General features: G+C 44.7%; 2 protein-coding genes and 1 non-coding gene across 7 annotated transcripts; all 3 read right to left on the bottom strand.

Annotated features, from left to right (window-relative positions):
* Positions 1 to 888: 888 nt before the first annotated feature.
* Positions 889 to 1845, bottom strand: LOC139831186 (uncharacterized). The gene is made up of 2 exons (XM_071820547.1): positions 1166 to 1845; positions 889 to 910 (listed from the first exon to the last, which is right to left on the bottom strand). Exons 1-2 carry the CDS (start codon positions 1843 to 1845, stop codon positions 889 to 891), a joined length of 702 nt encoding a protein of 233 aa, XP_071676648.1.
* A 3006-nt stretch (positions 1846 to 4851) lies between these two features.
* Positions 4852 to 4923, bottom strand: TRNAQ-CUG (transfer RNA glutamine (anticodon CUG)). Its single transcript has one exon. It is a non-coding gene; the product is annotated as a tRNA-Gln (tRNA).
* Positions 4924 to 40679: 35756 nt separating this feature from the next.
* LOC127326310 (uncharacterized) lies at positions 40680 to 71453 on the bottom strand. 5 transcript variants are annotated; one of them, XR_011744502.1, is made up of 15 exons: positions 71299 to 71453; positions 70995 to 71130; positions 48815 to 49071; positions 48489 to 48717; positions 48236 to 48386; positions 47899 to 48111; positions 46877 to 47032; positions 45088 to 45108; positions 44911 to 45005; positions 44038 to 44092; positions 43015 to 43383; positions 42804 to 42935; positions 42538 to 42696; positions 41816 to 41884; positions 40680 to 40955 (listed from the first exon to the last, which is right to left on the bottom strand). XR_011744502.1 is itself a non-coding variant. In XM_071819714.1 (15 exons), the coding sequence occupies exons 3-15, from the start codon at positions 49023 to 49025 to the stop codon at positions 40918 to 40920; spliced, it is 1893 nt and encodes a 630-aa protein (XP_071675815.1). In that variant the 5' UTR covers positions 49026 to 49071; positions 70995 to 71130; positions 71299 to 71453; the 3' UTR covers positions 40680 to 40917. The 5 variants fall into 5 exon arrangements, 4 of the variants coding, with proteins under 4 accessions (XP_071675815.1, XP_071675818.1, XP_071675816.1 ...); XM_071819714.1 differs by having other exon boundaries at positions 42543 to 42696; XM_071819717.1 differs by having other exon boundaries at positions 42543 to 42696; positions 47983 to 48111.
* Positions 71454 to 72089: the final 636 nt, after the last annotated feature.

Here is a 72089-nt window from a genome sequence, read left to right as displayed (position 1 = left end):
CCCCATACGGCGAATGGCCATGTGAGGGGGATGGTCTTCAGAGCTGAGCCCGGCATGTGCGACTGGCTCGCATATTTCTGGCATCCGACGCATGCGCGGACGAGTTCGACTGCATCGGCATGTGCTGTTGGCCAGTAGAAGCCGTGCCGAAAGGCCTTGGCTACTATCGAACGTGCGCCCGCGTGGTGGCCGCAGTCCCCTGCGTGGATGTCGCGCAGGATTTTGCGACCCTCCTCAGCGGTGACGCACCGCTGGAATACTCCAGATATGCTGCGTTTGTAGAGCTCGTTGTTGATGATGGTGAAGGACTTGCATCGGCGCATAATCATGCGCGCCTCCGTTTCGTCCATTGGCAAGGCTTGTCGCTCGAGGTAGTTCATGTATGGCTCCGTCCATTCCCCAGCGTCGGAGGCGACTGCGACAAGCACGGAGTCGGGTGCGGGTGGCTCGGCGATGTCGACCTCCCGGGGCACTCGCACCGATGGGTGAGTAAGGATGTCGAGGAAGACTCCCGGCGGGGGTGGTAGTCGCTTGGAGCCGAGCCTGGCGAGTGCGTCGGCCTCTTCGTTTTTGCGTCTATCGACCCACTCGACGACGTGCCCAGCGAAGCTGGCGCCGGCTTGGTCGACCGCCCGCTTGTAGGCGATCATGTTGGCGCCGGTGGCTTCGCAGGTGCCGGATGATACGGGCATGGAGGCCTATGTGGAGCCCAAATTCAGGACTCCACCAGCTTAGTTATCTTATTTTATGTCTATGGTCATATGTGGGCCAATTAGGATTTTTAATAAGTTGTGTGTTTCGACTTGGGCCTGTCTGAGTCAAACTAGGGAGGCCCACTAGGGGCTTGACCGGCCACCCCCCTCATATAAGGGTGGGCACGGCTAGGGTTTAGGGGAGAACAAGTTTTAGTCTAAAGATTAAGGTTTTACCCATTGCGTGTGTTCACGTGTATCATCCCTCCTGGGGTACGGCGCTGCCGTTTATCTATTATATCCGCTGCGAAGGTTCTTGTGTTCATCAAGGATTATCTAGCTCAAGGTTTGAGGCGTATCGTTTATCGATCCGTTGCTTGCTGGATTCGTTCCCTCTTCTCCAGGCTGCGCTCATCGCGTTGTTGGGAGGATTTACTATCCCGTGTTCTCGCTGTGAAAGATCGGGCATCAACCTAGCAGGATCTAGTGGGATCTCGTTGTCGGTTTGGCTGGCGACGAGATCGGAGTCGCCGAAGCAGCGCAACCTTGTTGCGCCCATTTCCTTGGCGATGCGCATGCCATGGAGGAGTGCTTCGTACTCGGCCATGTTGTTGGTGCAGGGCTCGAATTGTAACTGCAGGACGTACCTCATGGTGTCGCCCTTTGGTGAGATGAGGGCGATTCCTGCTCCTGCCCCTTCGAGGTTCTTGGAGCCGTCGAAGTAGAGGGTCCAATGCTTGAAGTCCACCGGGGAGGTTGGCTGATGCGCTTCCTCCCAGTCGACGAAGAAGTCGGCCAGCGCCTGGGATTTGATCGCACGGCGTGGCTCGTATGTGATGTTGTGGACGCTGAGCTCGACTGCCCACTTGGCGACTCGACCGGTTGCGTCGCGATTGAGGATGATGTCGGCGAGTGGCGTCGAAGCGACAACTTTGATGAGGTGCTCGTGGAAGTAAGGGGCCAGACGCCGCTGGGCCCTGAGCACCGAGTAGACCAGCTTCTGATAGTGTGGGTATCGTTGCTTTGACTCGGTGAGGGCTTCGCTGATGTAGTAGACTGGGCGCTGTACGAGCAGCTCCTTTCCTTCTTCCTTGCGCTCGACGACCATGACTACACTTACGGCGCGGTTGGACGCGGCAACGTAGAGGAGCATGGTTTCCTGCGGTAGGGGGCGGCGAGGACGGGTGCGTTATTCAGGGTCTTAGTTGAGGCAACGCTCTTACCCTTAGCCGAGAATACCTATAAGTACCGTCAGCGTCCAATTAGTCAAATGACGTGACGGCTCGGGCGGTCGACATGATTGTCAGGGACTTATTTAGTTAGCCAATAAGTTTCTTGAAAGGAAATGGTTGGCTAACCGTTGGCCAAGGCAGTATTTTTTTTTAAATCCTATGATTTGCATAATATATTTGAAATTTAATAAAATTATGTATTATTAAAAAAATTAGCCGGAGGAAGTACGGGCAAAGCGGAATATTCTCTTCACTATACACACACAAGTTGATTATTTGAGTGTCATGCAATACTCTTTACATTTTGTTCCTTCATCTAACCATATTTTACGTGACTTAATTTTTCGGAAGGGAGGTTGTGGTAGCAAAGTTGGGGGACTAGTAGCGCAAGGGGCGCAAATCCCTATGCACAAGGCACGATGGCCCACCTGACGTGGCGCGGGCCCCAGCTTGCCCTTTCTGCGGTGCAGAAGCTCTTAAAATATCTTGGTCTTGGAAATGACCGCCATGCCCCTCCCCGTTAATTGGTCAGTAGCGTGAACGGAACGCTCGATTCTTTTGTTCCCCAAAGTAGATAAGTTCGGATTAGCTTGGTGATGTGTCACATGGCGTCGTTTTCTTCTTCTGATGGACGTTTGCTTACAACTAAAGCACGATCTAATCTGTGTACTGAATGACACTTTTCTTTGCAAAAATTAAGTGGTCATGGATGGCGACCTGCACCACGAGACTGGTCTCTCAGGCAAGGAATAAAATTTATTTGTCGAGGTGCGGTTTAGGATTAGCGCCCTTCGCGAAGTGGTCGGCACGGGAATGCCGACGTTTCTATTGGGCTCGAAAACTAGCCTTTTCGAACGAGCCGGTGTGAGTCCAAATACCTCATCGGCCCTCAAAAAGTCATCGGGACCGCTGGTGGAGATGCTCTTACACTTTTCCCTACCTAAAATTAGATAGCTCTGGTTAAGCCAAATCAGCCGAGGGTGCGGATTAAGTTAGTTAGGTGTCGTCATCGGGTCACATGGTGTCGTTTTCCTCTCACAGATGTTACTAGAAAACACAAACGGGTGCCCAAGGAAAGGATGCTTTCTTTTCAAAAAGGATATTCAACTGGTCGAGGATCGTGACCCGCACTACAAGACCGATCTTTCAGGCAACGAATAAATTTCTTTTCGAGATGCGGTTCAGGATAATCGTTGCAGAAAACAAATGATCGATCCTTTGGAGGACGGAAAGCATAAAAACGAAAATAGGGAGAGAGAAACGAGAATAGCAAGCTTATATTCGTGTCTATATCTACATGTGCCCTGCACTGCAAACCATGAATCGATTCTCTTAATCATGTTGATGGTGATATCCTGATCTAGACACGACTCGTGTTGCGGTGCTGGTGTATCACTAAACAGCCACATGAGTGTGGTGTCCTAAGTGCAAGAATAGGGGCGAGGCTCCACGCGGTCGTGAGGCGATCGAGTAAAACCTAGGGTTGTGTCTCCCTCGTGCGGTGACGTCGCTGGTCTATTTCGTATTCGGTGATCTTGGAGGTATAGCAGACCACGGTCCCTCACCGGCGGGAGGGTTTCCTTTATTTTGTTCATGTTGTTTTTGAATGTCTTGTTCATGATAATGATCTTGGAGGCATAGCAGAGCCTGAGGCCGGAGCTTGCTCCTCTTCCCGCGGTGGCGCCGTCGACAACAAGGCAGACTGCGCCCTTCACACGCGAAATCCTATCGCTCTCTCGATGTGTGTGTGTGTGTGTGTGTGTGTGTGTGTGTGTGTGTGGGTGGGACATATAAATGTTGACTTGCTGCTGCTGGGCAGTGCTGACCGTTAGATAGGAAACTAACCATGGATTTGGAGCATCCGGGCACAGCGTGCCCTGCCCACGTCGGGGCACTGGATCTCAGCCCGCCACCGCCTAGCAGGTGTACGAGCAGGAGCAGGAACACGTGTTGTTCTTTTAGAAAATTCTCCAGGCTAGTTTGTCATTCTATGAACTTTAAGTAAGTGCTAATTATTATTCTAGATGCAGCTGAATCAAATTTACTCTGTCTCATCTCTCGAACCAAACGACCGACGGAACTATTTCATTCCAAATCATTTTAAGTTCGAACTAAACATAATAATTAAACCAACACATTCCTCTACATTACTTCGTTGCCGGACCAAACACAACCCAAGTGCCATGCACTACTACCTTTTGCTCTCTATGTGAATCGGTATAAGATGTTTTAGATACTTTTAAATTAGACTAGATATAAAATAAAGTGAGTGAACCTACATACTAAAAATAGATTAGATATAAACTAAAGTGGTTGAATCAAAGAAATTGCCTTAACGTCTTACATGTCTTGTCCTTCATCCAAACATATTTTCCGTGACTTTATTTTTCTGAAGGGAGGTTGTGGCTGGCTGTGGTAGCAAAGTTGGGGGACTAGTAGCACAAGGGGCGCCAATCCCTATGCACAAGGCACGATGGCCCACCTGACTTGGCGCGGGCCCCAGCTTACCCTTTCTACGGCGCAGAAGCTCTTAAAATATCCTGGTCTTGGAAATGACCGCCGTGCCCCTCCCCATTACAGCGTTCCTGGACGCCTTCCGGCAGCGTGAACGGAACGCTCGATTCTTTTGTTCCCCAAAGTAGATAAGTTCGGATTACGGATTAGCATGGTGATGTGTCACATGGCGTCGTTTTCTTCTTCTGATGCACGCTTGCTTATAACTAAAGCACGATCAATTCTGTGTACTGAATGACACATTCTTTGCAAAAAAAAAGTGGTCATGGATGGCGACCTGCACCACGAGACTGGTCTCTCAGGCAAGGAATACAATTTCTTTCTGGAGGTGCGGTTCAGGATAATGGTTGCAGGAAACGAATGATCCGTCCGTGGATGGACAGGCAAAAAATCGAGAATGGGAAGCAAAAATGAGGTCCCACCGAGACTTGAACTCGGGTTACAAGATTCAGAGTCTTGTGTCCTAACCACTAGACCATGGGACCGTTCGATGACAAGCGATGCGTTTTGCAAGATTTATACGTTACAAGCAGAGCCACTGATCAAACACTCGACTGTGAGTCTCTGTCGACCATTCTGACCAACATCAATCTTCAGATGTCATTTGCTGACCATCAGCAGTATGAAACATGTTACACGCGCGGCGCCACGGGTTTGGTTGGATTAGCTGCTCCTGACGAGGCTAGCCAGCCAGGTTATGGTAGGCGGCCCAGAACTCAACATCTGCACCAGGTTGGCGAGTTCTTGGGAATTTTCAGCCAGATTCAGACTTCATTCCTCGTGATCAACCAAACTTGCTTTGCGCCATGCAGGTCAGACTGCTGAACCCATGGGCATGAGACGCCATCATACAAGACACATTTTCCATGGGCATTCAGATTTTTTGACATATATAAGAAGGCTAAATAGACAATACTGTTTTTTTCGATAAAGAATACTATGACATATATAAGGATCAATACTATATGACTCTTGGATAATATCCTGTTCTGTCCTGGTCATTTATATTTTGTTTCTTTCTATCCGTCTAATCTTGATCCTACCGAGCTGATCCTATCGATCCGCTTTGCAAAGTATTTGGAAAACTGAGGGGAGGATCACATGAGCGGCCAGAGAACAAGAGTGTTTCGAGGACACCTGCTGCGCATGTCGTATACAAGGCCTAGGTAAGGTACCCTGTGTAAAAGAAGCTTTGCGCTCATTGGAATGACACCATCTATCTAGCATGAGAAGCGCCCTCACAGTATCACTCCCGCTGCGGACTGCTCTCTTGTGCTTGGATAGCAATTTTCCTGGGTAACTAGTGATGAGCCCTCAGTTCTATGAGCCTTTTCATAGAGCCACTGCTTGGTCGGCCATTGTTTTCGTCCAATATTCCAGACTACTCGGTGGGTAGATTGATTTTACATTTGCAAATCCCAAGTCCTGAATAAAAGTATATAGGGAGTATTTATACAATGGATATCCCTGAACTTCTCACTGTTCTTCATGTGATTGTCATGACATCCATGGAACACTCACTATTCTTCATGTGATTGCCATTCACCTACTCATTTCATGAACTTTCCACCACTCTTTTCTCTTGTTCATTTTTCAACAGGAAACAAACGTGGACGCACAATGGTCACATGATTTTGCACTGCGTGCTTGCATGACAAAACTGAAGATACATTTCTGAATAACTTGCTCAACACTTATCACATGCTCAATTAACCAATGTTATATATACAGTAACACAATACTTGCTCGCCTTAAGATTAGGATGTGAAAGATACAGTGTCACATGAGTTTAGAAATGTTCTCTTCAACGGTTAGTTTGAATCTTCAGAATACTCGGAGACATTGGAGGAAAACAAAGGATCCTGGTTTTACAACATTCAGAGTCTTGTGTCTTAACCACTAGACCATGGGACCATTTGATGGACACAAATGTGTTTTGGAATGTATATACCATAGTACAACACACATAGCCATCGATCAAGCAAACTGTATGTCATCCGTCGGTATCTATGAGGAAAACAAGCTTCTTTCTGAAACATGGCTAGCCTGCCGACCATTCTGACCAACATCAGTGTCCAGAAATCATTTGCTGACCTTTTTTTAGGGGAATCATTTGGTGACTGTGAGTAGGAAATGGCACAACGGGCTTGGACTGGTTGTTCCTAATAAGGCCAGCCAAGGGACGGTAGGCCCAATACTCAAAATGTACGCTGGTTGCTCTACATGCAGTTCTTGGCAATTTCCGACCCTTCAAAGATTCAGAATCCATTCCCTTGTGATCAGGACTAACCTTGCTTGCTTTGCGCCATACATGTTAATTAGACAAGAGAACCCACGCAAAAGGGAGGGACACATGATCACACGAGACACATTTTCATGGACATTTAGAATTTGTAGGAAGAACACTTCAAAAGGGGATACTGCAAATGTTACGGCTAAATGTTATACCCGATTCTCTTGTGCCATGCCATTCATATATTGTTTCTTCTTAATCCGTCTAACCTTGAACCTTCCAAGTTGATCCTATCAGTCCTCTTTGCAAAGGATTTGGAAAACAGAGAGGAGGGTCACATTCACATGGGTGGCCAAATAATAAGAGCATGCCACTAGTAGAAAAAGAGGCTTTTGTTTAGAGCTGCCCGGAGCTTTAGCACCGGTTAGGCTATGAACCCAGACTAAAGGGTGCATTAGCACCGGTTCGAGAGGCCAGAGCTTTAGCACCGGTTCGTGCGAGACCTTTAGCACCGATTCGTGTTAAAGGGTTGGCGTCAGCCGCGAACCCTTTAGCACCGGTTCGTGGCACGAACCGGTGCTAAAGGTCTACCCACCCTTTAGAGCACCTCCAGTCGTTGGGGCTCCCCAGGCCGAAATCCGGCGCTAAATAACGCCGGATGGATGTAAATTTCGGCCTGGTGCGGCCCACTTTCCCAGCGGCGAGCCTGATGAAATCCCGGCGATAGCCCGAATTCGAACGGAACATGGCGAAATTCGTTCAAACTTAGCCTAAATTTAGAGATATTTAACATATATAGGCGAGTTTGTACATATATATGCCGAATTCGTAATATATTTGAATTCGGCTAGGGGAACAAGTAAACTAAACATAAAAACACGGCGTTCTACATGCCGAAATGGCGGTACAACATCGTGTAGTCGCCGCCGTCGTCGGAGTCGTCGTCGTCGTCCTTGGGCGGCGCCTGCTGGCTGCTGCTCTGGTCGGGGTGTCCCCAATGGCTCGAACCCTGGCCAGGGTCGCCGAAGCGTGGCGGCGACGGCGACGGCCGGTACCACTCGAGAGAGAGAGCGGTAAGCAGCAGTGCACGAGAGAGAGAGGGAGAGCGGCGGCGCAGGAAATGAGAGGGAGAGGGAGAGTGGCGGTGTAGGAGATGAGAGGGAGAGGGAGACCGGCGGCACTGGAGACGAGAGGAAGAGAATAGAGATAGGGCTATTCGTTCGGCCAGGCTTTTTTTTTTTCGTTTGCTCGAGGATGATTAGCGAGGACGGTTAGCGACGCATTCCTCCATATTCGACCGATTTGGCCGAACGAGTTGCTTCCGCATCTTACAGGTATATTCCGTTTCGGAGAATTAGTTGGTTCCATTCCTTGTATCCAACCGAACACAGGAACGACAGTAGGTATGGAACCGTTCCATTCCATTCCACCTAATTCCATAACCGAACACACCCTTAGAAATGCGGCCTAGGTAAGGTTGCCTAGGCTTTCTGTACATTTGTATGGCACCGTGTATCTAGCATAATTAAGAAGCACCCTGATGATACTACGCCCATACAGGACAACTCCCTTGTGCTTGGATAGCATTTTTCTTGGGCTACAGGTGAGGAGCTCAAAATTCTATGAGCCGTTTCCTAGGACCACTGCCTGGTCAGCCATTGTTTTCCTCCAATATTCCAGACTACGCTGTTCGGTAGATTGATTTTACATTTGCAAATCCCAAGTCATGAGTAAGAGCAGTTAGGGAGTATTTATACAATGGATATCCCCGAACTTCTCACTATTCTTCATGCGACTGTCATGACTTCCGTGGACCACTCATGATTCTTCATGTGATTGCCAATCACCTACTCATTTCATGAGGTTTCAACCTTTCTTTTCTCTTCTTCATTTTCAACAGAAAACAAAACATGGACGCACAATGGTCACGTGATTTAATTTGTGTGTGCTTGCATGACAAAACTGAAGATATACATTTCTGAATGACTTGTTCAACACTTATCACATGTTTAGCTAACTAATGTTATATATATAGCCGCACCTATATTTTCCCAACTTAATTAAGAATTAGGACGTGAAAGGCACAATGTCACGTGAGTTTAGATATGTTTTCTTCAACATTAGTTAGTCTTTAGAATACTATGAAACACAGGAGGAAAACAAGAGATCCTGGTTTATCTATACTCTTATATTGCAGAACCTCACTAAGAGAGGACACTGTATTTTTGCACCCGGGTGCATATGCACCCTTTATTTGAAATGCATTTTCAACATACTTAAAAATGTCAAAAAATACAGGAAAAATGTCTCGTGTATATCTTGACATGTTACATGCTCACATAGTTGTTTCAACAAAAACCGACATGTTTTGTGCCCTGTGTAAAAAGGCACATTTTTGGTACTAAAATAGTCTATTTTTAAGACATTTTTTTGTCTTTTTTACACAGGGCATAAAAATTTTCGGTTTTATGTGAAACTTTACGTGCACACATACAACATGTCCCTCTAGATGTGATTTTTTTTCTAATTTTTTTTAACTTATTAAAATATGTTTTATATATACTAGGTGCATATGCACCCGAGATCAGTTTGAATTTTCGTGAATGTTTCTTCTATAGATGCACACATCTGGTACACATAGGGTGCGCTTGGTAGCCTGCACCAATTTCCTGCACCACGGGCGCAGTGGGAAGAAGGCCCCTGCGCGTCCCAGACGGGCCATGGGCCAGAAAAGCCACATTTTTTGGTGGCCTGCGCAGACTTTTTTTTGGTCCCGTGGAGATTTAGGCTCTGCCCGTTTGGTAGGTCGGTTTTTAGGCCTAGTAGCAGCCCAGAACGGCGCCTCTGTTGTTTGGTTGCAACCCAAAATCCGCTTCTGGTTACCTCTTCCCTTTAGTGATGAGGTTACCAGCGATCAACAGTACAAGCAAGAACACAAAGCACAAGCAAACTTAGCACTGATCATAGACACGATCATATTTCAGGACACATCAGACACGATCATAGTTCAGGACACAGCAGACACGATCAAAGTTCAGGACACGACACGAACAGCAACTAGAGACGACATGGTAGCAGCGACACACAACCAGGTAAGCTTCAGACATGATTTTCGAAGACGACACACTTGGTGGCATCGCCATGGTACAGGCACCTGCTCATCACCTCAGAGCAGGTGAAGTCGAAGATGACCACACTGTACTCGAAGGAGGACACCTTCTTGAAGGTGAGCAACTGGCCTACCTGGAGCTGATGGGCGACGGCGAAGGCCGCCCACCCCTGATCGATGTATGCGTCATCGCCTTTTCTCATCATAGTCATCCTCCAGCTGCATCCAGTGTTGGTGCGGACGATGATGCTGGAAGGGATTTCTCCGAACCACTTGACGAAATCTTGAGGGATCAGGAGCCGGCTGAAGGTGGGCCTGAAGACGATGCGCATGAACTGGTCCGGCCCTACCTCATCTTGGAAGTGGCCGACGTTAGCCGCCCTTCGCTTCTTCGACGGTCCCTCATCAGGGTGTTGGAGATATGCCCGAGAGGCAATAATAAAAAAGTTATTGTTATATCTTAGTGTTCATGACAAATGTTTACACTCCATGCTATAATTGTATTAACCGGAAACATTGATACATGTGTGTTGTGTAAACAACAAGGAGTCCCTAGTAAGCCTCTTGTATAACTAGCTTGTTGATTAATAGATGATCATGGTTTCGTGATCATGAACATTGGATGTTATTAATAACAAGGTTGTGTCATTGGATGAATGATATAATGGACACACACCCAATTAAGCGTAGCATAAGATCACGTCATTAAGTTCAATTTGCTATTTGATTCTGATACATAGTTACCTAGTCCTTCGACCATGAGATCATGTAAATCACTTATACCGGAAGGGTACTTTGATTACACCAAACGCCACTGCGTAAATGGGTGGTTATAAAGGTGGGATTAGGTATTCGGAAAGTATGAGTTGAGGCATATGGATCAAGAGTGGGATATTGTCCATCCCGATGACGGATAGATATACTCTGGGTCCTCTCGGTGGAATGTCGTCTGATTAGCTTGCAAGCATATGAATGGTTCATAAGAGATGACATGCCACGGTACGAGTAAAGAGTACTTGTCGGAGACGAGGTTGAACAAGGTATGAAGATACCGATGATCAAACCTCGGACAAGTAAAATATCGCGTGACAAAGGGAATCGGTATCGTAAGTAAATGGTTCAATCGATCACTAAGTTATCGTTGAATATGTGGGAGCCATTATGGATCTCCAGATCCCGCTATTGGTTATTGGTCGGAGAAGAGTCTCGACTATGTCTGCATAGTTCACGAACCGTAGGGTGCTTGTGACGGTAAAGCACACGTCCGTTGGGAACCCCAAGAGGAAGGTGTGATGCGTACAGCAGCAAGTTTTCCCTCAGTAAGAAACCAAGGTTATCGAACCAGTAGGAGATGAAGGCCACGTGAAGGTTGTTGGTGGAGGAGTGTAGTGCGGCGCAACACCAGGGATTCCGGCGCCAACGTGGAACCTGCACAACACAATCAAAATACTTTGCCCCAACTTAACAGTGAGGTTGTCAATCTCACCGGCTTGCTGTAAACAAAGGATTAAACGTATGGTGTGGAGAATGATGTTTGTTTGCAAAGAACAGCAGAGAACAATGATTGCAGTAGATTGTATTTCAGATGTAAAATAATGGACCGGGGTCCACAGTTCACTAGTGGTGTCTCTCCAATAAGATAAATAGCATGTTGGGTGAACAAATTACAGTTGGGCAATTGACAAATAGAGAGGGCATAACAATGCACATACATATCATGATGACTAATATGAGATTTACTTAGGGCATTACGACAAAGAACATAGACCGCTATCCAGCATGCATCTATGCCTAAAAAGTCCACCTTCGGGTTAGCATCCGCACCCTTCCAAAGATTAAGTTGCAAACAACAGACAATTGCATTAAGTACTGTGCGTAATGTAAACAATACAAATATCCTTAGACAAAGCATTGATGTTTTATCCCTAGTGGCAACAGCACATCCACAACCTTAGAACTTTCTGTCACTGTCCCAGATTCAATGGAGGCATGAACCCACTATCGAGCGTAAATACCCCCTCTTGGAGTTACAAGTATCAACTTGGCCAGAGCCTCTACTAGCAACGGAGAGCATGCAAGATCATAAACAACACATATATGATAGATCAATAATCAACTTGACATAGTATTCCATATTCATCGGATCCCAACAAACACAACATGTAGCATTACAAATAGATGATCTTAATCATGATAGGCAGCTCACAAGATCTAAACATGATAGCACAAGAGGAGAAGACAACCATCTAGCTACTGCTATGGACCCATAGTCCAAGGATGAACTACTCACGCATCAGTCCGGAGGCGGGCATGGTGATGTAGAGCCCTCCGGTGATGATTCCCCTCTCCGGCAGGGTGCCGGAGGCGATCTCCTGAATCCCCCGAGATGGGATTGACGGCGGCGGCGTCTCCGTAACTTTTCTCGTATCGTGGCTCTCGGTACTAGGTTTTTCCGAGACGAAGGAATATATAGGCGAAGGGGCAGAGTCGGGGGACGCTCGAGGGGCCCACCCCATAGGGCGGCGCGGCCAGGGGTGGGGCCGCGCCCCCCTAGGGTGTGGCCGCCTCGTCGCCCCTCTTCGTCTCCTCTTCGGACTTCTGGAAGGCTCCGTGGAAAATAAGACCGTGGGCTTTTGTTTCGTCCAATTCCGAGAATATTTCCTGTGTAGGATTTCTGAAACCAAAAACAGCAGAAAACAGGAACTGGCGCTTCGGCATCTTCTTAATAGGTTAGTGCCGGAAAATGCATCAAAATGATATAAAGTGTATATAAAACATGTGAGTATTGTCATAAAACTAGCATGGAACATAAGAAATTATAGATACGTTTGAGACGTATCAAGCATCCCCAAGCTTAGTTCCTACTCGCCCTCGAGTAGGTAAACGATAACAAGGATAATTTCTGAAGTGACATGCTACTATCATAATCTTGATCAATACTATTGTAAAGCATATGAGATGAATGAAGTGATTCAAAGCAATGGTAAAGATAATGACTAAACAACTGAATCATATAGCAAAGACTTTTCATGAATAGTACTTTCAAGACAAACATCAATAAGTCTTGCATAAGAGTTAACTCATAAAGAAATAAATTCTTAATAGAAGGTTTTGAAACAACACAAAGGAAGATTTAAGTTTCAGCAGTTGCTTTCAACTTTCAACATGTATATCTCATGGATAATTGTCAACACAAAGTAATATGATGAGTGCAAATAAGCAAGTATGTAGGAATCAATGCACACAGTTTTCACAAGTGTTTGCTTCTAAGATGGAAAGAAGTAGGTAAACTGACTCAACATAAAGTAAAAGAAAGGCCCTTCGCAGAGGGAAGCAGGGATTACTCATGTGCTAGAGCTTTTATTTTGAAAACATGGAAACAATTTTGTCAACGGTAGTAATAATTCATATGTGTTATGCATAAAACATCCTATAAGTTGCAAGCCTCATGCATCGAATACCAATAGTGCTCGCACCTTGTCCTAATTAGCTCGGATTTCCATGGATTATCATTGCATTGCATATGTTTCAACCAAGTGTCACAAAGGGGTACCTCTATGTCACCTGTACAAAGGTCCAAGGAGATAGATCGCATTTGATTTCTCGTTTTTGATAAATCTCAACTTGAGGACATCCATACCGGGACAACATAGAAAACAGATAATGGACTCCTCTTTAATGCTTAAGCATTCAACAACAGATAATATTCTCATAAGAGATTGAGGATTAGTGTCCAAGCTGAAACTTCCACCATGATACATGGCTTTGGTTAGCGGCCCAATGTTCTTCTCTAGCAATATGCATACTCAAACCATTCAACTCATGGCAAATCACCCTTACTTCAGACAAGACGAACATGCATAGCAACTCACATGATATTCAACAAAAGAACGGTTGATGGCGTCCCCAGAAACATGGTTACCGCTCAACAAGCAACTTATAAGAAATAAGATACATAAGCGACATATTCTTTACCACAATAGTTTTTAAGCTACTTTCCCATGAGCTATATATTGCAAAGACAAGGAATGAAATTTTTAAAGGTAGCACGCAAGCAATTTACTTTGGAATGGCAGAAAAATACCACATAGTAGGTAGTTATGGTGGACACAAATGGCATAAGTTTTGGCTCAAGGTTTTGGATGCACGAGAAGCATTCCCTCTCAGTACAAGGCTTGGGCTAGCAAGGTTGTTTGAAGCAAACAAAAGTATGAACCGGTACAGCAAAACTTACATAAGAACATATTGCAAGCATTATAAGACTCTACACTGTCTTCCTTGTTGTTCAAACACCTTTACCAGAAAATATCTAGACTTTAGAGAGACCAATCATGCAAACCAAATTTCAACAAGCTCTACAGTAATTCTCCACTAATAGGTTCAAACTACATGATGCAAGAGCTTAAACATGATCTATTTGAGAGCTCAAAACAATTGCCAAGTATCAAATTATTCAAGATAATATACCAATTACCACATGAAGCATTTTCTGTTTCCAACCAAATAGCAATAAACGAAGCGGTTTTCAACCTTCGCCATGAACATTAAAAGTAAAGCTAAGAACACCAGTGTTCATATGAAACAGCGGAGCGTGTCTTTCTCCCACACAAGGAATGCTAGGATCCGAATTTATTCAAACAAAAACAAAAATAAAAGCGTACAGACGCTCCAAGTAAAGCACATAAGATGTGACGGAATAAAAATATAGTTTCACTAGAGGTGACCTGATAAGTTGTTGATGAAGAAGGGGATGCCTTGGGCATCCCCAAGCTTAGATGCTTGAGTCTTCTTGAAATATGCAGGGATGAACCACGGGGGCATCCCCAAGCTTAGACTTTTCACTCTTCTTGATCATATTATATCATCCTCCTCTCTTGACCCTTGAAAACTTCCTTCACACCAAACTCAAAACAATCTCATTAGTGGGTTAGTGCATAATCAAAAATTCACATGTTCAGAGAGGACACAATCATTCCCAACACTTCTGGACATTACCCAAGGCTACTGAAAGTTAATGGAGCAAAGAAATCCACTCAACACAGTAAAAGAGGCAATGTGTAATAAAAGGCAGAATCTGTCAAAACAGAACAGTCCGTAAAGACGAATTTTTTCGAGGCACTTAACATGCTCAGATGAAGAAGCTCAAATTGAATGAAAGTTGCGTACATATCTGAGGATTACTCACGAATGTTTTCAGAATTTTTAGATTCTCCTACAGAGAGAACAGCTCAAATTCGTGACAGCTAGAAATCTGTTTCTGCGCAGAAATCCAAATCTAGTATCAACTCTCTATCAAAGACTTTACTTGGCACAACAATGCAATAAAGTAAAGATACAAAGGTATTGCTACAGTAGTAACAAGCACCTTGACTCAAATATAAAACAAAAATTGCAGAAATAAAATAGTGGGTTGTCTCCCATAAGCGCTTTTCTTTAACGCCTTTCAGCTAGGCGCAGAAAGTGTAAATCAAGTAACATCAAAAGAAGAAGCATCAACATTATTACCAAGGGCTTTACGCCTACCCCTCTTACTCTTATTCTTACTCTTTGGTCTAGGGAATACATGACCGCATCCGGGTGTAGAGGTAAAATTTAGAGTGCCTTTTCCCACATCTACGATTGCTCCCAAGAGTTTCAGCAGGGATCTTCCAAGTGTGATTTGTCCTGTACCTACACATTCAATAACGAGATAATCAGTGGATACCGTTCTTCCAAGAAAGGTTGTGAACACACCTTCAGCTATCCCCTTAGGAATTATAACAGAATTATCAGCCAGAGTTATTCCTTCTCCACCTTCAGTAAGTCCCCAAAGTTTCAAAGATTCATAAATACTTTTAGGCATAAGGCAAAACTCAGACATAATATCACAACGGGCATAAAAAGTTTCACCACAAATAGCAACCTTAATAGTAGGGACCCACATTGAAGGTTCAAAGTTTACTGGAACATAATCATAATATTCACGAATCTGATTATACCCTTCTTTTAAACAAGATATATTTGTCTCGAGAGTGTTTAATCTATCATGAATGCTAGCAAGAGATGAATCAAAATTAGCTGAGCTAGATGATGCAACCAATTTTTTTTATGGCATTAAAAGCTTGATCCCCATCGCAGTGAAGGAAATCTCCTCCCACTACAGCATCCAAGGCATATCTATAGCGAAGAATAAGCCCAAAATAAAAGTTACTAAGAAGCAGGCTTAGAGTCATTTTAGGTTCAGTTTTACCATAAGAATCAAAAATTCTAGACCAAGCTTTTTTAAAACTCTCCTCATCCCATTGTTTAAAAGTAAAGATCAATTCCTCAGGTGACAGAGTAACAAGTACAGGACTAGACATGATAACAAAATAAATTAAATGCAAGTAACTAATTTTTTTGTGTTTTTGATATAAAGAAAGCAAACAAGACAGAAAATAAAATAAAGTAAAGCAAGACAATAAACAAAGTAAAGAGATTGGATGTGAGAGACTCCCCTTGCAGCGTGTCTTGATCTCCCTGCAACGGCGCCGAGAAAAAGAGTTGCTTGTGACGGTAAAGCACATGTCCGTTGGGAACCCCAAGAGGAAGGTGTGATGCGTACAAAGACAAGTTTTCCCTCAGTAAGAAACCAAGGTTATCGAACCAGTAGGAGATGAAGGCCACGTGAAGGTTGTTGGTGGAGGAGTGTAGTGCGGCGCAACACCAGGGATTCCGGCGCCAACGTGGAACCTGCACAACACAATCAAAATACTTTGCCCCAACTTAACAGTGAGGTTGTCAATCTCACCGGCTTGCTGTAAACAAAGGATTAAACGTATGGTGTGGAGAATGATGTTTGTTTGCAAAGAACAGCAGAGAACAATGATTGCAGTAGATTGTATTTCAGATGTAAAAGAATAGACCGGGGTCCACAGTTCACTAGTGGTGTCTCTCCAATAAGATAAATAGCATGTTGGGTGAACAAATTACAGTTGGGCAATTGACAAATAGAGAGGGCATAACAATGCACATACATATCATGATGACTAATATGAGATTTACTTAGGGCATTACGACAAAGAACATAGACCGCTATCCAGCATGCATCTATGCCTAAAAAGTCCACCTTCGGGTTAGCATCCGCACCCCTTCCAGTATTAAGTTGCAAACAACAGACAATTGCATTAAGTACTGTGCGTAATGTAAACAATACAAATATCCTTAGACAAAGCATTGATGTTTTATCCCTAGTGGCAACATCACATCCACAACCTTAGAACTTTCTGTCACTGTCCCAGATTCAATGGAGGCATGAACCCACTATCGAGCATAAATACCCCCTCTTGGAGTTACAAGTATCAACTTGGCCAGAGCCTCTACTAGCAACGGAGAGCATGCAAGATCATAAACAACACATATATGATAGATCAATAATCAACTTGACATAGTATTCCATATTCATCGGATCCCAACAAACACAACATGTAGCATTACAAATAGATGATCTTGATCATGATAGGCAGCTCACAAGATCTAAACATGATAGCACAAGAGGAGAAGACAACCATCTAGCTACTGCTATGGACCCATAGTCCAAGGATGAACAACTCACGCATCAGTCCGGAGGCGGGCATGGTGATGTAGAGCCCTCCGGTGATGATTCCCCTCTCCGGCAGGGTGCCGGAGGTGATCTCCTGAATCCCCCGAGATAGGATTGACGGCGGCGGCGTCTCCGTAACTTTTCTCGTATCGTGGCTCTCGGTACTAGGGTTTTCCGAGACGAAGGAATATATAGGCGAAGGGGCAGAGTCGGGGGACGCTCGAGGGGCCCACCCCATAGGGCGGCGCGGCCAGGGGTGGGGCCGCGCCCCCCTAGGGTGTGGCCGCCTCATCGCCCCTCTTCGTCTCGTCTTCGGACTTCTGGAAGGCTCCGTGGAAAATAAGACCGTGGGCTTTTGTTTCGTCCAATTCCGAGAATATTTCCTGTGTAGGATTTCTGAAACCAAAAACAGCAGAAAACAGGAACTGGCGCTTCGGCATCTTGTTAATAGGTTAGTGCCGGAAAATGCATCAAAATGATATAAAGTGTATATAAAACATGTGAGTATTGTCATAAAACTAGCATGGAACATACGAAATTATAGATACGTTTGAGACGTATCATATGGTGACACACTTAAGGTTTGATGTCGTTTAAGTAGATATGGAATATGGAATGGAGTTCGAATGTTTGTTCGGAGTCTCGGATGGGATCCATGACATCACGAGGAGGTCCGGAATGGTCCGGAGAATAAGATTCATATATAGGAAGTCATTTTCTAGGTTTGAAAATGATCCGGTATTTTTTCTGGAAGGTTCTAGAAGGTTCTAGAAGAGTCCGGAAGAAATCAGCATGGAAGGTGGAGTCCCAGAGGGACTCCACCCACCTTGGCCGGCCAGCCTAAGGGAGGAGGAGTCCCAGGTGGACTCCTCCCCATGGTGATGTTAATCCTTTATGCATCTTATATTGCTTAGATCGCGACGGTAGCATTATAAGATGATCCCTTACATTAATATCAAGATAATAAAGTGTTCTCCCCTCGTATACACCGTTGTACAGTTCGTCGTTTTGAAGCATCTCGTGATGATCGGATGTGATAGATTCTACGTTCACATACAACGGGTGTAAGCCATGTTGCACACGCGGAAATACTTGGGTTTGCTTGACGAGCCTAGCATGTACAGACATGGCCTCGGAACACAGGAAACCGAAAGGTTGAACACGAGTCATATGGATGATATGATCAACATGTTGATGTTCACCATTGAAGCTACATCATCTCACATGATGATCGGTTTTGGTGTAGTGGATATGGATCGTGTGCCACTAAACAACTATGAGGGATGTTGTATTAAGTGGGAGTTCATTAGTAATTAGATTAAAACATGAACTAATTATCATGAACATAGTCTGAATAGTATTTTGAATTAAATTTGTAGAATTGGCATCTGTTATCTACCATGCGCTAGTCTTATAATTGAGATAGAAATACTGTTAAATCTGACAAGTAACTTTACGGACTGGTACCGTATTGTTAAAGAATCAAGTAATGATTAAGTCCTATTGCAAACTTTTGGTAAAACTCACATTAGAGCAATGGTTTCAATTAGTACCTAAAATCATCTTGTCTCCGTGAAACTTGAAGTTCAAATCCGTTTGAAAAATGAGGAGCTGAAAATTTTGTTTTCAGAAATATGCGAGGTATAAGATATATGTGATATCTAAGACCTTATTGCAAGATGATAGAATATAATCTAGTGAGACTAAATAAACTCATAAGTTTTATGGGAATGTACGAAGGTTGAAGACGCCAGGCGTCCCAATCCTCCAACTAGTTGGGCACTAACGATATTCGCATATCCATGAAGTGATCGTCCTTAGTATGCACCGTTGCTAAGACTCGTCGTTTCGAAGCATCACGTGATGATCGGGTGTTATAGATTCTACGTGTGCATACAACGGGTGCAAGCCAGATTTGCACATGCGAATACTGAGGTTAAACTTTACGAGCCTAGCATGTACAGACATGGTCTCGGAAAGTCGTCATGATTTGATGGATAAAAATTATGAGTGAAATTGTTCATCACATTAAAAAGTTACGAATAGTGAAATCTGGAACACTTGTCATGTGATGATCAACTTCAAAGTAAAAACCTCAAGGTTATTAGTATTTGACCAATGGACCTAGAAGTTATTGAAGGTGAAGTGTTTTCTGAGAATGAGGAAAGCTAAAAGAGAAACTACAAAAGATTTTGGCAGAAAGATAGAAAAGACTAGAAAGTCTAGCTCAGGTGTATATAGATGATATACATGTTATGAATGTATTCCTTGATTGGTCACACAATGAAGTTCTTGGGTATTTGTACCAGATTGGTTGGTATGAGATGTCATACAATACAACACAATACAAGAATACGATGACCTAAGTGACTGATAAGGAATATGGTAATAATGCACGTCTGGAACATAATAAAGTGTTATTATGTTTGTCGTTGGCATTCTACCTAGCCCTTAGGATTTATAATAAAGAACTTAATAATTGTTATTTTGCTCTGGTCAAATGAAAACAATGAGTTGTTCAAATTATGACCTTACTCCATGTACGATGGATAAGTTATTATAAATCTTAATGGTGAAACACACATACATAACACTGACGCTAATATGCCGTAAGACAAATGATTTGAATTCCACTTATTAGTGGAACCGCCATTTAGGTCATGTTAGAAAGGAACACATGAAGGAACTCCATGCAAATGGATTTTTGGAGTCATTTGATTTTTGAATCGTTTGGCGCTTGCAAATTTTTTCTAAAGAGAATGACTGAAATACCGTTCATAGGCCAAGAGTTGAACGGGCAACTAACTTAGTGGAAACATACATGATGATGTATGTGGTTCACTGGGCATAGTTGTGTGCGGGAGATTCTTCTACTTCATGAAAACTTCCAACAATGAATTGAGTATATATATGTGGATATATTTATTCGATAAGGAAGAAGTTTGAAACTTTTTGAATGGATTCAAATAAATTTCAGCATGAAGTGGAAATCATCGTAAAAGTCAAATATCTATGATTGGATCATGGTGGAAATATTTGAATTACGATATTTAGCGAACATCTAAGAGAGTTATGAAATTGTTCTACAACTCACGTTTCTTGGAGTATCATAGTGATGATAGAGTATTCGAGAGACGTATCCAAACCTTGTTGGATTAATGATGATATAAAAAGATGCCATTATATTTTGTGGATTATGCTTTAGAGACTACCGCTTTTACACTAAATAGAGCGTCATCATAAATCCGTTGAAATGACACCATACGAGTTATGGCATGGGTATAAACCATAATAGTCCTTTTTTTAAATTTTGGTATGCATAGCATAAGTAAATAAGTTTACAACCAAAATCGGATGAATGTCTTTGTTGGTTATCCCAGAGATCAAATTGGGAATTCTTTCCACTATGTAGACAAAGACAAAAGTGTTTGTAGATGTTTCTTACTCATTTCCAAGAAATTGTTTCTAGCGAAGTATTTGAGTGGGAGGACAATGGAACTTGATAAGGTTTATGAACCTGAGCATGATGATCAGAGTAGCGCAACATCAGAAATGGTTCTGGAAGCGGCCACGATGATTATAGCTCCCATGTCTACAAAGTGTTATAGTCATAGAGATCGAAGCACCTATTGAACCTTGTAGGTATGGTTTACTTTGTGATCAAATAAATGATTTGTGAACAAAGGATTGATTTTGAACAATGATAAACCAACTACATACAAAGAAGTTATGATGGGCCCTGACTCCGTTAAAATGGCTAAGCGCCATAGAATCCAAGATAGATGAACACTTTTTTGAAAGTAAATAGATCTATAAAATTGATGGATTTGGATAGGAATATCCTTGAAGAAGCTCGACTTGTCGAAAAGTTGTTTACGACAAAGTTCAAAGAGTTGACTACGCTAAGATTAGATCTCCCATAGCGATGCTTATAGTCTATACGGATTGTTCTAGTAATCGCTACATATTTCTTTTATGAGATATGATAGTAGGATGGCAAAATACATTACTTAACAGAAGTGTGTATTAAAGGTGTATACAAGATACAACTAAGAGTTTTGCTGGTCCATGAAATACTAGATAAGTATACAAACTTTAATTGGATGAAGTGAGTATCACGGAGTTGGAATCTTCACCGGATGAAATGATCAAAGAGTTATGATTTCATCAGAGACGATGAAGAGGCTTGCATTTGCAAGAAATTAAGTGGGAGCGCTGAGACATATTTGTAATACTTTATGTAGATGACATATCGTTGATTATAAATAATGTAATTGTGTAATTGATTAAAAAGGTTTCATTGAGAATTAACTTCAATGAAAGGATATGAACTGAAACATATTTAGTGTCAAGATCTATGAAGATAGATTGAAACACATAATAAGTTTAATTTAAAAGTACATAAAATGAATATTGAAGTAGTTCAATATAATAAATTAAGAAGATGTTCTTTTCATGTGAAGGTTTAACAAGACTTGAGTGTATCTGACACTCAATGAGTAAAAACACATGAGTGATTTTAGATCACGAATAATATGTACACAATCAGATGTCCTGTGCTCTAAAGAGTTAGGAGCATATACCAGAATGATTCATGTGATAATCATTGGACAACAGTAAGAATACCCCTGAGTTCTTTAGAAGAACCAAGGATATATATAATTTTGTATGGGTAATGACAAACAAATCGCTGTAAAGTGTTGCACCGATATTAGTTTGGTCACATATAAAAATAAAATTTCAATCTCAATTAGGCTAAGTGTTGTTTAAAAGGTAGCACAATGAGCTAGAAGATGTCTATGCTGGATTTAGATGAGTTCTAAATATTGTGACGGATTCTACAAACGGAGGCAGAGTATGTCATTGTTTTGACAATGACTGAGGATGTTAAAGTCAAGAAGTTCTTTGAGAACTTGGTGTAGTTCCGAAAGTGTCAGAACCTTGAAGCTATATTGTGTGTGACAATATTAGTGACATATTTCACACCGCGGAATTAAGGTTCCACCAGCTGAACATATATGATTAATGCCGACTCATTTGGAAAATGAGTGATGCGTTGAGACGCAAATGAATTGCAAAATACATACGTTTCTGAGCGTGTCAGAACCGTTGACTGAAACCTCTCTCGTGAGCAAGACATGATAAGCACCAGAAGGCCAAGGTGTTATATCTTTACATATGTAAACTAGATTATTGACTCTAGTGCAAGTGGGAGACTGTTGGAGATATGCCCGAGAGGCAATAATAAAAAAGTTATTGTTATATCTTAGTGTTCATGATAAATGTTTACACTCCATGCTATAATTGTATTAACCGGAAACATTGATACATGTGTGTTGTGTAAACAACAAGGAGTCCCTAGTAAGCCTCTTGTATAACTAGCTTGTTGATTAATAGATGATCATTGTTTCGTGATCATGAACATTGGATGTTATTAATAACAAGGTTGTGTCATTGGATGAATGATATAATGGACACACACCCAATTAAGCGTAGCAAAAGATCACGTCATTAAGTTCAATTTGCTATTTGCTTCTGATACATAGTTACCTAGTCCTTCGACCATGAGATCATGTAAATCACTTATACCGGAAGGGTACTTTGATTACACCAAACGCCACTGCGTAAATGGGTGGTTATAAAGGTGGGATTAGGTATTCAGAAAGTATGAGTTGAGGCATATGGATCAAGAGTGGTATATTGTCCATCCCCATGACGGATAGATATACTCTGGGCCCTCTCGGTGGAATGTCGTCTGATTAGCTTGCAAGCATATGAATGGTTCATAAGAGATGACATGCCACGGTACGAGTAAAGAGTACTTGTCGGAGACGAGGTTGAACAAGGTATGGAGATACCGATGATCAAACCTCGGACAAGTAAAATATCGCGTGACAAAGGGAATCGGTATCGTATGTAAATGGTTCAATCGATCACTAAGTTATCGTTGAATATGTGGGAGCCATTATGGATCTCCAGATCCCGCTATTGGTTATTGGTCGGAGAAGAGTCTCGACTATGTCTGCATAGTTCACGAACCGTAGGGTGACACACTTAAGATTTGATGTCGTTTAAGTAGATATGGAATATGGAATGGAGTTCGAATGTTTGTTCGGAGTCTCGGATGGGATCCAGGACATCACGAGGAGGTCCGGAATGGTCCGGAGAATAAGATTCATATATAGGAAGTCATTTTCTAGGTTTGAAAATGATCCGGTATTTTTTCTGGAAGGTTCTAGAAGGTTCTAGAAGAGTCCGGAAGAAATCAGCATGGAAGGTGGAGTCCCAGAGGGACTCCACCCACCTTGGCCGGCCAGCCTAAGGGAGGAGGAGTCCCAGGTGGACTCCTCCCCATGGTGGCCGGCCACCCACCAAAGGAAAGGGGGGAGTCCCACTCCCCCTAGGTTTGGCCATATGGAAGGTTTTGTGTTGGGGTCTTATTCGGAGTCTTTTGACCTAATCTTTGGCCGCACCCCCCAAGAGCCCCCTCTCCCAGAAACCCTAGCGGTTCCCTCCTCCCTCTCTCTCCCACATAGCTTAGGCGAAGCCCTGTCGGAGATCTCCACCACCACCGCCACCACGCCGTCGTGCTGCCGGGATTCCGAGGAGGATCTACTACTTCCGCTGCCCGCTGGAACGGGGAGAAGGACGTCATCATCAACACCGAACGTGTGACCGAGTACAGAGGTGCTGCCCGATTGTGGCACCGTCAAGATCTTCTACGCGCTTTTGCAAGCGGCAAATGATCGACTACATCAACAACGAGATCTAATCTCGTAGGCTTGGGAAATCTTCGAGGGTTAGTCTCATGATCTTCTCGTTGCTACCATCTACTAGATTGGATCTTGGCTTGTTATTCGTTCTTGCGGTAGGAAATTTTTTGTTTTCTATGCTACGAATCCCATCACAGGGGTCTCAGTAGGTGAGCCAAGCTTGAGCTTCTCAGTCTGCCACAAGAACACATGGCATTAGAGGTGTGCCTGCTCACAAGTATAGATGAAAACGGTCATTGAAAACATTAGTGAGGCCTCATACATTGGCTCACACGGCAACTCAAGGGACTTCCCTCAAACTAAGTCTAGTGTGCAAGTAATGTCACACACACGACTAAGTTTGAGGGCAGCACCTTGCCTTCCGTTGTGCCTTTGTTGAATCACAGGCCAATGCAGAAGTGAAGAAGCACACAAATCCTCATACATTGGCTCACACAGCATGCATAGGGAGTGGCCACAAACTAAGTGTAGTGTGCAACCACTATGGCACACATGACTAAGTTTGAGGCCACCACCTAGCCTTCCATTGTGCCTTTGTTGCATCATTGGCCAACGCACTAGACAAACAAAAAGAGGCCTCATATATAGGATCACACGGCAGGCAAAGGGAGTGTCCGCAAACTAAGTCTAGTGTGCAAGTAATATGGCACACATGACTAAGTTTGAGGGCAGCACCCTGCCTTCCGTTGTGCCATTGTTGAATCATTTGCCAATGCATTAGACTAACGGAAATGAGGCCTCATATATAGAATCACACGGCATGCAGAGGGACTGACCATAAACTAAGTCTAGTGTGCAACGAATATGGCACACATGACTAAGTTTGAAGGCAACACCATGCCTTCCATTGTGCCGTTGTTGAATCATTGGCCAATGCAGTAGACAAACCAAAAGGAGGCCTCATATATTGGATCACACAGAAGGCAGAGGGACTGTCCACAAACTAAGTCTAGTGTGCAACGAATATGGCACACATGACTAAGTTTGAGGGCAGCACCTTGCCTTCCGTTGTGTCATTGTTCAATCATTGGCCAATGCAGAACTGAAGAAGCAGAAACATGCAAAGCAAGGTACCATAGGCCTCATAATATGAGGACATATAGACGAGATGTTTGATCAGAACCAATGGCATGGTCATGTTCAGTCATGCCATAGGTTCTGATCAATCATCTCCTCATACTATGATCCCTGGTTATAATCATCGGCCTAGTTCAATCAGAAACAACACACGTAGCAGTTCAAAGAGAGTACATTACGAGTGGTACTTAGGGTACATAACAACTTCTACTTAGGGTACATTACAAATTCTCCCTGGCTCAACCATCCGCAGGATCTCCTACAGTACATCTACACACTAGTAGAAAAATGGGCTTCCGTCCAGGCCTTTAGTACCGGTTCGAGCATTAGTACCGGTTGCACTGCCCAGACCGCCGAGAAACATCAATACCGGTTCGTTGAGGACCTTTTGTACAGGTTCGTATTACGAACCGGTACGAAAGGGTTTCCGTCCAATTTTGAGGCGGAGGTGGGGCCAGCGCTGCACCTTTAGTACCGGTTCATATGAAGAACCGGTACTAAAGGGTCTTAGTCCTGTTTTTTTTCCTGCTTTGGATACATATGTATAACAATTAGGGTAAAGGAATCTTGTTCAAATTAATTAAGAAATTGTATCTATCATGAGAATACTCGAATTCTCATATTTACATTTGAATACTAAAAAATAGTTTCAGAAATTACATACATGTGTGCCACTGCATAGAAACTTTCAATAGTTTTTATTTGGTGTTGGAATCAAGTTAAAATCATTTACCAAATTTACAATACATTAAATATACTATAAACACTATTTATAATTTGAAAATATGTAAGTTCCGTGAAAATATAAAATAACAGTACCACGATGTTCTTCTCATTTTTATGAATCTAGCGATATATCATTTGTTAAATTCTGAGTTACGAAACATTTGTTACAAATTTTACAAGATTAAATACTTTACAGGACGATGATAATAATGTCCAAAAAGTTGCTCGGATGAAAAAACTTTATAGGGAATTTAATTACAAAACTAATGCGGCAGACAGCGGGGCTGCTGCGTTGCGTGGCCCGTGGCTGGCTTGGCCGCTACGTGAGCAGAAGCTGGCTGCTCTGCCTGGTTTTGACTCCTGGCTGGTCGTTCTTTTTTTTCTCTTAATTTCTTTTCTGTTTTGTTTTCTAGTCTTAGCTTCAGACCTCTAAATTGATCCAAACAAAGTTTAAAAAAAAATATAAATTTCCTAGTACAGTACTGGACATCATGGAACACTATTTCAGTCTAAAAAAATACAAAGATACATTTTTATGCATTTGGCCTAATAGCATATTAGGAAAATTAAAGACATACTTTATTTTTTTTAAATTTAAATTAATAATTCCTTCTTGCATAAAGATTTCTATTACTTAACCATAAAAGTTAGTAAATTTTTAGATTTATAAATTTTCAGGTTTTAGATTTTGCAAAAACAAATTAAAATTTAAAATATATTTAAAAAGTAAAAATAATTAAAAATTTATTGTTTATTTATTTATTCAATATTATTTTTACATTTTTACTTTTGTTTATTAAAATAATCATGTGGAATTCAAACAATAAAGAAGTGTGATATCGTGACCAACATGTTAATAGGATTGATATGATACTACTATCAATAACATGCGCGCGAAGCACTTGGAAGTGAGATGAGAAGGAACTCGGAAGTTAAGCGTGCTAGTGTTGGAGTCGTGGGAGGATGGGTGACCGAGCGGGAAGTTTGACCACGAGTAAGTAATTTGACTAGAGATAAGTGTAGTTAGAGGGACTAGAGATAAGTGTAGTTAGAGACTAAACTTATCAAATAACTAAAATATTAGAAATTCTGAAAAAGTAGATAAAAAGAGGGAGTGGAAAATAATTCGAAAAAATAGATAAAAAGAGGGAGTGAAAAAATAGATATAAAAATTGGATATAAAAAATGGCACCGGTACCCTTTGGTACCAGTTCGTGTTACAAACCGGTACCAAAGGTCTTCAGCCCCGCAGGCTCCTCCGTGCCCACGTGGAGGCACCTTTAGTACCGGTTCGGGTACCAAAGGGGGGGGGGGGGCTTTGTCCCGAATCTTTTGTACCGGTTGCTTAACCGGTACAAAAGGCCCTCTGGAACCGGTATTGAAGCCCATTTTTCTACTAGTGACAATACATTCTTCACTCATCACAAATTGCCCTAATCCTCTTGAGCTTATCCTTGATTTTAAAGTTCACTTGGAGCAGATCGTATATGTCGTACTCTAGCTTTCTCTTCTCAGCCTCCAACGCCTTTCTTTCTGCCTCCCATTCCTGTGCCTTATCCCTCATCACTTGTGCTTGTGTTCTCTGCAGATTCTTCAGCTGAGCAACTTCTGATAAGGGGTGGCCCGATCTTCTCAGTAAGCAACGGAGGTGATGATGATCACGGGGTGATGGCAGCGGAGAAACACGACGATGTAGTGGATGATAACTTGTATGACGCAACGAGATCTCTCGATTGGTCCCTGTCGCCAATGCAACAGCTCTTAACTCTGCAAGATATTCGCAACTCCACACACTTGCGCACGTAGTCGCCGACCACAAAGCGGTAAGTTGCAACCGTCTAATTCCCAATAGAACAGCAGATCACACAAGACTTTTTCAGGATCTACACAATATCAAGCAATATGGTGTAGGGATTCAATAGTTTTGCATACGCAAACAACTAAGAACTAGGGTTTATCTTAAACGTGGTCTAAAGCAGCTAGGGGGGCGTCCTGGGGACTTATATAGGCGTCCAGGACGTCCTCAGGTCGAAAAAATACGAAAATAACCGATCCAGAATAGATCTGGTCGAGACAGACTCGGACTGGTCCGGTCTGGAATCCGGTCAACCGGGCCAGGGACCGGATCGGCCGGTCTGGGGTCCGGTCAACCGGGCGGCAACCGGATTTCTGCGAGGATTTCCGGTTTTCATCCGGTACGATAAACTGCGTCCGGTTGGCGCCCGGTCGACCGGGTCAGGGACCGGGTTGGCCGGTCTGGCGGCCGGTCGGACCGGTCGGACCGGCCTGGACGTCTTCTTCTCCTCTCGCGCATGCCTCCCGCTCCTCCCTCGCGCGTCCATGAGATATCTTCATGTCCAGCTCCATGTCCAGCTTCACGTCCATCTTGACGTCCGTCTTCATGTCCAGCTGCTCCTCTCCTCCTCGTGCGATGCTCGTCTCCTCTTGATACCTGATGATACATAAGTAATAGGACTTAGGCAGTATAAAGTTCTCATCAATCAAAGTACCGTTTAGAAACAAGTTCACCTGTTGTTTAAGTAGCTTCGCACGAGCCCTTGTAATAGGTCCAATCCGAACTTCATTGGACTTGAGCTTCACAGCAGGTTCATCTTCATCTATCAATGACGGAGGTAGTGGTGTAGTAGGGATGTCCTCATCATCTTCCCCCCCCCCCTTCAAAAGGCGTCGACCCCGACGCTCCAAGGTCTTCTCCGTCATATGGTGTCAAATCAGCAACATTGAAAGAATTACTGACACCAAACTCATCAACTGGAAGATCTATCGAGTATGCATTATCATTGATCTTAGCAAGCACTTTGTAAGGACCAGCACCACGAGGCTTCAACTTAGACTTCCGCAGCTTCGGGAACCTATCCTTGCGAAAATGTACCCAGACCATATCACCAGGCTTGAACAACATCTCTTTGCGCTTCTTGTTCATCCTTGCAGCATTGCTCTTGCCTTTCTTCTCTATCAACTCTTTAGTCTTCACATGGATCTTACGCACAAAATCTGCCCTCTTGGATGCCTCCATATTAACTCTCTCATGTATGGGCAAAGGCAACAAGTCAAGTGGAGTAATGGGTTTAAAACCATACACCACCTCAAAAGGACACAGCTCCGTGGTAGAGTGTACCGCCCTGTTGTAAGCAAACTCCACATGTGGCAAACACTCTTCCCACTCCTTCAGGTTCTTCTTGATCATGGATCTCAACAGTTGTGACAATGTTCTATTCACCACTTCAGTTTGACCATCAGTTTGAGGATGACAAGTAGTGCTGAAAAGCAGCTTCGTCCCCAGCTTTCGCCATAGCGTCTTCCAGAAGTAGCTCATAAACTTCACGTCACGATCAGAAACAATAGTCTTCGGGACTCCATGTAGTCGCACAACCTCCCTGAAAAACAGGTTAGCAATATGCGACGCATCGTCGCTCTTGTGGCAGGCAATAAAGTGTGACATTTTAGAAAATCTGTCCACTACCACAAATATAGAATCATGGCCTCTCTTAGTACGCGGCAAACCCAACACAAAATCCATACTAATATCCTCCCAAGGTGTAGTAGGTGCCGGTAACGGAGTATACAAACCGTGAGGCTTCAGCTTGGACTTGGACTTGTTGCAAGTAATGCACCTCTTCACATACCTGTCCACGTCACGCCTCATCTTTGGCCAATAAAAGTGGTCAGCTAGCATGAGCAACGTCTTCTCACGCCCAAAGTGACCCATCAAACCTCCATCATGTGATTCCTGCAATAAGAGCAAACGCACAGACGATTCTGGAACACATAGTTTGTTAGCTCTAAAAAAGAACCCATCATGTATGTGATATTTCTCCCATGCTTTACCAATAGCACACAAGCGATATGGTTCAGCAAAATCATGATCAGTAGCATACAAATCACATAACACCTCTAATCCAGGAATTTTAACATCAAGTTGAGTTAATAGCATATTCTTCCTAGATAGAGCATCAGCAACAATATTATCTTTTCCCTTCTTATGCTTAATAATGTATGGAAAAGACTCAATGAACTCAACCCACTTAGCAAGACGCTTATGCAAAGTAGATTGGGCTTTCAGATATTTCAAAGCTTCATGATCAGAATGTATGATAAATTCTTTTGGCCACAAATAATGTTGCCAAACCTCAAGAACTCTAATTAAAGCATACAATTCTTTATCATAGATAGGATAGTTCAACTTAGCACCAGAAAGTTTTTCAGAAAAATATGCAATTGGGCGACCCTCTTGCATCAACACACCACCAATTCCAATACCACTAGCATCACATGCAATCTCAAATTGCTTATTGAAATCAGGAAGTGCAAGTAACGGTGCAGAAGTTAACAATCTCTTTAGTTCATCAAAAGCATGATCTTGGGCGACGCCCCATTCAAAAGCAACACCCTTTTTAGTCAAGTCATTCAAAGGTGCAGCAATAGTACTAAAATTGGGCACAAAACGTCTATAAAACCCAGCTAGACCATGAAAACTTCTTACTTGACTCACATTCATGGGAGTAGGCCAATTTTGAATAGCTTCAATCTTAGACACATCTACTTCTACTCCATGCTTAGAGACAACGTAACCTAGAAATATGACCTTATCTTTGCAAAATGTGCACTTCTCAAGATTACCATAGAGTTTATTATCACGCAACACTTGCAAAACATGTCGAATATGCATAGTATGATCAGATTCATTGCGGCTGTAGATTAATATGTCATCAAAGTACACAACCACAAATTTGCCAATAAAATCACGCAAAACATGGTTCATCAGTCTCATGAAAGTGCTAGGTGCATTAGTCAAACCAAAAGGCATTACTAACCACTCATATAAACCAAATTTTGTTTTAAAGGCTGTTTTCCATTCATCCCCTTCTTTCATCCTAATTTGATGATAACCACTACGCAAATCAATTTTAGAGAACACAGCAGCACCACTCAATTCATCTAGCATATCCTCTAAACGGGGAATAGGGTGACGATATCGAATAGTAATGTTGTTTATAGCTCTACAATCTACGCACATACGCCATGTACCATCTTTCTTAGGAACTAGAATAACAGGAACAGCACAAGGACTAAGACTTATGCGGATATAACCTTTGTCGAGTAGCGCTTGTACTTGCTTCTGTATCTCCTTCGTTTCTTCGGGGTTCGTTCTATATGGTGCCCTATTGGGCAGCGAGGCGCCGGGGATCAAGTCAATTTGATGCTCAATACCACGCAATGGTGGCAATCCTGCGGGCACCTCCTCCGGAAACACATCGCTGAATTCCTGCAAAACATTAGAAACACCAAGAGGAAGAGGGGTCATATCGTTAGAAACCAAAACCGTACCCCTGTACAAAAGCACAAGAGGCATGGCTGTAGGATCCTCACTAAATTCTCTCATGTCTTCGTTGGTGGCTAATGAGACTAAGGAATTCACTCTCTCACTTTTCGTTATATCACTCACAACATTACAATTCTCTCGCCTATCTAAAGAAGCATCCTCCAAATTCACTTCAACTTTCTGACGAGATTCATTGACAATTTGTTGTGGTGTCATAGGCTGTAAGTTAATTTTCTTGCCCTTGAACTCCAAGTGATACGTATTGGCACGGCCATTGTGTTGCACAGAACGGTCATAGAGCCAAGGCCGACCCAATAATAGATGACACACCGTCATAGGAACGACATCAAAGTCAATACAATCCTTATACGGTCCAATAGCAAATTCAACACGCACCATGTGGTTTACCTTCATCTCACCATTGTCGCTCAACCACTGAATATAGTATGGATGCGGGTGCGGTAGATACTTCAACTTCAGCTTGGTACACAACTCCTTGCTTGCTAAATTGCGGCAACTCCCGCCATCAATAATGACCTTGCAAGCCTTGTCAGGACCAACTAAAGCTTTTGTTTGGAACAAATTGCAGCGCTGAGTAGATGCACTAGGCAACACATTAAGAGCACGCTGCGACACAACAATGGTGCGAGCATCAGACGGGTATGCATCTTCACCATCAGTGTCATAGTCATCATCTTCTGGAGCATTAGGATCGACATCATCTCCAGTCTCATACTCATTGTCCTCATTGATAATCATAACTTTGCGGTTAGGACAATCTCTCTTGAAGTGACCTTTGCCACCACATGTATGACAAAGCATATCGCGATTGCGCGCAGTAGACACATTAGAGCCACTCGTACTTGCAGCAGATTCGGACTTCTTTGTGTTAGACACATTGGAGACCGGCTTACTAGGCGTAGTAGAGTAAGGGGCGGAGCGCGTCGAAGGCGCCGGTGCCGTAGATGGGGCCGCGCGTGATGTGAAACGCCCAGCTCCTGTAGCTCGTCCTTTGATCTTTGCTTCGTCAGCCAACTGTGATTCAGCTTCTCTTGCATGATGTAACAACTGATTCATATTGGTGTAGCTGTAGTGACGAACAATGCCTTTGATATCATACTTCAAACCGTTCAGAAAACGCTGCATTGTCATCTCGAGAGACTCACGGACACGGCCACGCTGCATAAGCATCTCCATCTCCATGTAGTATTCATCGACAGTCTTCACACCTTGTCTCAATAGAGTCAGCTTATCATATATATTCCGTAAGTAATTTGTTGGCACAAAGCGAGAAGTCATTGCCTCCTTCATGGCATACCATGTGCGTATAGGTTGCGCACCATCCTCATCACGATTACGAACAAAAGCATCCCACCAACGCAAAGCATAGCCATCAAATTCAGAAGAAGCAAGCTTGACCTTCCGTTCTTCAGTATAATGTGGATGTAAGCTCCACAACTTCTCAATCTTGAGCTCCCAAGTGAGGTATTCTTCAACATCAGCTCCTCCTTCAAACTTGGGTATAGAAAACTTGGGCTTACCCAATCCATCTTCCTCATCATGTCCACGACCATTGCGGCCAAGTGGAGCCCAACCGCGAGGACGATTACCACGTGGCGCACCACGAGCATTGTGTGCGTCATCTTGAAGTTCAAGATCATCATCATCGTCTTGTTGTTGTTGCGCGGTCAAATTCTCAACAGCTAAGCGCAAATCAGCAAGATTGCGTTGTACGTCCGTCATTTGATCTTGCATTGTAGTGACGGTCACATGAGTAGCATCCAACTTTTGGGAGATTGCTTGGACCGTCTCCTTAAGCGCATCATCCTGAGCGCGGAATTCACGTCGCATCTCATTACGAAGAGCCTCATACTCCCTCCATGTGATGATATCTGCAGCACTCTTGTTTTCCTGGTTAACAATTTTATGATCACTAGCAGACATCGTTAGAAGGTTAGTGCACTAAACCAAAAAAATATATGGTGGTACTCTCACAATTCCCTCAACAACTGATAAGAAAAGGTAAATCTTACCGCTCCAAAAGAAATTAGTATTGCGTACCAACCTGGATTGACAGACTAGTGCACGGATGTAGCGAAGCGAATATCAAGGGTATAAGAACAATCACACGACAAAGCAGGGTATATGTGGGGCTGTAGGTGGGCTACCTATTTGCACCAATAACAAGCTCTAGCGCTGACCGTAGACAACCAATGATACTCACACAAGGCGATAAATGTGGCAAAGCAACTATTTGTAGGAAAGGTTGCAATGCACTAGAGAGACACTAGCAAAGCTCAACGAGACAGGCACAAGATTGCTCGACTACAGGTGCAGTAAAGAAAACTTAGGCCTTCACTTGATTCTACTAGCACTTCACTTTTCTTTTTTTTTGATTTTTTTTCTTTTGTATAACACACGCAGCTATGTAGCTCTTTTTGCTTCTTTTCTAGTTTTTTTTTTTTTTTTTTTTTTTGATATTTTTGACACAACTCCTTGATAACACGGCCAACAGAAATTGCAAAGCACCAAGAACCTAACGAGCAGCCTGTCGAGCGGTAAAACCAGTCTCTTTTGGGAAAGTTCCTAGTCACGATATCGAAAGGTTGTGGCTATGGTTGGGAACAAGCAAACTGTAAGATATGTGTACTCGGAGCAACAAAAACTGACTCTAGATGATAGCGGAAACACAAACCCTAACAATACTAGATGGAAGAAAAGGATACGCAAAAACAACTACGAAAAACAACTAAAACTCGAAATTAGTGCAATCTAAGGCTATGGCAAACCCTAACCCTAACTTTTTATGGCTTTTTCTGGATAGGAAACACTCACAACTCAACTATGGGGTGGATTGTGGATGGCTTACCGAGGAAAACTGGAAATCTGATACCAAGATGATAAGGGGTGGCCCGATCTTCTCAGTAAGCAACGGAGGTGATGATGATCACGGGGTGATGGCAGCGGAGAAACACGACGATGTAGTGGATGATAACTTGTATGACGCAACGAGATCTCTCGATTGGTCCCTGTCGCCAATGCAACAGCTCTCAACCCTGCAAGATATTCGCAACTCCACACACTTGCGCACGTAGTCGCCGACCACAAAGCGGTAAGTTGCAACCGTCTAATTCCCAATGGAACAGCAGATCACACAAGACTTTTTTAGGATCTACACAATATCAAGCAATATGGTGTAGGGATTCAATAGTTTTGCATACGCAAACAACTAAGAACTAGGGTTTATCTTAAACGTGGTCTAAAGCAGCTAGGGGGGCGTCCTGGGGACTTATATAGGCGTCCAGGACGTCCTCAGGTCGAAAAAATACGAAAATAACCGACCCAGAATAGATCTGGTCGAGACAGACTCGGACTGGTCCGGTCTGGAATCCGGTCAACCGGGCCAGGGACCGGATCGGCCGGTCTGGGGTCCGGTCAACCGGGCGGCAACCGGATTTCTGCGAGGATTTCCGGTTTTCATCCGGTACGATAAACTGCGTCCGGTTGGCGCCCGGTCGACCGGGTCAGGGACCGGGTTGGCCGGTCTGGCGGCCGGTCGGACCGGGTGCTGGACCGGCCTGGACGTCTTCTTCTCCTCTCGCGCATGCCTCCCGCTCCTCCCTCGCGCGTCCATGAGATATCTTCATGTCCAGCTCCATGTCCAGCTTCACGTCCATCTTGACGTCCGTCTTCATGTCCAGCTGCTCCTCTCCTCCTCGTGCGATGCTCGTCTCCTCTTGATACCTGATGATACATAAGTAATAGGACTTAGGCAGTATAAAGTTCTCATCAATCAAAGTACCGTTTAGAAACAAGTTCACCTGTTGTTTAAGTAGCTTCGCACGAGCCCTTGTAATAGGTCCAATCCGAACTTCATTGGACTTGAGCTTCACAGCAGGTTCATCTTCATCTATCAATGACGGAGGTAGTGGTGTAGTAGGGATGTCCTCATCAACTTCGTTACTCAATTCCTCCCACTCCTCTTGAGTCTGAACAAACTAGTGCGACTCAGCTTAATCTTTCGCACATCAATCACAACATGCTAAACCCCAGCACAAAATACCCTTCCCCTCTTTGCATGCACAGTAAAATCTGACAGTTTCTCCAATCCACAGTCCGATCTACGAAGGATCTACCGCGATTGGAAATTACAGTAACAGATCTAAGCAAATCGATACCGTGAACAGCAAGAACTAGACAAGAACAGCAAGCCATGACGACGAACACCTTGCAAACATCTATCCAAACCATATCCTAATGAAAACCCTAGCAGATCTAATCTGCATGTCGTCGCAAGTGCCCAAGCATGGCCTGTACTGGCACAACGAGTACGAAGGTGAGAAGAAGAGGTCGTTACCGCCATTGTTCCGGTCGAGGACCAGGTCGAGTTCGCCGCCGAACTCGAGAAGCCAATGAAGACTGCGGAGCAGGTTGTGGCCGATGTCGCGGTGCTGCTCGCCGTCATCTCCTCCTCTGGTACCGGTGCTCCTCCTTGCGGCGGTGCGGCGGATTGGTCGGCGGGAGGGGAACCGCCTGGTGATGTGATAGTTTGGGGGGGGGTGAGAGAGAGGTCGCGAGTGAGACGAAGGAGAGGGGGCGGTGAGGCTAGTTATGGCGCGTGTTCCCGAAGGGACGCGGCGTTCCCGTCTCCCTTCCCCACGCGTTCAACCTTCTCGCGACAACGGCCCTGGCTCCACAGAAACTGCCATTCCAGGCGTTTCTCCAGAGCCTGTCCCAGGGGTGCTTTAAAACCCGGTTCATGCAAGAACGCGGCGGCACACATGCAACCAAACGGCCCGTTCCACGTCCCAGCCCATGCAAAAAAGGGCCTCACAGGCTACCAAACGCGCCCATAGGTTTGAACTCAACACCTAGGATTCAAACATTACAATGTTCTGTCAACTCTAGACAGACAATATAGAAAATAACTACTGTGGCGCCTTTGGCTTAGGCGCCACACATGCTTTCCACGTTGGCAAACGCCGATCGCATGAGCGCCACACAGTGAAGTGTGTCGCCGCTCGCATAGACGCCACACAAAAGGGTTAGCGGACTGAAATATTTTCGCCGGAGGTCATTTCGTACAATACTTTCATTAAAGGGTTATTTTTGTGAAAATCACCACGCAGTGTCTGTAATGCTCCTCTTCTTGGAACCAAAAGGAAAGAAGTACTAGTAAAGTTTATTTTTGGCAACATAAAAAAGAAGTGGAGGCCCAGGCCCAGTGTGTCCGTGGACTGGACCAAAAGAAAGATCTAGTTTCGCCAACCGATAGGAAGGAGGCTCGGCTAGGGTTCGTCTTCCAGACGACAGCGCCACCACGCCGAACTCGAACAGGGCTCGCTCGTCCATCGATCGATCTGATGGCGGGTAAGGAGGAGGAGGAGGAGGAGAACGGTTCGACGGATGCGGCAAAGTGGACCGCCTCCACCAAGAGGAAGGCACCAGTGGCCAGGTCCAGCTACAAGGAGGGAGATCCGCCGCCGGAGGGATGGATCGACGTTTACGCGCTAGCCGAGCCAGCGTCGTTCCATCCGTTCGGCTCGCAGAGGAGGGCGGCGGCGATTGACAAGATGCTGCAGGAGGTGAAGCTGCCGGCCGCACCCGGAGGACCATCACCATCACCACCACCAGGAGGGGTGAAGCTAAACTCAAGGGTCGGCTGACGAAAGGCGAGATCACGAGCATAATCGCCCGGCCTCAAGCCGGAGCCCTTCCCCAGCGCTGACTACCTGGACGACCTCGCGCAGTTTGACCTGCCGGAGTCGATCGCAGAAAAGAGGCGGCAGCATGAGGCAGACGCTGCGTATTTCGGGGACAGGGACGAGAGGTACGAGGCGTTCAGGCAGCAGGTGATCAGGGGGCTCAAGGAGGACGGATACTACGAGGACCACGTCGCCGCCAGGGAGAAGGCCAACCAGTAGGCCATTCGCGTTTCTTCACCCAGGTTACCTCCGTGGCCGTTTTGCTATTTCAGGAACTAAAGAAACTTAGAGAAGGCTCTTAGAGCAAGTACAATAAGTCCTAGTCAGCTGGCTATAAAGATTAAAATAGTATATTATTGCTTAGTTGGAGGAGAGAGAAGAGGAGAGAGAAGTAGAGTGGGCTTTTATGCAAGAGCCAGCTCTAGCACGTGCTCCTAGGCACTTTGTGAGAGTGAAAGGTGGGCCATACATTGCTAAAGTACTACATTTCTAAAGCTTACTATTGTATATGTTGGCTCTAAGTTAGCTATAGATGACATGGCACTTGGCTTATAGCCAGCAGCTGGCTACACTATTGGAATTGCTCTTACCGGCGGTATATTTCTGAGATGCTCTTCTCGTCAGCTATGGAGAGGATGATCGTTCCATCAGTGATGAAGAGGGTTCCTCTGTGAGTGATATATGAAGACACTGTAGCCAACTGAGTATTGGTGCATCTCTATCTATCTGATCTAACTATATGTGGCAGATAGCCGGTCTATCTAGCCTATAACGATTTGTGTATTGCACTCCTGCTGTGTCACGTATAGAACATCGATTCCAGTTTGCAGCTATCTCGTGCTTTTGCTGTTGCATCCTGGTTCCATCTGGGCTGCTCTTCTGGTGGATTGCTTGAGTCTCCAATGAGCATGATTTCCTGATTGTTCTGTAGATTATTCCTATTGCATTGTGTTTTCTCCAAGTGCGGTGACCTCATGTAGTGATGTGGATGTTTGCATCGTTCACAAGTATTGGTCCTTGCTTATTATGGCTATTGTAGCATTTTCTTTTTACCAGTCTTGTCGAAATCACAATCTTGTGCCTACCAAAGTTTTCGCTAGGCTTCAACCAAACAAACTGACGACGACCACAGATCAGATAGGGGGATTTGCACATGTAAGGAATATACTAAAGCATTTTAGATTGGCTGACTGGATCAATATGAGCTTAAGGTGAAATATTGAATATCCAAGATGCGCATTCGTTGATAGGTAACTTGTTGTCCTGATATCACAGTACTTATTAAAAGGTCAAACTCTAGCCTTTGTTCTGAAATGTTTAATTTGCTCCCAGCCCCTGTCTCATAAACCAGTTGTTTCTTGCTCCCGTTATTAGTCATATTTGTGAGATGGGAGTTTTCTCAATGAATTCTCAACTAACATCAGTCTGTCAGTAGAATGCACAGCTCAGCTTGCGTTCAGTTATCAGTTATATAGTTGCATAGAATACATAAATTGGTTTGAGTTCAATTTCAGCTTTGAGTATATGGTGGTAGCATTATGCAGTACTTGTGTTTTTTATTTTGCGCCCTTTGCATGTTAGCTGAAGCACTATTGCGCCACTTTGTCGTCTATAACAACATGGTTACTTCATTTTTGGTTGTTAGCCCTGCATCTTGAAAGGAAACATGTGCCTTTGGATAGATATTGCCAGTTGCCAACACTAACCTCTCGTTTGCATCAATAAGTTAGCAGTTCATAAGCTTGCAGTGAGTTTTGTGCATAGTGCAAAATTCTCAGTAGTTACAGTCTTCTGTTTGCAATTAGGGAACTTGTTGAAAGGCCTTTTCTTTATCTTTACCATCACGTTGTTTACCAAAATCTGCATTCTGATACTCTAATCCGTGGTTATGTTTGGTTCGATTGGCATGTACAGTTTGGTATGAAATGTTAAAAGTTTGTCATTGTTAAATTTGGAGAGAAGCTTATTCATACTTAAGCTCAATCCAGTTGAGTTATGTGAGCTATTTATGAACTTTTGAAATACGTTAGTAAGTTGTAACCATTTCAGTTTTTTTTTTTCCAATTTTGTTAAGCTTCTTCATGCGGTTCGCATTCATCTACTCCTTTCATGAAGTTTTCACCATTCAACTACAATGATCGGATAATTTTGAAATGGATACTTGCATGATAAAGGAAACGATACAACAAGTTCTGAATGACTTGCTCACCACTTATTCAATACTTACTTAGCTGACAGAATCGTATATATATTATCCCACATATACTCACCTACCTTGTGAATTAGGATCACAAAGGTTCAGCTTCACATTAGTTCAAATATGTACTCTTCCGTGTCAGTTTGAATCTTTGTAATACTCTGAAATATTGAAGGAAACAAAAAACCATGGTAATCATCTACGCAGTTATCTTCCACATCAGAAGGCATATTCTGAAACATTGGCAAAAGACCATCTGCAGAGTAATGGATGGCATCTTTAAGTGCTGGTAGCAGATGGTTGGGTCCCTATGGATGGCATACGCATTCACGCTCCGATCATACAGTCCGTGGATGACTGGGCAGCAGTAGCCGGGCTGTAGGGTAATGACGGAGGGTCTCGCTGAGGATGCTCTAGAGGTAGGTGAGTTGGGACAGATCCTCGGCTGTGACCAGCCGCGGCGGTTAACGCGGACGAGGCAGCAGTTCTTGCCTCATCTTACTTGCCAGGCATGACGAGCAGCGACAATGCAGGCGTGAGGGGAGACCATGGCGGTGCACTCAATCGATAGATTGAAGGGGGCCGAGTGCGCGCTCGATCGTGATCACGACTTCACGAGTTCTTTCAGTTGATGACAAATTGATAATCACTATAATTAGATTAAAAAACCCTCTAGAATGGAGGGCCAGATTTAAGCGGTACTCCTAATCCTTATTGAGGAGGTACCGTAAAATCCCTCTTTTAGAGGTGGACCGTGCAGGTGCTCATTCAGGTTCTGGACTTCTGGGTCAAGCTGGATAAATATAGTACGTACGGCTCGAGAGACTGTCTCGGTTAATTTTCTTTAGTCCGAACTAACAACTAGACACATCATCTCAAAAAAAAAAAAACTAGACACATTCTGAAGTTGGTTAAAAATTGGCCAGGTTTACATCGTCGTTCAGCAATTTTCATCTCTTCTGAAGCTGGTTCTCCATCATTCAGTCAGTAGGTTGCCCCACTAACTTGTCAATATTTTTCGGCCAAAAGCAAAAGTTATCAAGATTTTTATTTAAAAAAGTTATCCGATTGTCTCATATATGCTCAGGAAAAGATATCCAAAGCATTGATGAAGCAGGAATCATAAAAAGCTTCCATAGCAAACCACAAAGAAACTGATGCCTGCGTGCATGGGTTGGCAGGGTTCTCTCCTATTCGAAACTGATCTTTATTTGGTTTGCACTGCAGATCCTGATTTGGACTACAGATAGACGGTTTTGAGTTTGACATGGACCGCAAAATGACAGGTTCTCGAGGACATTACGTACAATACAACCATTGTGTCGTGCCACTGCAATCGAAGCTAGTACCTCATATAGTTTCCAATAGTAAGCTACCACCGTAGTATATCTTTTTTTTGCGGGTCACAGTAGTATATCTTAACATTGCTATCCCTATGAAAAATTAAAATGCAGACAGCACAATGTAAAGTAGTGGAGTACAAATAAACATGGCAATTGGGACAAACCGAACCACGTAGATCGAGCAACTGACGTTAAATCTCAGTACCAAACGGAAGAGGCAGGATATGATAGCATCATACTGCAATATAATGTACTAAGTTAACACAAAAGTTCATCAAAGTTCACCACACAGGCAATTCTCCATCAGGCATCCTTCAAACTGCCAATTTCTCCGCATACAATTCATGATCTGTATTCCTCCAAAATTTTCCTCTCCGTAAGGTGGATCATGGAGGTAAAGTTAATCGATTTTCAACAGTGCAATTCCGCGTTGACCTGCGACGAGGAGGCTACAAACATACGATGCTATGGTAAGAAGTTTTTAACTGTCAAAAATATATGTCAAATATTAAAAAATTATAGAAGGGTGACGACAAAGCAAAACTTTTCAGCACTTTGTTGTTTTCCCTTAGTCCCAGAACAAGATGTATACAATGCATGCCTTTCCAAATATATATATTCTGCCACTCCACTTTACATTTTTGGAATATACACCACAGTAACTTTCAAATATATCTTATCTTGGCTAGAATTGGAATTTTTGTTTTCTCTCAGCTAGCCAAATCAAGAACATCGCACGCATACGGATTCTCGGCCTATTTTGTTGGAGAGTTCTGGATTTTCAGCCAATTCAGATGACAAAAATCCAGAGAACTCTCCAGGACCGTGACCTTCAATTTTCTTCCCCGAAATTTAGCATCTAACTTTGAGTAGGTAGTCGTCGAATAAGGTTGTAGTACCACTGTCTTCTAATTTAATTTTCCACCAGCATGCTATTTTAAGTTGGTACATATTACCCCATGGTTGAGCACAGGGAGGAGCATGTGGTGCCGGATCCTGACTTGCAGTAAAAAATCATGACTTCCAAACTTGTCGAAAACACACATTTTCATGCAAAAAAAAAATGCATTCTTATGTGTAAATTTAATGCACACAAGAAGCTACTTTCTTTTTGTATAAAACATGTATGATTTGCTCAATATTTATGAAAACTATTCAACACGCTGCTATATTTTTTCATGCTGATGAGCATCAGAGCACAAAATCCAGTCCTGGCAGTGCTCGCATGTTGAGAAAAGAAGCTAGAAAAGAAAATAGATACATGGTAAGCTACAACTTTGCGAGGAGCTGACGATTTTATTTTTTGTACCTTTGTGTGTCCTTGATGTAGGCAAAATCCATAATAAGTCCCAGTTTAAAGTCAACCAGATTCTGGTATCTGCAAAGTTACAAATCATAATGCCAATTATGCGTCAGTTTCATTGTTAATCTTGATACATGGCATCACTCAACTAAAACATGCGAGAAGGTGGATCTTCATGTAAGTACAGTTGCGGTGCTTTTTGGAGGACAAGATGCTGGCTGGTGCAGAGGAAGAGATGGCAAATGACAGACTTTGTCCAATATACCTCACGAAGGCATGGGTTGGTGGAAGGCGAAAAAGTTGGCCGGGATGGTGTCAAAGAGTAGTACTCAGTGCGGTATTAACGGTGGTGTCATAGCAATTGCGTGAATGCAACCATTGAAACATGCTTGGTACAATATTATCAGATATCAAGCAAGAATTCGACCAAAACCAAGAAAGCGTGCATTTCATTTCAATATGAAATTTTACGATACAGTTGATTGATATTGTTTTAATGTTGTAAAACTTACAATTTTATTGATCATTTCTACAGTATTTTTTTTACAATGACATCGTGGAATCGTCTAACTGTCATAATTCTTGGGTACATTTTCATTGATCTTCATGTATGCTTAATCTAATCTAGGGAAGGAAACGGCAACAAATATAAAATTAGTTAACCATCAAGGACATTCGGCCATGCAGTCAACAGAAACTGGATATACAGGCCAAGTTAAGTGCCTTACATTACCTGTGGGTACTGGAGTTGCAGCAAGAAACAATGTGATCTTCCGAAACTGTAACAAAAATCGGATATCCCGGAAGGCAATCGACAACAGCAACAGCGCACCATTCTGGAGTCCATTGATGTTCTGAATACATGTCTCCTCCTCCAAATCCCAGATCTGGTGAATGAAAAAGGATTAAGGAGATCGAGGTATTACAGCAGCATTCTACCAATTTTTTTTTCCAGATCTGTCTGTTATGCTGTTGAATAAGGAAGATGGCTTACCCGTGCTGTCCCACAGCTAGAACCTGTAACAATATGCTGGTGAGAACCAGGAAGAGATAAATAATGGACTGATGTCAGTTCAGCCTCGCATTCCAACGTGGTGATAGGAGTGCCCGAATGTATGCTCCAGATCTGTGAGTCTCAAGCATTGGTTAGGAAATGTGGAACTGAAAAACTTTACAATACAAAATTGATAGCTCCACTAATCAACCTTTATTGTGCCGTCCCTGGAAGCACTAGCAAAAGTGTTGCTGGTAGTCAGCGGGTTAAACTTCACCGACTCAACCTCTTTGGAGTGTGCTTGGAATGTCCTAATGCACTCCTCGTTCTCCCAGTTCCAAAGTTTGATCAGGTGGTCGTCCGATGATGACAGGACAAAAGGGTCAATTGGGTGAACTGCCAATGAATTGATGCAGCTCGCATGAGCTTGGAATTTCTTAACATTGTCCGGTGCCGTGATACAGACGTGGATGTGCCCGTTAGAATCACCAGCAACAAACCACTGCTTGTGCGGGATGAATCTAACTGCAGATATTGTACGCTCCCCCGTGTTCACGATGCGAAGTCCCATCAATATTTTCTGCTTGCAAATGAAAAATAATGACGGCAGGCCTAAGTAAAATTTGTGATGCATCAGTGTGTCGTATTTTTTTCATTGAGTTGGCTAGGCTTTGTATCTTCTTTTTACTACTTAAGACACTGAATTAGAACTTCACCATAAATATGTTTTCTTAGTATGCAACTATTTATTTCGCAAACCATACAAATGAAGAAATGGAAGGATCATAGCCCAATGGGAGCCGAGTTTTTCTAAAGAAAAATAAGAAACTCATTTGGGAATTTTAAAATTTCTACTTTTTTTTTTGAGAAGTGCCTATATGTGATACACGTACTTACATATGACCAATCACGAAGAAATATGAAAATTTTCCGGCTAGCAAAAAGAAGAATATACAATAAATGTGCTATTTATTATTAGTCTATTCCATAATGTAAAATTATGGAACAGAGGAAGTACCACTTTAGCGCACAAACCAAATAATTTAAAAATGAAATTTTAATGCTCAGAAATTCAAAAATAGTTTCCCATTTTAAACATACCGAGCTCCATGGCACTCGGTTTGAAGAATGCATACATCATTCTACTTTGTATCTTTTTCTCGTCACACACTGCGGCGTGTGGGCTCCAGGCTCCGCACCATTGGAACTAAGCATGAGTAATGAAGCTACATACCTGGGTCCGATGGTTCCAAGCGGAGACATGCCCACTGTAGTGACCGACCAAAATCCTGTATCGAACAAATAGGATGCTAAGATGTGGAAAAACATAAATACTACACCATTTTTCAAATCTCATCTAATATTTTTAATAATAGTTATAAGAAAGTCCATCTTTGGTCATAGAAGTATCCCATAATTGTACATAAAGTCCAAAGGCATATGTTTTTTTTACTGGTAAAATAGAAACTTTATTTAAACAGGAAGGGTTACAAAACAGTCAAGTTCGAGCAGCTGAGGAACATCTTCACGTGTAGAACCCACCAAAATCATAGAGCAGTGTTTTTTTAACATCCATAGAACAGTGTTGAACGCTTGCAAGATTTGCAAGAGAATCATTCATCCTAACCTGCACATGTTTCACTTTCACAAAAAACCACTCTCTACTTTGGCTAACTAGAAATCTAATCTCATGAATGGAATGGAAATAGGGAGATCTACCTAGAAAGGTGTATGTTGTTTGTTCAAGTGTTCATTGCTTTGGATTGCCCACTGTTGTTGTGTTCCTCTTGCAATTAGGCGCAATAGTTTGGAAATGAAGTTCTTGAAAACTTATCTCGTTAAAATAATGATTAGCTATTTTGGATAAACTAGGTTGGACTAAACTAGGTTTTGGTCTTAAGACTGCAATAAAACACCACATAAACCTACCCCAACTATTTTACTTCAACCCGAGATCTAATCATCTAAACTTGCATGCATAGTGTGACAAGTAAGAACGAACGCTCAACTGATCTGTAAATTAATGTATGATATATCAGTCTCTTTTCAGTAAGAGAAAGGTGCTCGCATGCTATGGACGCAAAGTAATTAATACCACTAGACATACCAAGGCTCTGTTGGATGAACGTCTACTGTACACACGTATCCAAAATTTTCCTCCCATTTTTGGGAGTATCCCAAATCTCCTGTGCAGTCTATGATCTGTACGTAATGATATGGATGGTAAATGAGTTCACGGAAAAAAGCAAGATAGAAAAGATAAATTAAAGAGAACTTATGTTACCGCAATTTTTGCTCGGATTGGCTCCCAGATAGTAAGCATGCAAGAAAGAAAGAAATATCAAACAATATTCTCACATGTAATTTGTCTACGAACTTAGAATATATTAATCAAGGAAGAGAGTTCCTTCATTAATATTATAAGGCCTGAAGACCAGTTCGCTAAGAACAAGAAACTTCATAACTCAACTTATTAATTACCGCATGTACGAATAGTACCACATGCATGAGAGAAGACAAAAAAAAGGGAGAACATGCATTTAGAGAAGAGAGTAATAAATAAAATAGACCTTATAATAATATTTAAGAAAATTAAAAAGATCATAGTTTTTATAATCCCTAACCGAGGAAGTACAAGCATGCAAGATAATGTCTGGACCATAGCGGTCCAGACATTTTTGTAGTGCGATGTGCAGCCTAGCTTAGCCAGATTTAGTGTTTTTTTTTGAAATGGAGATCGTGCCTCGGCCTCTGCATCAATCAGTGCATATAGCCATTTTTATTCATTTATTCATCAAAGGTCCGATAAGAGATCATACATCAAAAAATTCGAAACCACCACAAAACACCTACAAAACATGACAATGAAAGAAGATCATGCCAACCAAGAACTCTTCCCAAAAAACATGAAAAATCCCCATCAACTAGGACCCAGGAATATTGCATACCCCAAAACACCCACTCATCAAAACGAGACTGCTCATCCGGTCTAACAGACTCATAGCGAGCGCCTCATGCCCATGCCAAAGAAGCAGTCACCGCCATCAATCGCTGGTCCATCTTCAGGACCGAGATCCGTATAGCCCCTGCCAGACCTGCCATCGACGCCACCAAGGCGACAAACAACGCACCCACCCTATGCGAGTCCAACACACCACGTCTGTCACCGAGGTCCCGCTGCACCAGGGCGCTGAGACTCGCCATTGTCGACGCGGTAGAACCACTCCACTTCACCTCCTAGCTTTTAGTTAATAGTTTTCTTCCAATCCAACGGAAATCGCAATTTCGATATCTCCCATGGTGTCAGCTAAATGCAGAGCTTCGCAACACGCCTCCTTAAGCCACAAGGGCTGATGTCTGTGGACGCACGCGATTGGATCCTCTCCGATCCAGAGGTCTAAGAGCGTCCTTCGCTTGTCCATAGAAACCGCCAGTGAAGATAATCCGAAACTTGGGAAGTTGACCGAACAGTAGATGTTGTAAACAACGAGGAAACATGCCTTAGAGCCCTGCACTTCAGCATCCAGTCGATGGGCATGAAAGATCGGCAGCAGCCCAGACGGCTATGCGGCCGGCTACCAGCTGAATGCTGATGCGTACACGCTGCAGATCCTTGAAAGTTCGTGATTCTCTGGCTAGTCGGAACATCATAATTAAATTGGTATCAGAGGGCGCTTCTGATCCTTTTGATCGTGCGTAAGTCACAAGGAAGGTTGCTGCCTTTGGATGTGACCTAAAGTAAATCCTAAATTGGTTTAGCTGATTTGGAGCTGAAGTCTCGGTAGGTGATCTCCGAGCTGGAAGTGCTGCGGTCGGTGAGATACAATTTGGAGGTTCTGCCCTTCGACTTGACGCACTCGCCGAGAAGTTCGCGGAGCAGGTGAGCCGGATCGATTCCGATTCCGTTCCAGCGAAGGTAAATCACACCATGACCTCGTAAGGAGAGGTGCAACAAGAGCAAGTAGCCGCTGCATGCGCACGCCAACAAGTAGTCAGCACCTCTCACCTCACCGCTGTATAATTGATGTATAGTTTGTCAAGTGCTAGTTGGTAGCCTAAAACACAAAACTGACCTCAGAGGTTGACGTGTCACATGCTGGATCACCGATAGTCGTTATCGTCGCTTGATGCACCCTACCTCTATTGTCAGTTACACGGAGTGGGTAAGATTTCATATTGTTTTCCAGGATATCCAGCATCTCAGTCTCATTGGAAATGCAAGGGCATATCTACAAGATGAATCCAAAAATGTTGTTAATTAGCAGGAGCATATGCTCCCATGTGCCGAATTAAATTTCCGCATATATGCACATATTGAAATTATTCTATACCAACGCGTATACCAAGTTTACACTGTGTACACAAATTTTACAACTTCTGCATGTGAACTTACTAGAGAAACTTATTCAAATTAGTTCAATCATTGTACAGCAAAGCTACCGTTTTTAACCATCGGCTGCCGCTTCCACCACTTGGTAAAGAAATGGTGTACGAGTTTACTATGATCGTGGTCCTTCCAGGTGGCCTGCCGGGGAGAACGGAGAGTGTGCTTGGATGGGAGCAGTTTAAGGATGGGTGAGCGAGTGAAAAGTTTAACTATTAATAACTAATTTGACATAATAAGAATGCTTATAGATTAAACTGCCAAACAATTCAAAACATTGGATTTTTTTTTTTGAAAAATGATGCATCTGTGCCGATGCCCTTGCCATCGAGAGAATAGGAGAACAATAGACAAACAGTCGGTTCAGTCCGATTCAAGTGCGTCTAGGCTAACGGCCGTTTGGCCTTTGTCGGGCCCACCTAGAGGTTGTGTCGATGGCCAAATGGCCTCTGCCGATAGACTATTGTGCTGACGGTGGATATCAGCACAGCCTATGCCAACGGCCAAAATGGCATGTGCCGACGGCCTCACCGTGATTGCATGTTGTAGTGTACTACTATTTTTTTAGATAATATGGTAATTATCTGGCAGGTTTCACCTGGAACTAACACAAGTAAAGTGACAATAAAAATATGAACACAGTTAGGTGACTATGCGGTCTCATGACTCATCTACACCATTATCCAATATTGGCCAACAAAGAGAACTTACGTCTGCCTGTGACGTCCAGCTATTTCTTAATGCATCAAGAATCTGAATAATAGACTCTGTCCTACACAGATTTTGGATGATTACCCCAATGCTTGGCCTTTTGTGTCGACCAGCCTCCACACAGCTTAAAGCTATCTCAATGCATCTCCTTACTTGTATAGAATACACGTTCATTGACATCCCTTGTAGCCTATTCATCCAGTCCGTATGTACCTACAATTTAAAACAACATGTATCTATCGATATTAATATATTTCCTTTATCGAAAAAGCAATTTAGAATAATATATAATTCATAAATGTGCAAAATTGATATAATAAGCAACACTTTGTCTTACATCATCAGCGAATTGTTGGGAAGATATCTCAGCAGGTCTGAAGTAGCCATCTTGTCCGGTCATCATCTTTATGATCACAACACCCAAACTGAATATATCAAATTTAATTGAGATCAAACCTGCGTCTATGTACTCTGGTGGTATGTACCCTCTGCACGAGAAATCATATAGGTTAGTATATATGTGATACCATTCGGACAATGCAATCTCTATTGTACTGAAAATATAAATTTGCATGAAAAAATTGGCTTACCGTGTTCCTAAAGAACTGTTTGTCTGTTTTGTTCTTTGTTCTATGAACAGCCTTGACAAGCCGAAATCTGCGATTTTTGGTGACATGCTCTCATCCAACAATATATTGGCTGGTTTTAAATCTAAATGATACATAGGAGGATTTAATTTCTCATGAAGGTATTCCAAGCCCTGGCATATCCCGTTAATTATCGCATATCGCGTAGACCAATTACGTTCATTAGCTTCATCTGCATCAACAAACAAAGAGCATCCTCAAGTTTATATGTAAAAGTTAATTAATTATTAACTAACTGCCTCCTACAAGTAGAGCACCATGTATCATACCAAAAATAAATTTGTCTAGGCTTCCTTTGCACATATACTCGAAGCAAAGCACCCTCCAAATCTTTTCAGCAACAACCAACTTTCCATTGAACTGTACGTATTCTCCCTTAGTTTCATTGCAATAGCTAACTAACCGGACAACATTTTTGTGGTGAAGGTGCAAGGTTCTGATACTCCTTCTCAAATTTCTCATCGTCAAGGTCAAGAACATCTTGAAGCACCTTCACAGCAATCTTTTCTCCATCTTTATGCTCTCCCTGTTGAACATCTCACATCCACAGTTTAATTTTCTACTTTTAGTGATAGGTAACATTTATAATGTAGAAAATGGTACATATACATGATCATGCTTGAATTTGCAGCTATTGATATAATCTGGTGTTGTACATTTTTTGTTCGATATGTGCCAGAATGTTTTGTGGCACGAGACTGGGTATGCAAGGTGCCATTAAAAATACCAGGAGAGAACAAATTTAATATGTGTGGCTTGTAAACTTGAGTTGAGTGGCGACACATAATATCAACATATAACTTCATGTTTACGTTGGGTTACACTTATATAATAAACCGTGAAGTTCAATATGCATATGACATAATTGAATACCATTTTAATGAACTATTGGAATTTAGAGCATCTCCAGTCGCGTCTCCCAAACCGTCCCCAAAGGGATTTGGGGCGCGCCGAACAAAAAAACATTCTCAGTCGCGTCCCCCAAAGCCTCTTTTTGTCCGGCGCGCCCCGATACGGTGTCAAGCGCCCCGAGCCCGTCCCCGCCCCACAGGGGATGCTCCGGGCACGCCGGACACAACGAAAAGTGAGGCGGGTAGTGGCGGGACCGACGCGTCAGCGGCACATTCAAGTTTGGACCTAACCGTCGCCTACCTCGCGACGGAAGTTATTCGCGCGCAGTGACTGACGACCGAAGCGTCGTAGCTTTGCCTTAATGGCGACAGAGGGGCAGGCGAGATGTCTCGTCGGTGTTGCACAACCTCCACGCGTCGCCGGCGTTCGCACTCCACCGTGTGCGTTCCCGCGCTTTCTTCCCGCCGCGTCTGGCCTCTTCTCGCGCTTTCTTCCCGACGTTGGCATCTATAAAAGACCCCCCCTGCTCAATGGCAGCCACCACAGCCGCCGACACCCCTTTCTCCGCCACAAGCACATCCCTCGTCGCTCGAACACCACTGCACAATGATGAACCACCCTGGCGCCGGCTAGTTCCCTCCACCGCCGTCTCCTCCACCACCTCCACCGCCGGAAGCACCGCAGTTCGACATCGACGCCACCACGGGGGAAGTGTCGCGGCGGCACCGGTCGGAGCGGGTTCGTGCAGAGCAACGACATCATCTGGTGGCAATGGAGCAGCAGGAGCGTCAGCAGCGGGAGGAGGCGGCACTGGCGGACAGCATTGCGGCGTTGGTCGCCACCACGCAGGAAGAGGCGCGGCGGCGCCGAACGGAGGAGATGGCCCAGCGGTGGTGTGCATAGCGGCAGCGCTAGCGCATGGAGCGGGAGCTCCAGTACCGTCAATGGCGGGAGGTGATTGAGGAGCGGTGGTGGGAGGCGGTGGATCGTCAGCAGCGGCAGGCGGAGGAGGAGCGTGAGCAGCGGCAGGCGGCGCTGGCGGCAACGGAGGCGGCATGGGGTGCGAGGGCGGATGCGTTGGTGGGGGAGGCCGACGCGTTGGCGACGCAACTGGAGGCGCAAATGGAGGAGGAGGCGGGGGCGGAGGAGGAGGAGGACGACGACGACGAGTTCAAGTGGTCCGACGACGACGGGCCGCACCCGGACGAGGCGGCGGATCAGCAACGAGCGCTCGTCGAGTCCTCCGAGTCGGAGAATGTAACATCCCAAATTTCAAATCAATGAAGAAGAAGAATTTTCAAATACTCAAATTTTAGAACCAACAAAAACTTTTATTCACACATGTGCTATGCATAGAGCTCTTACTCAATTCTTTGTGTGATTGCCATGATGAATGTTTGCCACCTTGTACCTTGTGCTACAACCTAAAACCCTCACTTGAGCCTTTGAAGATCACCAAGCAAATCAAAAAGGAAGAAAAGAAATGAAATAGAAAAATCCCAAAACCCTCACATATGGTTTATGCCATTTTTGCAAATCTTCAACCTAGACCATTTTGGCTTGCACCATTAGTTGGATAACGTTACTAAACACTTATAAACACTTTTGGAATCAAAGAAACTCAAATCAAATCAAATTTGAAACCAAATTGTGCTCACATGCACTAATGGTCATTTCTGACTTTTATACCCTGACACCCACTTTGAGCCTCTATATTAAGAGATTTTTAAACCAAACAAATCCAATTCTTTGCACCTCATCCAAGAACACATCAAGGTGAACAACTTTGGTCAAGACCATCACTGCAAATTCTTTCTCCTTTTCTTAATCTCATCAAGCAAAGTTGGGACATCAAAGCAGATTCAAGATTGTGTCACTTTTGGATTTTTGCAAACCAACTCAACTTTGCACCCCACCACCACCATTGTGTGCCAAATGTGATCCAAATCAACTCCACCAAATTTCATCCAAAATTTTGAAAATTTCCTTCTTGCGGCCATTGTGTCGAACAGGTGGTGGGCAGGAATCAAATAAAATCAAATTCACTATTTTAAATAGTGTCTGGCCCAATTTTGATTTCAACCTGCCTCAACCTTGTCCCCTGGTCCCCTTCAGCACCATGCCTCCACCTAGAAACCCTGGACAAGGCCAGACATGGCCATGCCAATGCCATGCCGGCCATGCTCACCATGTCCCTTGCTCTCTCTCTCTTCTCTCCTCTCCATCCCTGGCCACCATGCCCCACAGCCTCCCCTTGGTCCCCTGAGCACGCTGGTACTCGCCGTTGGTCGAGGAGAGGACGACAAGCACCAGACACGCACGCGCCCACGACGCCTAGGACCATGCCGACGATGGCATGGGCGCGCCCACGGACACGCGCAGTGCACGCGTCGTCTCGCCGCACCGCCGCACCCCTGGACCCCCTCTCTCGCCCAGCGCCTCGCCACCGCACCCTGAACATCGCGGACATCCTCGCTTCCCCGACCAGCGCCCGCCGTCGCCGGAGGAGACAAACCCTTCCGCCACGGCCGCGCAGCACCCTGCTTGCTCCCGACAAGGTTAGGCACCGCCCAGCCTCGCCGTTGCCGCCAGGAGGACCGCCTGGACACGCTGAACAACGCCACGCCCTCGCCTACCTCTCTACGCCGCTGTAGCCACGTCGCCGTGGTCGACCTCGCCGCAGCACCCTGCCCCCTCCCGCCATTATAAAAGGAGACCTCCCCTCGCTTCAATCTTCACACCAGCTCACTCCCCACCTCACACTCGACCTCCTCGACCACCTCCCCTTCTCGATTAGCCACCAGCGCCGCCCAATTTCACCACCGGAGCCCGTGACCGCCGCAGAAGCTCGCCGTCGATTGGAGCCTCCCCAGGAAGCGCCGCTGGTACCAGGCGACTCGCCGTCGTCGACAACTTCCTCGCGCACACTGCCAACCCCTGCTGGAGCACCGGTGAGCTCGCCGGAACCCCACCCTCGCCGCGCCAGTGAACCTCTCTCGCCGGAGATGACGACGCGCGTGAGCCATCCGATCCCAATCTAATCCAACGCCCCAGAGCCACCCGTACCCCTTCGCCGTTTAAGCCCACCTGTCAGGCAGCCCACACGTGCTGGACGCGTGGTGGGCTGGCTTTCCCCCGTTTAAATCAATTCGGCCCGTTTAGTTTTCCCGCGCGGCCCACGAATTCAAATTTCGAATTTCAGATTTAAATCAATTTGCTCACAGATGCTTTTCCAAAATTGAATAGAATCAAATTGGCTAAACCAAATTTGATGAATTTTATATATTTGGAAAGCTTGTGAAAAGATCTATCCAACCCCACTGGTCTCATCATGAGATTCTTTGTAGAATTAATGTGACAAAAATAACAAGGCAGGGCCTTTTTCAACTTCAAACAATTATTAAAAATCAACCAAAAATGCTTTTGAGTTGATTCCAACTCTCAAAAATCACTTTTCTTATACTCTAATTGATTATGTAAAAATATCACATGGTTACTTTGTATGATCATGGTCTAGATTAAATAATGGCTCTATGGCTATTTCTAGTCCATTTAAATTTTCCAAAACTAGTTAGTAAATCATATGAGATGTTTTCCCTCATTTAAATCTTGTCCCAAGTAACTTAATATGAGGTATTGACCATGGTCTACATAATCTCATATTAAATTAATTGGTGATGTTAAATCATATGTATGGTAGTGTTAAAATTGCATGAGGTACTCAACCTCATTTAAATCATTTTCCCCAAATAATGATTATGAATGGTTGACCTTGGTCAACATGGGTTCATACATTACTTATTTGAGGAAATTAAATCTTAACAAGATTCAATGAGAGGAAATTATTTCTCCAAGAACTAAAGAGAAACCCTAAATCAAGATTTATAATGAGAGGAAATTATTTTTCTTAAGAAGCAAACGAAGTCAACCAACATGTTAGTATGGTGGTGCTAGGATAGTTTGTGTAAATTAATTGTGTGCTTAGTCTAGCTCTTAAACCTTGTTTGGTGATTGTTACCTCGTATCCGTTTTTAGACGCTAGTACCGAGGAGTACCAGGAGGAGGAGGTCTACTTCCAGGAAGAAGAAGACCACTTTGATCAGTACACCAACCAAGGCAAGCTAATACTCTTGCAAAGTGCAAAGCTCTACCAGAGCAAGGCACACTTACCTATTACTTTATGCTTCATGATCCATTTTTCCCAAGTTTTATCCTTACAAGCTTTTGCTTTGTTTATTTAAGCTTGCTTTTATAGTTAACTTTGGTCTAAGTATAGATTAGTACAAGAGCATCAAACGTAGCCTAAATAGCTACAAATTAGTTAGCACCCCTCATGACTAGTTGCTAGTGCTAAAGGTAAAATGACCTACTCTAGATGGGAACTTGTGCAACAAAGGATTTTGAAAACCTTAGAATGATGAGTCATTCTATTGAAAGTTTTGAAGGTGAATATGACCGTGAAGGGCAAGGTGAATTTGACAAAAACTGATGGTTGGGTTCGGATGCGATACCATTCCAATTATTTTAGTACCCCCACAATACCTGATTATGGGTAGGGCTTAGCTGGAAGTTTATGTACTTTAGTATGGGTTCCCTCTAAACAAGCGTCATCGGGGTTATGCCGAAAGCTGCCTCCACAATAAAAAGAAACGACGTTAAAGAAGAGGTGAATGTCCGGCCCAAGCCCTGTGCAGTTCCCAGGTTGACGGTTGGTCTTCACTGGGAGGCCAAGCTCATGGGGAGAGGTGCCTATACTAGGGTATGTAAGTGAAAGGTTATGGTTGATGATCCGCATACTGAGTATGATTATTCAGGGCTATCCCTGACGGATGTAATCAAATGTTGTGGCACAAGAGTACAACCTCTGCAGAGTGTAAACCTATTCGAATAGCCGCGTCCACGGTTATGGACGGTTGGAAAGGCCATACTGTTCCGTCATCAGAACTTTTCGAAAATGTTACATGTGACCGGTGACTTGTGAATTTGACTTGAATCGCAACAGAGTTGTGGGAATGACACTAATGTTCCCACTTGAGTTAATCAGCAATTGATGAGTCTTTTACTAAATGCTTATGAACTAAAATCGGCTTTATGCAAATAAACCTAGAGCTTAGCACCCCCTTACTAAAATGGTTAGCACTTACACTAGTATTAGTTTGCGAGTACTTTAAAGTACTCACGGCTGTGTCCCTGGCTATTCAAATGGCCAGACTATGAAGAGGAGCCGCAGCATCAAGACGACGGCCAGCAGGACGTCTACGGCAACTAGGAGTTCTTTCGACGTCAAGCGTTGGCCTGTGGATTAGATAGTCCACTACTCTTACGCTTCCGCTATGTAATGTGTTCGTTGATCATTAGATCAACTATTTGTGTAATATTGGATCATGTGATCTATATTTGTAAGACGACTATGGTTTGTACTGAATGATGACTTATGATATTAACTGTTATGTCTCACAACAACAATCTTCCTGGGATTGCGATGTATGGCATAATAGGCATCTGGACTTAAAAATCCGGGTGTTGACAGAGAAGAAGCTCCAGGACGACGTGTGTGCCTGCGAAGATGCGCAGATTCGCCACGCCGTCGAGCTTTCGCTCCAGGCGGCGCAACAGGGGAGGGTAGGCGACGACGCGCTGCTAGAGCAGCGGCGCCTGGTCACCACCCTACGCATGGAGAGGCGGCGCGCGCAGCAGGAGCTGCGGCGGAGGGGTGGCGATGACGGGGCATGACCGTCAAACGCACCGCCGGGCGGTCAGTAGGCTAGGGTTTAGATGAAATCTAGCCATTTTCATTCAAACTTTGTAATATATAATCAAATTTGAATGAAAACCTTTATTTTCGTGCACTAATATTAATTTGGGGTGGGCGTTTGGGGGACGCGGCTGGGAAGCGACGTCCCCCAAACGCGGCACGAACAAAACACGTCCCCCAAACGCTCAATCCGACGCCCTTTGGGGAACGGTTTGGGGGACGCGACTGGAGACGCTCTTAAGAGATTAGAGCATTGCAGGATGTAGAGAGGATCGATTGCTACATCCCCGGGCATGAGGCCATCTCCAACGCGGCGATCCATCCCGCGCCCGCGCGTCCGGATGGGTCCAACCGGACAAAAACGCGGCCCAACGCGGCCACACACCGCAAATGCGGATGGCCGCGGCGTCCGGAACGACGCAAACTCGGCCCAAATCTGGGCTAGGTTTGCGTGGCCGCGGATGGCACGCGGCGTCCGGTCGCGCCCGCCTGCTCGCCTGCTCGGCTCCCTTGGGCCCAGCTGTCGGTGGGAGCGGGCGCCATATTAAATGTGGACTGGGAGGGATCTATCCCTGTCCAGTCCACTCCCCACTCCACTCCAGTCGACTGTTCCGCACGCACGCGCAACCGCCACCATGGCCCCGAAGAGAAGGTTTGCTCCCGGCGCTAACGACGGCGAGGCCAGCAGCAGCCGCCATCCTCTGCCGGCGCTGCGGTCCGGAGGAAACCGCGGTGGTCTCCACATCGGAGAGGCCGCCCGCGTCGGCGCGGCATTGGCGCAACCCGCGCCGCTGCTGCTGCCGAAGCCGGAGGAGGAAGAAGACCCCAACCTCCGCGCCGCTCTGGCGCTGTCCGCGGCGGAGGAGGAGGCGAAGTGGCCACATCTCGCGGCGGCTATTCGCACCTCCGCGATGGAGGAGGAGGCCCGGCAGCCGGTCGAGGACGCCGAGGCCTGGGCCTTGCTCGAGCAGGTCCGCTGGGAGGAGGCAGAGGCGCGGCGGCGCGAGGAGGCCAGGCTCCGCCTCGAGGAGGAGATGCGGCAGGAGGCCAGGCGCCGCGCGGAGGAGGAGAGGCGCCAGAAGGCCAGGCGCCTCGCCTGGTAGGAGAGGAAGCTGCGCCTCAGGGAGGAGGCGCAACTCCGGGCTGCCGCGGCGGAGCAGCGGGCGGCTCCGGACCCGCACTCCGCCTGGGAGGAGGCCCTGTGGTCGCCGCGGCCGGAGTCCCCGGCGCAGTCGAGCCACAACAGTGCCTCGCCGCCCGGGGACGTCATCGACGCCGACGGCGATGACGCCCACAGGGACTAGGCGGCACACCGGCGGTGTCAACACCCGGATTTTTAAGTCCAGATGCCTATTATGCCATACATCGCAATCCCAGGAATATTGTTTTTGCGAGACATAATAGATTGATATCACAGAACATCATTCATTACAAACCATAATAGTCTTACAACAAGGGATCACATGATCCAGTCTTACAACAACAGTTGATCTATTGATCAATTACAAAACAAACAGCGGAAGAAACGTAGTAGCGGTCCATCTGTTCCACAGGCAACGCTTGACGTCAGGAGTAGTCCTAGTTATCATAGACGTCCTGCTGTCCATCTTCACGGTACTGGTGCTCCTCTTCATAGTCTGGCCATTTGAATAGCCAGGGACACAGCCATGAGTACTTTAAAGTACTCGCAAACTAATACTAGTGTAAGCACTATCAACAATGGTAAGGGGGTTCTAAGCTCTAGGTTCATTTGCATAAAGCCAGTTTTATTTCATAAGCACTTAGTAATAAAAGACTCTTTATTTGCCTAACTAACTCAAGTGGGAACATTAGTGTCAATCCCACAACTCTGTTGTGATTCAAGTCAAAGTCACCTTTCAAGTTCAAGTCACCAATCACTAGTCACATTTTGAAAAGTTCTGATGACGGAACAGTATGGCCTTTCCAACCGTCCATAACCGTGGACACGGCTATTCGAATAGGTTTACACTCTGCAGAGGTTGTACACTTGTGCCACAACTTTTGATTACATCCGTCAGGGATAGCCCTGAATAATCATACTCAGTATGCGGATCATCAACCATAACCTTTCACTTACATACCCTAGTATAGGCACCTCTCCCCATGAGCTTGGCCTCCCAGTGATGCCAATCTGCCATCCTGGGAACTGCACAGGGCTTGGGCCGGACATTCACCTCTTTTCAATGTCGTTTCCTTTGATTGTGGAGGCAGCTTTCAGCCTAACCCCTATGACGCTTGTTTAGAGGGAACCCATACTAAATTACATAAACTTCCAGTTAAGCCATACCCATAATCAGGTATTGTGGAGGTACTCTAAAATTGGAATGGTATCGCATCCGAACCCAACCATCAGTTTTTGTCAAAAATCACCAAGTCATTCCAGTCATATTCACCTTCAAAATCTTTCAATAGAATGACTCATCATTCCAAGGTTTTTCAAAGTCATTTGATTCATAAGTTCCCATCTAGAGTAATCAATTTTAGTTTTAGCACTAGCAACTAGTCATGAGGGGTGCTAACTAACTTGCAGCTCTCTAGGCTAAATTTGATACTCTTGTAGTACTCTATACTTAGACCAAAGTTAACTATAAAAGTAAGCTTGGATAATCAAAGTAAAAGCTTGTAAGAATAAAACTTGGGATTGGATCCTTAAACATAAAGTAAGGGTGTAATGGTGCCTTGCCCTAGTAGAGCTTTGCACTAGGGTAGCTTGCAAGAGTATAGCTTGCCTTGAGTGGTACAGTTGTCAAAATGTTCTTCTTCTTCCTCGTAGAAGGCCTCCTCCTCCTGGTAGTCCTCGGTACTAGCGTCTATAAACGGATACGAGGCATACCATCACCAAACAATACTTAAGTACTAGACTTAACACTCAAATGGTTCATACAAGCTATTCTAGCATCACAACATTACTAACATGGTGGGTGGCTTGGTTTTCTTTTTAACAAAAATAATTCCCTCTCATTGAAATATTTATTAGAGTTTGTATTTATTTCCTTTGAGAAATAATTTCCTCTCATTGAATCTTATTAAGATTTAATCTCCTCAATTAATAAGTGTGAGATTATGTTGACCAAGGTCAACACTTCACATTTATCATTTGGGAAAATGATTTAAATGAGGTATTACACCTCATGCAATTTAACACTACTATTGCAACAATTTAATATCTCTAAATAATCCACTATGAGGTGCTATAGACCAAAGTCAACACTTCATATGGAATTGCTTAGGACCATGATTTAAATGAGAGAGAACCTCTCATACAATTTAAGAAATACTTTTGGATAATTTTAAATGGACTAGAAATAGCCACATAGCCATTATTTTTTCTCTAGCCCATGATCATACAAACAACTATGTGATCTTTTTACATAAACATGTAGAGTGTGTGAAATGTGATTTATGAGAGTTGGAATCAACTCAAAATCACTTATGGTTGATTTTTAATAAATGTTTGAATTTGCAAAAGGCCCTGCCTTGTTATTTTTACTACATTAATTCTACAATGAATCTAAGGTTGAGACCAGTGTAGTTGTTTAGATAATTTTCTAAGCTTTCCAAATATATAAAATTTACCAAATTTGGTTCAGTAGATCTTCCTGAATTTAAATTTGAAGTTGGAACCATTATTGAATTTGGATTAAACTGAAATTCAAAATTTGAAATCGTGGGCTTGGCGGGAACAGCCTAACGGGCCAAAGGGGAGAAAAAGAACTGGGCCGGCCCAGCTACGCGTCCAGCGCGAGTGGGCTGCCTGACAAGGTGGGCTCCACCTGTCAGTGTAACTTAAACGCCGAAACGGTATGGTTCTATCTGGATCGCACGATTAGAACACGATCCAACGGATCATGTGCATCGTCGTCGATGGCGAGAGGTGGGCTTACTGGCGGCGTGGGTGGGGGGTCGGAGTGCTCACCGGAGCTCCGGCGATGGTCGGCGATGTGGGCGGCGACGTTGTCGAGGACGGCGGCTCGCCTGGTACCGGTGGCATCGCTGGAGGTGGCGCCAATCTTCTCCTCCTTCTGCGGCGGCTCCACGGGCTCTGGCGATGAAATTGGACGGCGACGGTGGCTAATGTCGAGGTGGAGATGGTCGAGGAGAGGTTCTGAGGGGAGGGGATGCTGGTGGTGTGAAGATTTGAGAGAGGGGAGGCCTCCTTTTATAGCGACGGGGCGAGGCCGTGGTGCTGCGGTGAGGTCATCCATGGCGACGCGGCTACAGGGGCGTAGAGGGGCTGGCGATGACGCAGGCGGGTTGGTGCTGTCAGTGCGGTCACGCCGGGCTTGACTGCGGTGAAAACGAGGCCGTGACGTGCTCGTGAGCTTGACGGGAGCTCACGGTACTGCGGCGGACGTCGGCGGCGGTGGCGTCGTCTACATCGTTCCCGCGGTCCAATGGGCGTGTCTGGGAGGTAGCAGGGTCAACGGCAAAGCTACTGGCGCGAGGAGGGAGCAGATGGAGGACGAGGGTGATGAGGCGAGTGCGTGCTCTGGCGCGTCCAGTGGCCTGCCTGTGCGCGTGCTGGCACGTTCTGGTCGGCATGGGCGCGGGCTGGCCAGGTCAGTGCACGCGTCTCCTCGGTCGATGGCGTGCACAAGCGTGACCAGGGGAGTGAGGTGAGTGTCCAGGACATGGTGAGGTGGGCTGGAGGGGAGAGGAGAGGGTGATGGCATGTGGAGTGGCATGGTCACCTCGGCATGGCCATGTCTTGGTGAGCAGTGAGATGGGAGAGGGTGCAGAGGCGATGCACTAATGCCAAGGGAGGTGCTAGGGTTCCAGGGCAGTCAGAGGTGGTCAGGTTGGACTTGGTCCACCCCTCAAAATCCAGCATGGGCACATATCTATATTATGCCCACAAGGTGTTTGACAAAATGGCCGAAAGAACTTTATTTTTGAATTTTGCCAAACTTTTTGGTGGATGTGATTCAAATAATGTTGGGAGCACAATGGTGGTGGTGGTGTACAAAATTGAGTGGATTTGTGAAAAACCAAAAGTGACATAATCTAGAATCTGTTTTGATGTTGCTTCTTGTCCTGCTTATCTTAAGAAATGGAGAAAGAATTTGCAGTGATGGTCTTGACCAAAGTTGTTCATCTTGGTGAGGTCTTGGATGATGTGCAAAGAGTTGGGAGGTTTTAGTTTAGAAAATTCTTAATCCAGGGGCTCAAAGTGGGTGTCAAGATATAATTTGCAGTTTTGACCAATATCATATGTGAGCTAGTTTTGAATTCTATTTTGATTTGATTTGAGTTTCTTTGATTCAAAAGTGGTTCTTAAGTGTTTAGTAACATTACCCAACCATTGGCACAAGTCAAATTGGCCTAGGTGTTGATTTGACAAAAATGGCCATAAGCACATATGTGGTGCTATTTGTATTTTTCTTATTCTTTTCTCTTTGATTTTCTTTGAACCAAAAGGTGTTGTGTTGTGTTCTTATGTACTATTTGAGTTTAGAATTGAGTTTCCTCATTTCAAACAAAGGAGGAGGGCTTAGGCTCAAATTTGTAATTTGGCCATTTACCCACATATGTCTCTCTTCCATTTGATTTTTATTTTCTTCTTATTTGGTTTCACTTTGGATTTGGCTTAGGGAGTACTAGGTTAGATTTGTTAAGGTTTTCAAATTATTCAAAACAAGTAGAACATGGCATAGGCCCACATTTTCAAATATGGCCATAGGCTCACATATGCCACTATGTTATTTTTATTTTCTCACTTTCTTAATTTCTCTTTGATGGTGAAAAAGAGAAAGGTTTAAGGGTTTAGGAACATTTCAAAATACTGCACACAAGCATCATGGCAAAACTCACAACATGTAGGCATGAGCACTATGCACATTATAGAACTCAAATAAAGTTTTTGTTCGTTCCAATTTTTGGAAAAAGGAAATTCATTTTCTTCTTTGTTTTAAAATTTGGGATGTTACAAACCCTTCCCCCTTAAACAAAATCTCGTCCCGAGATTTAAGAAAAGTTAGGTTCCTAAGAGAGATTGGGCAAAAAGGGTTAACAGGAAAACATACTCTGCATGGCATTGGGTGCTTCCTGGGCTTCAGTGGCATTCATGCGGTAGTAACGACCATTGCGGTTGTTCGGGTTCCTTCCGGTTGAGACACGGCGTTGCTGCTGAGCAGGTGCAGCGGTATTGGGGGCAGTCTTGGCCAACCTCTTGGGGCACTCATTGGAGTAGTGACCCACAATTCCACATTCATAACAAGTGATTGTTGACTTGTCCTTGGGGGCAATGGGTACAACATTGCTTCCAGTCCTTGGGGCAGTGTTGGTGTTGTTGTTGTTACTGGTATCGTTGTTGTTGTTGGGGTTGTTGTTGTTGTTGCCTCCGGGCTTCGGGGGTCCTCCATTGTTGTTGGTGTAGTTTGGGCGGTACGTCTGAGCAGGTGGCTTGTTGTGTCTTGGGGCAAATCCTCCAGATGAATTGTGGCGGTACTTCTGTGCATTGTTGGGTCCATTCTGGTGCATCATACGGCGCTTGCGGTTTTCATTGGCTTGGTGCAGCTTCCCTTCCATTTGGATGGCAGAATCCGCTAGGGCTTCCAGGTCAGCAAACGGAATGTTCACTAACACTGTCTGCATCTCGTCGTGCAGTCCATTCAGAAATCTTTCCTTCCTCTTCTCGTTGGTGTCGGTCTCATCCGGGGCGTACCTAGACAGAGTGAGGAATCTGTCACGGTATTCCACCACGGACATCCTTCCTTGCTTGAGTTCTCGGAACTCGTCTCTCATCTTCTTAATCAAACCCTGGGGCACATGGTACTTGCTGAACTTGAGTTTGAAGTCTTCCCAAGTCATCATCTGTCCTGCATTCATTGCGCGGGCACTAGTCCACCAGGCTCTGGCAGGTCCTGACAAGTAGTGGGTGGCAAACAGTACTTTCTCAGCGGCTTCTACTCCCGCAACTTCTAGGTTGTTCTCCATTGTTTGGAGCCAGTCATCTGCATCTAAGGGCTCTTCAGTCTTGCTAAACATGGGCGGATTAGTGTTTTGGAAATTCTTCAACTTGGATCCAGGGTGATCCTGATGTCCATGGCCTTGGTTGTTCTGGGCTAGCTGTTGCAGTACAACAATGTTGGCTTGTCTTTCAGCTCTTTCTACTTCTCGATCTGCCATCATCATTTGTAGCATCTGCAGCATTGCATCCTGGTTGGTGCTGCGGGTTGGAGGGGCCATCTGAACGTTTGAGGTAGATGATAAGATAAGAGGGAATTTTCTATGGCTTGTTTGGTTTAAGTTTGAAAAGTTCCAAAACTTGAAAACTTGAGTAGTGTTGAGGGGGTAAAAACCGTCAACACTTTTTCATTCATTCCAAACATCACACATTACAAAACTAACACACCGTTGGTTTTAAGAACCATTCATTCGTTCTACGATACATAGGGGACTGATACAAACTCACACCTATGAGAGTGCTCTAGTGATACTACTCTTCATCCGGAATGATGGGTTCTTCGTCTTCATGGATAATGTGCTTGGCGAAATGCGCGGGCGTTGTCCAACTCCTTGCGGGTCTTGTACAACATGAAGTCCAGGTAGGCAACATAGTGGTTCATCTCCGGGTGCGGTGGCATGGTTATTGGTCTTCCCATGGGATCATGTCTTGGGTAGTAAACAAAATGAGTGTTCTTGATCTTGTTCACATTCTGTCCACACAGACGGGCGAGTGCTTCTTGCATGGCTCTGGCTATTCCTTCCTTCCAAGTGTTCCCCCTTACAGAAAACCATACGGTTTCCCAAATTGGGGCTCCCAGCTTTCCTCTCAGATCTGCAGTAACTACCCACTGAGGTTGTTTTTCCGACTGATTATTGAGTGGTACTCCAAAGAATTCGGGGTACGGGCGTCCTAGATATTCAACCAGTTTCTCCAACTCCTTCTCGAACATTAGGTCTCCTCCGTGGCCAAGCTGGTAAGACTCATAGTGGTACTCCATCTGTGAGCAATTAGGATGCGTAAGTTAGAGAGGTGAGCAAGTGTGTCAAAATTTTATGTAGAATTACAAGGAAAAGTAGGGCATGGATTTCTCTTTTTGAAAAGATCACAAGGATAAGAGTGAGAATAAGTTTTCATAAATATTCACTTCATTTGTTTTGAAACTAAGTTTTTCAGACGTCCATTCTAACTAGGGTCTCCTAAGGTCAAACAATGGCTCTGATACCAACTTGTCAACACCCGGATTTTTAAGTCCAGATGCCTATTATGCCATACATCGCAATCCCAGGAATATTGTTTTTGCGAGACATAATAGATTGATATCACAGAACATCATTCATTACAAACCATAATAGTCTTACAACAAGGGATCACATGATCCAGTCTTACAACAACAGTTGATCTATTGATCAATTACAAAACAAACAGCGGAAGAAACGTAGTAGCGGTCCATCTGTTCCACAGGCAACGCTTGACGTCAGGAGTAGTCCTAGTTATCATAGACGTCCTGCTGTCCATCTTCACGGTACTGGTGCTCCTCTTCATAGTCTGACCATTTGAATAGCCAGGGACACAGCCATGAGTACTTTAAAGTACTCGCAAACTAATACTAGTGTAAGCACTATCAACAATGGTAAGGGGGTTCTAAGCTCTAGGTTCATTTGCATAAAGCCAGTTTTATTTCATAAGCACTTAGTAATAAAAGACTCTTTATTTGCCTAACTAACTCAAGTGGGAACATTAGTGTCATTCCCACAACTCTGTTGTGATTCAAGTCAAAGGCACCTTTCAAGTTCAAGTCACCAATCACTAGTCACATTTTGAAAAGTTCTGATGACGGAACAGTATGGCCTTTCCAACCGTCCATAACCGTGGACACGGCTATTCGAATAGGTTTACACTCTGCAGAGGTTGTACACTTGTGCCACAACTTTTGATTACATCCGTCAGGGATAGCCCTGAATAATCATACTCAGTATGCGGATCATCAACCATAACCTTTCACTTACATACCCTAGTATAGGCACCTCTCCCCATGAGCTTGGCCTCCCAGTGATGCCAATCTGCCATCCTGGGAACTGCACAGGGCTTGGGCCGGACATTCACCTCTTTTCAACGTCGTTTCCTTTGATTGTGGAGGCAGCTTTCAGCCTAACCCCTATGCCGCTTGTTTAGAGGGAACCCATACTAAAGTACATAAACTTCCAGTTAAGCCCTACCCATAATCAGGTATTGTGGGGGTACTCTAAAATTGGAATGGTATCGCATCCGAACCCAACCATCAGTTTTTGTCAAAAATCACCAAGTCATTCCAGTCATATTCACCTTCAAAATCTTTCAATAGAATGACTCATCATTCCAAGGTTTTTCAAAGTCATTTGATTCACAAGTTCCCATCTAGAGTAATCAATTTTAGTTTTAGCACTAGCAACTAGTCATGAGGGGTGCTAACTAACTTGCAGCTCTCTAGGCTAAATTTGATACTCTTGTAGTACTCTATACTTAGACCAAAGTTAACTATAAAAGTAAGCTTGGATAATCAAAGTAAAAGCTTGTAAGAATAAAACTTGGGATTGGATCCTTAAACATAAAGTAAGGGTGTAATGGTGCCTTGCCCTAGTAGAGCTTTGCACTAGGGTAGCTTGCAAGAGTATAGCTTGCCTTGAGTGGTACAGTTGTCAAAATGTTCTTCTTCTTCCTCGTAGAAGGCCTCCTCCTCCTGGTAGTCCTCGGTACTAGCGTCTATAAATGGATACGAGGCATACCATCACCAAACAATACTTAAGTACTAGACTTAACACTCAAATGGTTCATACAAGCTATTCTAGCATCACAACATTACTAACATGGTGGGTGGCTTGGTTTTCTTTTTAAGAAAAATAATTCCCTCTCATTGAAATATTTATTAGGGTTTGTATTTATTTCCTTTGAGAAATAATTTCCTCTCATTGAATCTTATTAAGATTTAATCTCCTCAATTAATAAGTGTGAGATTATGTTGACCAAGGTCAACACTTCACATTTATCATTTGGGAAAATGATTTAAATGAGGTATTACACCTCATGCAATTTAACACTACTATTGCAACAATTTAATATCTCTAAATAATCCACTATGAGGTGCTATAGACCAAAGTCAACACTTCATATGGAATTGCTTAGGACCATGATTTAAATGAGAGAGAACCTCTCATACAATTTAAGAAATACTTTTGGATAATTTTAAATGGACTAGAAATAGCCACATAGCCATTATTTTGCTCTAGCCCATGATCATACAAACAACTATGTGATCTTTTTACATAAACATGTAGAGTATGTGAAATGTGATTTATGAGAGTTGGAATCAACTCAAAATCACTTATGGTTGATTTTTAATAAATGATTGAATTTGCAAAAGGCCCTGCCTTGTTATTTTTACTACATTAATTCTACAATGAATCTAAGGTTGAGACCAGTGTAGTTGTTTAGATAATTTTCTAAGCTTTCCAAATATATAAAATTTACCAAATTTGGTTCAGTAGATCTTCCTGAATTTAAATTTGAAGTTGGAACCAGTATTGAATTTGGATTAAACTGAAATTCAAAATTTGAAATCGTGGGCTTTGCGGGAACAGCCTAACGGGCCAAAGGGGGGAAAAAGAACTGGGCCGGCCCAGGTACGCGTCCAGCGCGAGTGGGCTTCCTGACAAGGTGGGCTCCACCTGTCAGCGTAACTTAAACGCCGAAACGGTATGGTTCTATCTGGATCGCACGATTAGAACACGATCCAACGAATCATGTGCATCGTCGTCGACGGCGAGAGGTGGGCTTACTGGCGGCGTGGGTGGGGGGTCGGAGTGCTCACCGGAGCTCCGGCGATGGTCGGCGATGTGCGCGGCGATGTTGTCGAGGACGGCGGCTCGCCTGGTACCGGTGGCATCGCTGGAGGTGGCGCCAATCTTCTCCTCCTTCTGCGGCGGCTCCACGGGCTCCGGCGATGAAATTGGAGGGCGACGATGGCTAATGTCGAGGTGGAGATGGTCGAGGAGAGGTTCTGAGGGGAGGGGATGCTGGTGGTGTGAAGATTTGAGAGAGGGGAGGCCTCCTTTTATAGCGGCGGGGCGAGGCCGTGGTGCTGCGGTGAGGTCATCCATGGCGACGCGGCTACAGGGGCGCAGAGGGGCTGGCGATGACGCAGGCGGGTTGGTGCTGTCAGTGCGGTCACGCCGGGCTTGACTGCGGTGAAAACGAGGCCGTGACGTGCTCGTGAGCTTGACGGGAGCTCACGGTACTGCGGCGGACGTCGGCGACGGTGGCGTCGTCTACAGCGTTCCCGCGGTCCAATGGGCGTGTCTGGGAGGTAGCAGGGTCAACGGCGAAGCTACTGGCGCGAGGAGGGAGCAGATGGAGGACGAGGGTGACGAGGCGAGTGCGTGCTCTGGCGCGTCCAGTGGCCTGCCTGTGCGCGTGCTGGCACGTTCTGGTCGGCATGGGCGCGGGCTGGCCAGGTCAGTGCACGCGTCTCCTCGGTCGATGGCGTGCACAAGCGTGACCAGGGGAGTGAGGTGAGTGTCCAGGACATGGTGAGGTGGGCTGGAGGGGAGAGGAGAGGGTGATGGCATGTGGAGTGGCATGGTCACCTCGGCATGGCCATGTCTTTGTGAGCAGTGAGATGGGAGAGGGTGCAGAGGCGATGCACTGATGCCAAGGGAGGTGCTAGGGTTCCAGGGCAGTCAGAGGTGGTCAGGTTGGACTTGGTCCACCCCTCAAAATCCAGCATGGGCACATATCTATATTATGCCCACAAGGTGTTTGACAAAATGGCCGAAAGAACTTTATTTTTGAATTTTGCCAAACTTTTTGGTGGATGTGATTCAAATAATGTTGGGAGCACAATGGTGGTGGTGGTGTGCAAAATTGAGTGGATTTGTGAAAAACCAAAAGTGACATAATCTAGAATCTGTTTTGATGTTGCTTCTTGTCCTGCTTATCTTAAGAAATGGAGAAAGAATTTGCAGTGATGGTCTTGACCAAAGTTGTTCATCTTGGTGAGGTCTTGGATGATGTGCAAAGAGTTGGGAGGTTTTAGTTTAGAAAATTCTTAATCCAGGGGCTCAAAGTGGGTGTCAAGATATAATTTGCAGTTTTGACCAATATCATATGTGAGCTAGTTTTGAATTCTATTTTGATTTGATTTGAGTTTCTTTGATTCAAAAGTGGTTCTTAAGTGTTTAGTAACATTACCCAACCATTGGCACAAGTCAAATTGGCCTAGGTGTTGATTTGACAAAAATGGCCATAAGCACATATGTGGTGCTATTTGTATTTTTCTTATTCTTTTCTCTTTGATTTTCTTTGAACCAAAAGGTGTTGTGTTGTGTTCTTATGTACTATTTGAGTTTAGAATTGAGTTTCCTCATTTCAAACAAAGGAGGAGGGCTTAGGGTCAAATTTGTAATTTGGCCATTTACCCACATATGTCTCTCTTCCATTTGATTTTTATTTTCTTCTTATTTGGTTTCACTTTGGATTTGGCTTAGGGAGTACTAGGTTAGATTTGTTAAGGTTTTCAAATTATTCAAAACAAGTAGAACATGGCATAGGCCCACATTTTCAAATATGGCCATAGGCTCACATATGCCACTATGTTATTTTTATTTTCTCACTTTCTTAATTTCTCTTTGATGGTGAAAAAGAGAAAGGTTTAAGGGTTTAGGAACATTTCAAAATACTGCACACAAGCATCATGGCAAAACTCACAATATGTAGGCATGAGCACTATGCACATTATAGAACTCAAATAAAGTTTTTGTTGGTTCCAATTTTTGGAAAAAGGAAATTCATTTTCTTCTTTGTTTTAAAATTTGGGATGTTACAGGCGGCCACCGCGTCCTCCTCAAACCCTAATAGAGGGTTATTTATTTATTTTTAATTTTAAAGCCCATATAGAGGGCTTCTTTTGGTAGTTTAAATTTGCTCAAAATGGGCATATTTACAAATTTGCCCAAAATAGGGCATATGTTTAATGATACTTCGTTTAGGTTTAAATTTTTCTTTGTTTTTTATTTTTTTACATATGCGATGCGTCCGCGCGTTAGGCGCAGCGTGCGACCCAAACAGACACGCGGATGCGGGCCGTTGTCCGAGTGTCCACGCAGCCACCCAAACGGCAAAAAACGAATGATCCAGCGCGTCCGTTTAGATCGCCGCGTTGAAGATGCCCTGAGAACAAGTGCTCAAATCGATATAGTACATACCAAAGACATAACCCGCCAAGATCATCAGACATATCTCCATAATCTTTTGTGCCTCTGATGATCTTTTGTGCATCCTACTGACTTCTCGATTTCCACTTTGGTACCACGATACTGACAGAAGATCTTTACCTAACAACCCTAAATATGAGTCCGTCAATTGTTTTTAGCCTAGAGTTGTACAACCTGGTGAAATATGACGGCATCTTACCGCTGAACCCGGCCTCCATAGTGGCCCCGATAACGATTTGGGAGCCGGGAGCGAAAATGGGCTCACACCAGCGCGCTTCAAACGGCGCCGGTGATTTTTCGAGCCCAATAGAAGCGCCGGCAACCTGTGCCGGCCCCTTGTCGAAGGGCGCGAATCGGGCGCGCCGACGCCTCGCGGAATGACGGTTTTCGCGGGTGGGGGCGCCTTGTCAGCGAGAGGACGCGGCGGTTCGCATCGGAAACGACGTGGGCAGGTTGGTCATCGGCGTTAATGGCCTTCCGCGCGGAAACCCAAACGGCGAGAGCGGCGACTGGCCACGCGGCGTCCACCTACCTTATCCACGCACCTTCAATGCGCGTCCGCCGCCTCCCTTAAAAACACCAGCGGTGCGCACTTCTCCCTGTTCCCCGCCGTCCAACCCTAGCCGCCGCCGTCCAACCACCGCGCAGACCTCCCACGCACCCCACTGACGATGGCACACAACGACCAGGCCGGCGGCAGCGGCGGCGGCGTGCTGCGCTCATCGCAACTTAGCCTCGACGAGGCCGACGTACTGTACTGGCACCACATTCCCGTGCCAGTACAGTACAAATTGCCGCAAGGCTGGCACGTCTCCAACGACGGCTTCGTCGTGCCGCCGCCGCCACCGCCAGGAGCACAGACGCGGGCCCTCGCCAGGGAACGACGGAGCCTGATGACGCTGGAGGAGAGGAGCTTGCCGGACAACGCTCTCGACAGCCCGTCCTGGGCACTGTGTTTCGAACACGAGCGCGCAGTCGAGCTCACGCGGACCGCCAACCGCTCGAACGGCCTCTTCAACACCGACGGCCGTCGTGCCTGGTGGTATGGCCGCGACATCGACAACACGCTCCACCAGTACGGCTTCCGCCAGCGCGTCCGCGGCGATAGGCAACGGGACCCGGTGTACTTCCCGCAGGCGGTGTGCATGACGCCGGCGCCGACACTGCAGAGGGCGCCAGAAAGGACCACGGTGTCCGGAAGCTCGCGCACCGGATCGTCGTCTGCCGTCGAGCGCACGCGCTCGGCCGTGCCTGCACCTCCTTCTGGAGGCGTCACCATCCGCGACAAGGCGCGCGCCCTCTGCTCCGGCCCGTCGGATGACAGGGTCGGGCCGCCGCCCCCGCGTCAAGGAGGAGGATGCCGTGGCCTCGCCACCACTTCCGCCGGCGAAGAAGAAATGGTGGGAGAAGGAGGCCGAGGCGGCTCTCTGTGGCGACGGCGACGACGAGGAGTTCCCCGTCCTACAGTTCATGGTCGGCCGCTCAGTCGATGAAGACTACCGGCACATTATGCTGGACCCGCGACAGGCGGCGGTGTGGTCCGCCAGGGACCACGGCGCCAACTACGTCGACCTCGCCGGACCATCGGAGCTGCCGGCGCCAAAGGAGGAGAAGGCTGACGAGGAGGAGGCCGACGAGGACGACAACTGGTCCTTCAGGCCATCCAGCAACGACGGCGATGACCTGGACTTCAGCGCCTTCGACTCCTAGCACCGCTAGATGTTTTTTTAGTTTTTTAGTTTGAACTCGCATTAAATTTGTATAAATTTTCGATCGAACTTCATATGAATATCGTTTTTAAAATTTAAATTTAACTTTCTAAATCTATCGGGGCCGCCGGTCTGGAGCGCCGGTGTGGGAGCAGCATCCCCAAATAGAGGATGCTCTGCCGGCGCCCCTCATACAGCAGTGCCGGTGCCCCTGCCGGTGCCTATTTGGTGGACGCTGGTGGAGATGCTCTAAGTCTCCCTCCTCTTCTTCCCCATCTCATCTCTTTCTCCCAAATCTCTCTCTCTCTCTCAACAGAGCTCTGATACACTTGTTATAATTTATGGGATTATACCATCTCGTAAAGTAGACAGGGAGACAATATTTTTCAACGAGATATAGTGGATCGACGCCTAAATTCCCGGGCAATACAACCAAGGGAATAGCCCCAAGACCTTCAGATACATCTCGATCATCGCAGCGCTGCCAGTATGGTCACCCCTATCATCTTCTTTGTAGCCTACCAGCTTCGTCTCGTCCCTACCCAATCCCGTGGTGCCTTTATATAGATGCCCAGGTTAATTGTGTATGAGTACACCATCTAACACTCCGCATATTTGAATTTCAACTAAGCTACAGGAGGGTATGAACCCCCGGATCTAGGCGAGAGCGTATACAGATATTTAACCCTCCGCATATTTGAATTTTAACTAAGAGGGTATACACATATTCAACACCAATTCTTACATAAAACACAAAATGATAGATAAAATTAAATAACATAGTGAATAAATAATGTGTTCACCGTAAAATTTATATATGATGTGTCAGTCAACTCACGTATGTGTAGCAATGCCATATCTAACCATATGAAATTATTGATCAATGTACGATAACATAAATATTGTGTTGAATCGTACCAGGTAAACAATTCCATATGCGCCACCACCAAGTTTCCGGTGCTCAGAGAAACTACACGTGATTTCGTCTAGTTCAGCCAGCGATACAGGCTTTGGTGCGCTGGGTGTGTTCTCCATGTTACTACCTTATAAATTTCTGGTAGAAAGATGAAACGAAAGGTGTTACCTGAAAGTAAATAAATGTTTAGATTTGTAGATAGAATATGCTCGCCCCAATGGTCTAGCAATGGACAAAGGCAGATACATGCACAAGCAGATGGAAGTGGAGCAGAAGAACATGCAGTATTAGCTGAGCATAGCTTACTTGCGCAGAGACAGTTTGGTTCCTGCCTCCCCGTAGATCGAACAACTCGATTTCCGCAACAATCTCGGCAGACACAGTTTCCGGTTCCTGCAGAAATCCGGGACCCTAGTTTCTTGAAAAACTAGAATGGTTCGTACAGGAGGTGATCAATGGCAAGAAGCAATGGCGCGACTAGGTAGGAATGGAGCCTTGTGACCCTTTTGTTGAGTTGCAATCTACAGGTCAACAAGTAATCTCTACCTCCAATTAACGATAGGACTACAATGCGGCACTGCTGACTGCCGCGGTGGCTGGGTTGCCGCATGTCCACGAGTTGCGCGCTGTGGTCGGCCGTGCACTATGCGTCTGTCTCATTCCCTTCGTTTTTTTCAACTCGTCCGATTCTTCCAGTAATATGAACACATCTTCCGCCGTATACTGCACATCGTACAAGGTCCCCTTCATGCTTGCGTGCTATGAGCCTATGACCCACTCCCCTGTTCAAACGTGCGTGCGAGAAGCTGCCGGTAAGTTGACTGAAAATAAGTCTCCGGAGAATCTTCCACTGCGCGAGTGATTCGGCAGATTGATTTTTAAATTTTAAATATTATTGATCTTTAGTTGATCTACTGTTTTATACTTAGTTTTTTAGTTCGTTTCTATTGACTCAACTCCTCCTCGTACTTTGCTCAAACTCGTTGCACTTCAATCTTGGAGGTAATTTTTGAGTGTTTTGCTATCTAAAGTGTACTATTCTTTATTTTCCCTATCTTATGTAAATTGGCTGAGCGTCTCATATTAAAAGGACTCAA

Source organism: Lolium perenne, chromosome 5 (assembly GCF_019359855.2).
Source record: "Lolium perenne isolate Kyuss_39 chromosome 5, Kyuss_2.0, whole genome shotgun sequence".
In the NCBI taxonomy this organism is placed as follows: Eukaryota; Viridiplantae; Streptophyta; class Magnoliopsida; order Poales; family Poaceae; genus Lolium; species Lolium perenne.
Note: the sequence above shows the minus strand (reverse complement) of the source record. Positions and strands in the feature narration are given on the sequence as shown.

Excerpts from the sequence above, each read along its gene's own strand:
- LOC139831186 (XM_071820547.1), bottom strand. The coding sequence starts at position 1,845 with ATGCTCCTCTACGTTGCCGCGTCCAACCGCGCCGTAAGTGTAGTCATG. Across the intron at positions 911-1,165 it reads ATCCCACTAGATCCTGCTAG|ACTAAAACTTGTTCTCCCCT; the intron begins GTTGATGCCCGA and ends CTTAATCTTTAG.
- LOC127326310 (XM_071819714.1), bottom strand. The coding sequence starts at position 49,025 with ATGTTCTTGACCTTGACGATGAGAAATTTGAGAAGGAGTATCAGAACC. Across the intron at positions 48,718-48,814 it reads CCTAGACAAATTTATTTTTG|ATGAAGCTAATGAACGTAAT; the intron begins GTATGATACATG and ends TTGTTGATGCAG. Across the intron at positions 47,033-47,898 it reads GCTGGACGTCACAGGCAGAC|ATATGCCCTTGCATTTCCAA; the intron begins GTAAGTTCTCTT and ends TTCATCTTGTAG.